Consider the following 72,089-nt stretch of genomic DNA (forward strand, 5'->3'; position numbering starts at 1 on the left):
CACAAATCAGCACTAGGTGGCAGGCAGAGACTATATTATAACAGATGGCTGTAGAGAAGGATGCGGTGCAAATTTTGAGTCATTAAAGATACAATTTGTTATGTTGCACTGAGTTAGCATTTTGAGATATTAAAACACAGTACATTTCTGAAATTTATTAATTTAGCTGACACATTTAACCAGCAGGTTTAAAGAGTTTCTCAGGATGAAAACAATGCATTATTGATGAGGACTGAGCCAGCAAACTCACTCCTGTGTCCAAGCCAATGGACCACGGTGTTGCCCTATAGCCTCAATACTTTTCCACCAGATAGGTAAAATGATTCATTAGATGAATGTACTGTAAAAGTAGATTCAGACAATGCTGTAAACGCTAACAAGAATATTATATCAGAAATTTTTATATCTCACTTTTCCATGTTAATTAGCACCCCAAGACACTATACATATACAATTTAATTCTTTATATACTTAAATTACTGACTACACAAACTGCTTAAGACCCAATGGCGTTTTCACCAGGGTCTGAGGAGGGTGAGATGCAACATATTAAGGCTACTGTGCTGAAGTGATTTGTGTTTTCTGTAAAAAAAAATATTCTGTATTATATTCAGTTTGGGTTTATTATGGCACTCAAGATTAACAACGTGTTGCATGTTGGTTGGACATGCAAGTAAGAATTTCACTCTACTGTGTACATGTGGCAGTACCACTACCATAGTGCAGAATGCATTTAAAATCTAAATATGCAGGATGAAGGCCCACATATCCAGAACAGAAGTATCAGTTTAAGAAAGCATCTTGAAATGCTGCTGCAGCTCCACTTTCATGACTTCAGGGTGTGAACCAACTGAGGAAGTTTTTGGTCCTTCAGTCAAGCAGCTTGAACACATACAGGTGTACTGCTGCTTTAAGGGAGAGTGATTTAGAATTTGAAATTGTTAAAAATAATGTCTGCCTTATTCACACTGGAAGTTTAAAATGTATATTTGGTGTTGGATTTTGAACAAGTTAACCGCACTTGTAATTGTTGTTAGCAGCCAAACATCAAAAGTGCTGATCCATGTTGTTTATTTACTGTTGTCTATTTGTTTCAGTTCGTCCTCCATCTTTCATTTGTAACATAATGTAACATTTTAAAACTTGCGTTATCCATTTCTGGGTCACATTTTCCAGACCTGTTCAGAACGATATCTGGAAGGTTGCCAGAAAGAAGAAGGGATCCTACTCTTTTGGGCTCTTGAGCAGGGCCCTTAACTTGAAAATTGCCCCAGCGGCACATAACAATGGCTGACCCTGTGCTCTGACCACCTTATGTCATGTGAAAAGACAATTTCCCCTCAGGGATTAATACAATGTACCAAAATACCCCCAAAAAATGGTTGACCATCGCAGACACAGAAGTTGGAGTGAAACAAAACTACCATGACAATTTAAAAACTCAATTCAAATCTAGGATGATGGATCTGTGAGAGAGCAACCCTGTCAACTGGAATCTTTGAATTGTTACTTCACCAAAATAGAAGGGCATTAATATCTGAGACTGCAGTGAGCTGGCGCCCTGCACGGGGTTTGTTTCCTGCCTTGCGCCCTGTGTTGGCTGGGATTGGCTCTAGCAGACCCCTGTGACCTTGTAGTTAGGATATAGCGGATTGGATAATGGATGGATGGATGGATAATATCTGAGATCTGCTAAAAGATTCAAAGAGGTGTTAACAATATTTTTATATATATCATAACAAAACATACATTTTCATAACAACACAATAATAGTGTCACGGCCTAACCTTAAACTTTTTCCAAATTTTTTAAATTGACATAAAACTAAAAACAAATTGTACTTATAGAATACTTGAACTCCAAACCACCCAAATAGACAATTACATTTGTAAAATTAATCAATTGGTATTCACAAAAAAAGTAACAAAAACTGCAGACCAAGACCATAAAAGCCATGTCCTTTGCAATGGCTGCATCAGTCCTTGGTCTTCCATGGATGTTGGCTGCAGATGATACCTTTCCATGGAGTGGTCAAATATATCTGGCTCCTTTTTCATTCTTACTCTGGTTACTCTGTGGTAGACCACCTTTTTAGGTCATGTCATTCCTTATTGCTTGATGGTAACCCATAGGTGTCTGGGAACTTAAGCAGCTTGCATCACCAGTAGTCCTCATTAACTGAAAATGAAATGAACTAGCCAAGCAAGCAGTACATCTGCCATAAAACTTATGGGAAAATGTTATATGCATAAATAACACCTACAATGCTCTTCTCAACATGTACAATTTTTCCAGAAAAGAGCTGCCATTCCCAGTTGTGTGATTCTTTTCAAGAAGGGAGAGGAGAATAATCCTAATCGGCAAAGGACACATGAAACACTTGAAAATAAAAGTGTCTTAAAAAGGATAAGAGAGACCACATGTCATGATAAATGACAAGGCAACGTATGCCACTGGAGTGAGGCCTGTCACTCAGAATGCAGACAATACTTAGTTATGATGGGCTCAGTAGCTTTTCTGGAATGAACATTTTGGTGGGGCCACATTGACCTGAGACAGAAACACTCTCATAAGAGGAGTCATAATTTGCCTTGCTGTGGTCTCCTAAGGGCTAAGGGCTAAGGGAAGTAAAGGTTAGAAAGTAAAGACGGGTCTCAGACAAGGATGCAGCCTGCCAGATAGGTCTCTAGGATTTAATATGCGGGTTCCAGCATGGACATTGAGACAGGTAAGAGTTTACAGGTAAGAGTTGCATAATAATTTCCACCGAGAAAAAAAACAAACATGTTAGTCGGTACCACTCATGTTGATAACACAATAAAACATCCTATTAACCTAATCTGCATGTCTTTGAGGATTGGAATAAAACATTCAGAGACATGTTCAGAACATGGACATTAAACATGGACAACTACCAGGCACTGCATTTGTAAGTCAGTGATACTCATTGTTGTGCTGCCCCTTTACTAACTGTGGTTAAAAAACACGAAAAATGATCATGTAGTAAAGTAGTAGAATCAAGACATATGTGGTGTTAGAATTAGAACATCAACAAAATAAATTAGCAAACATTTAAAAAATCATTTTTAAATTAAATTTTCATTTCCCATAACTGAAATGACTGTCTTAGACCAGCAGGGGTCTTCAGTGTATTGCATAGTTTAAAACATAAAAGATTTCAATGAAAGCTGATTTCTTAATCATATCACTCTTACATATAAATATTTTAGCTAAATAGCGAGATAATCCGTCCACGCATCCATTTAAAGACTCCTTTGTCCAGTGCTGGGTTTTGGGATGAAACATGAGTCTGTTGTGCATATCAGTGGTATGAAACCCAACATGAGCAACATGAGAACATGCAAACTACACCCAGATAGACAGTGACCAGGCCAAAAACTGAAGGTGGGTCCCTGGGGTTGTGAGGCTGCAACACTGGAGCAACGTGGCACCAAAACGATGGACTTATCTTTAATTGCTGCTTTGTAGCATGTGGCAAACAAGAGTTTCGATGAGGCTTGAGATAAAATTGTGCAGAGATTCCTGCCAATCTTCTTTTTTATGATTTTAAGTGCTATGGAAAATGAACATCCACATCACACAGAGTATGTATTTTCTAGAGCAGGTTAATGAATAAAAAGATGCTGCTGCCCGTAGAGCTCATTATTGGGTTTTGTGCCAGAAGTATCGTAGGAGCTCTGAGACATGGCCTTCAGCTTTTCACATTTTAGATAGATAGATAGATAGATAGATAGATAGATAGATAGATAGATAGATAGATAGATAGATAGATAGATAGATAGATAGATAGATAGATAGATAGATAGATAGATAGATAGATAGATACTTTATTAATCCCAAGGGGAAATTCACATACTCCAGCAGCAGCATATTGATAAAAAAAATTTTAAGCCTCTGTTTTACAGTCCTGAGCATTTTCTCATGTTTTTACATTTTCAAGTGTGAATTTTGGACTGTCATCCTAAAGAAACAAATCAAAAACTGATTCATTTTCAGCATCACCATCTTGTTCAAAGTGTTAGGTCACAACTTGCCACACCACAGCTTAGATCCATTGCTTAACCATTTAATCGTCTTCTGTTAGTGCCTAAAACGCACTAGACCACTGCTCAGTTGTTTCAAAATCTCAACTGAATGCATTGCTGCTGTAAAGGATTGTTCACACAGAGGATTTGTATAACCCATGCTGAAGAATCTGAACCCTAGGAAAAGAAGTCTAAAACCTCCTGCAGAATACTGAGATATGGGTAGATATTACATATTAGGTTTACTGCAATTAAATGTAAGTGCCAAGCATAGGAAATAAAACTGAATATAATTACACAGAGATGGTCTCGATCAATTTATTTAGAAAAACTTAGGAGTCCAAGTAGATAGATAGATAGATAGATAGATAGATAGATAGATAGATAGATAGATAGATAGATAGATAGATAGATAGATAGATAGATAGATAGATAGATAGATAGATAGATAGATAGATAGATAGATAGATAGATAGATAGATAAAGTCATACATGTGTGAATAGGAGGAAGCTTAAAGGTTCTGGTAATGGCAATATCCCACCGCTCCAGGGGTACTAATGACTTTTCTCTTCCACCCTCTGCAGACATGAAGATTGACGGCTATACAACCACTGATGTCACTTCCGGAGACCATCTACTTGGACCCGCCTCTTTCTGCCAGAAGTAATTAAAAATGGAAGATCCACCATCTTATGGCAGTTCACAACTGGATTCATGTCTGTGATGATGTTATAATGTTTATAGTTAAATGTATCTTTTTGTTTTTGCAAACAATTAAACAGCATTCGTCATTTGGTGTTTTTGTTTTATTTCTTACAATAGATAGATAGATAAAGTTGAATGGCAATATAATATAGATAGACAGAAGGCACTAAATGATGACAGACAGACAGACAGACAGACAGACAGACAGACAGATAGATAGATAGATAGATAGATAGATAGATAGATAGATAGATAGATAGATAGATAGATAGATAGATAGATAGATAGATAGATAGATAGATAGATAGATAGATAGATAGATAGATAGATAGATAGATAGAACTTTATTTTCACAAGAGGGAAATTTTAGCTTTTTACAGATTTTAAACCAAAAAACAACAACCTATTTTAAAAATGGAGAAAGATTTTCATAATAAGAAGAAAACTTCTGACTTGGCTAGCGATAACAGAGCAGTCACAATGAGGCGTATTGTTGTCAGTATCAACAAAACCTAGTAATGTCCCTTGACAAACTTCGCCTGAATAATTCATTAGCTGAAAGCAGTGGACTCCCAAGTTAACCAGACAGTGCACACAGTGATCAAACTAACTGGATGATGGAAGCATAGTATAGTGTGTGGAGTACAAGTCAGGTGAAATTAATCTTAAACTGTATAACAAGTTTCTTAATTTGTTCTCAATAGGACAGAATAAAATTTATGAAAAGGACTGGGAGATAGATACATGGTCAACATAATGTTCAAAGGTCAAAAGTCAAATCACTATTAGAAATCCAAACTCATATATAACGGGACCTTACATGATGGTCTAAATACCATTGCGCCTATGATGTTGGTGACCGCGCACAGCCGGTAAATCATGAGAATGTTAACACAACAACGGAGCACCAATAACCAAACCAAATGTGTAGCGATACAATATGAAAAAATAAAAAACCTTTAAGTGTTTTCTGCAAAAAATATATTGATATTAAATTTGAACTCCTTAGGGTACAAAACACCAGGGGCCTCAAGGATAAACAGTGCTATGCACAAAAATGTTGTGTACGCCTCTTTCCAAGCTCACATAAAGATGTATAAAAATTAAACTTAGTATAACTCTATGCAAATTTTCACAGCAGCCTCAGACCATGCATACACATGTTTCTGCCCGGTTTTGTAAATGGGCTACATGCATCAAAGCAGTGCTACTGTTTCTGTGTGGTCTCCCTTTCTTTTTTAGACTCACATCTATAACACGGACTTGTCAAATACATTTAGAGATTATATATTTAGATATTTAGAGATCAAACTGATTTCTTGTCCCATGATGATGACTGGCTTCTAAGTCGATTTCGATTTCCAAGAGCTGCCTCCTCTTGGCGCTATGAGCTGAACTGGCGCCTAGCTTTACAAAGGCAGACTTTGAGGAATTGTGCTCTACCTGCTCCTTTGCAAGTTCTGTCCACTCTCAGGTTTTTAGCCACAGGAGCTTTTCATGGTGAACTGGCTTATCAATCTGGTATTTCTAAGTCATCACTGATTCACGCCATCCCAGCTGTGTAGTATAGTATTATCCACTTGTCATCCAGATATATAAGATTTCCTCACACTATGGTTGAATGAGCAAATATCAAAACTCAATTTGCAGTGACGTCCAGTTTTCCAAATGTAATCGGAGCAATCAACTGCACACACATTGCTATAAAGGCGCCTTCAGAGAATGAATTTGATTATGCAAATAGAAAGCATTTCCACTCAATTATTGTGCAAATTATCTGTGATGCAAAAATGAGTCTCATTAATGTTGTGACAAGATGGCCTGGCTGAACTCATGATTCATTTATTCTGAGAAACAGTAGTGTTGGGAACAAACTTGAAAATGGTGTTATGTGTGATGGCTGGCGTCTTGGTAAGGTAAGACATTTAATATTACCCCTTTGGTCAAAATTGTAAGTTATCTGTATGATGTAACTATATAACATGATTACTTATGTGGCAGTGGGTACCCACTGCAGACGTGGCTTCTCACCTGGCTAGCTAACCCACAGACTGAACAAGAGCAATGTTATGATGACCTTCACTCTCAGGCTTTGATGGTAATGAAATACCAGTTATAAGTTTCTCGCCAATACTTGCAGCAGCTTGCTGCCCAAATATTGGGAGCCCTGAAATTCTGTTACTTCCTCCAATCACGTTGACAATCAGACAGTGGGCTGTGGCTCACCTTTTCACATCAACTTTGATATCTGACTACTTCTTTTTAATTTCAGGCACTGTGTAACTAGGGAATCCATTCCCAGGCTCATTCCCGGACATTTTTATTTCCCACATTCCCGGGAATGAAACTGCTGTTATTCCCAGGAAAATAGGAATGGCCAAGCTCACATATATAGCGTGTAAAAGTGTAAAATAATTAAGTGAAAATAATTAAGTGGCACGTTTTTTTGGCCCACGCTTTTGTGTGTTGACAATTAATTCAGTCAACAACAGACCAGCAGCAGTCAGTCTTCCGGCTGACTGAGCTCAGTGGACTGGGAGGAGTCCGCACTCTGCAGCTCACGAATGCCGGGACGGGGCAGAGTTCATTGACGTCTGTGCTGTTGACAGCTTTGAACAGCAACTTGAAATTGCAATGCGTCAGTCTGTTGCATCCGCATTATCTGTGCTAAGAAACTTACCATCACAGAATGATGACAAGAAACTGGATGCATCAGTAAAAGCTGAAACAGCGGTGTTTCAGAGCAACGGCAAGCGCGGGCGTTGTTTAGAACAAGTCTATTAGTATCCGATGACTGTGCCGCCTACTTCAGTGGAGGCAGAGCGTGCTTTCTCAGCGGCTGGCATACTCTGCACGAAGGTGCGCTCTCGCCTGGATGACCGCACGCTCGACACGTAGTGCTCTCTACGCTCTTATTACCACAACTAACTAGATACATGAACTTATATGACAGCATGAACAGCTTGTAGTTAGGGTTAGTCTTTTATTGGTGTCAACATATTGCAGTAGTTTTATTAAAAATAAGTGTCGCTCATTCCAAAACCGTTCACATGTGAGATGCCCGTGCACTGTGTCATTCCCGGGAGCCTGGGATTCCCGGGAATGACATGCGGGATTCCCGAATTTCCGGGAATGGATTCCCTATGTGTAACTTTCTGAAACTTGAACTTTTGAGTGCCTTCTCCACACTGTGCCACTCCATCAGTTTCCTTTTGTTGCTTATACCAAGGGTGGGCAGATTCAGTCCTGGAGGGCCGCAGTGATTGCAGGTTTTTGTTCTAACCCAGTTGCTTAATTAAAAACCAATCCTTGTCAATTATTTAATTGCATGGCTTGTTAGTGCTTTAACTCTGCCATGTCAGGTCATTCTCATATCCTAGATTTATTTTCCTTTCTAAGGATATCATCCAAATGATTTGAAGTCTAAAACAGATGAGTAATTCTCAGTGCTTCACTTTTTTCTCTTCACTTTCCTTCCAAGTATTTAATTAAACCAAATAGTGCGTGGTAAATACACACAGGTGTAAATGGTAACAAGCTAAGTGGAGAAATGCTGGCCTCTTTTGTCATTTGCGTGGCATTGCTAATTAGGAGCAATTAAAAACCAAGAATACAGCTGTTTAAGACTAAAATAAGCAATAAGGGTTCAAAATCTTAACGAGTGAGACAACTAAAGTGAAGCTGAAGTGTTACTTGAGCAATAAGGGTTTCTTATTAAGCAATTGGGTTGAAGCAAAAACCTGCAGCCACTGCGGCCCTCCAGGACTGAATTTGCCCACCCCTGGCTTATACCACTGCTTAAGCCACCAAGTAGTACATGTTTTCTTGCCTCCACTTCAATGAGCAGGACCTCCATTTCGCCTTCTCTGAAATTCTCCTTCTTTATATGTGCTTTAGCCATTGTCTTTTAATAAAACACTGAATGGAAGGGGCTAGTTATATTGATTTGCATATTCAAATAGGCAGAATTCTGGGAGGAGTCAGGATTGGGGCAGTAGGTGCGTGCGAGTACGTTAAAATTCACGTTGATGGGATTTATAAAGGGAAAGTGCAAAGAAGTTTACTTATAAACTGTTTTGTGCATCTTTGTTTTATGCATTATGCATTTTTTTGTGCACCACACATTTCTAGTTTTGTCCATGCGCCATAGGCATTATACAGGATGCACCTAAAAGAATTAAATGATGCCAAAAAAAGACTACATAATCCTGGGGTGTATTTACAATACTTTTTTGCACATGGCTACTTTTTCATGAATAACCAATGACAAAGCTTTTGCATAAACCTTACATTAGGTACTGTTAACGATATCCTGATATATTAAACACAGACCTCAAAGAGTGGGTGGGGGGTAACCTATTTCATATGAACACATTTCTGTATCACTAGTGGGGCATCATTTCACAATATGGCCTATCTTCAGTCCTCTGGCAACCATTTTGTCCTTTAATTGTAGCACCTTTTCTCATAGAGTAAATGCAGCCAGTGTCTGAAGCATAAAGTTAGCTGAATAGCTTACTGTACAATAACATGGATGTGAGGGAAACATCAAGACTAAATTTCCTGCCACTGCATGTGCATAGTTTTCTTTTAGGGTGTACACTGCATTAATGAGTCCACCCCAGCACCATCTCCTTAGTGAAGTAGCTGGAGCAGAAAGGAGCACTGGAACATCCTGCCATTTCCCCGTTCCTGACAAGAGCAAAAGCAGGAGGTAAAGCACCAGAGGGATCGTGGGTAATTACAGCACATCTTGTTTTCATGCGAAAGGATAACTTTAATTAAAATGGAAGGTTGCCCATGGTTGCTCACCGATGGAACTAATTAATTCCCGTACCACAGGGTGGGGCTCCATCGCTGGAAATCCCTTTATAAGTGATCATCACTCCTCCGACTATCAGTTTTTTTTATTACTGAACAGAAGTCTGGTAAGTATCTGACTCTTTCTTAAGTCCACAGTCCTTTTCTTTGCTGGTTTCTTTTGCTTACTTTATTTTGTAAAGATGTTTACAGCCTTAACTCCATGCTATGAGTGGGGGTCACCTAATGTGTTCTCTGTTTCTTTATCCCTCAGCCTCACTTCCATTCCCATTTCACCATGCCATCAGATCTGGAAGGCGCCATGGATGCACTGATCCATGTGTTTCACCGCTATTCTGGCAAGGAGGGGGACAAGTACAAGCTCAACAAGGGAGAACTTAAGCAGCTGCTCAACTGTGAGCTGAGTGACTTTCTGGCGGTAAGTTAGTCTAATTGGCCTGGAGTGGCATGGCAGGCATCAGTGATGCCATAGCACTTTCAGCCCTTCTCATCATCATCATTAATCAGAGCTCGACACTGTTTATGCTAATTGCTACACTTGAACATAATAGGCAGCTTCACGACTCTGCTGCTTCAGAAAAAGCACACACCAAAACCTCAGTGTTAAGTCTAGCCTGCCATGGATGCTGCATTGTACAACTTACCATCTAATTAGTTTTTAAAGATAAATTCAAAAGGCATGGTCTTCGGTGGGTTTCTGAGAAGCACCTCTGAGCTTTGGGATCATACACACATAAACATACAAAGTCACACACACACACAAACTCTACCTTTGTGGGAATATTTATTCTGTGTCGAATGTCAGCTCCTCCAAGTATAACAGTTAAGTAAAAATAGCTTTTGCAATTTATTAAGAAATGTGAGGCACGGTGACTCAGAGTATAGCAGAAAGATGCAAACAAGCCACTCACTTTTGAGCTGCCAGGTCTGTCGTGTCAGTTTATGTGCCGTGCAGGTTAAGCATTTTGAAAATAGTATTTATTACAAAGGAAACATCTAATATAAAAATGTACTGTATATTGGAAACAATATTAACCTGAGATAAGTGAGTTTAGACTTGTGTCAGTGTTCAACGAACACCTCTAATAAAAAGAAAATTCACAGAATGACTGGATGTTAATAAGAGCCATTCAGTTTTGTGGCATATTTTGGCTACCTTTATTGACAGCCTACAGTATGTACCTTAAATTTGTTCAGTTTCTACCAGATGGCATTTTGTTATTGTTAAATGGTGTAAAGTAACGTGGCATGGCAGCTCCAGGAGACTGAATCACAGCCCAGTCACCGTCTATGTGCATTTTGCATATTCTGCCTGTGTCATTGTTGGGTTTTCTGTGGGTACTTCATTTTTCCTTCCACTCCCAAATGACATAAAAGTTAGATTAATCCATCCATCCATTTTCCAATCCGCTGAGTCCGAACACAGGGTCACGGGGGTCTGCTGGAGCCAATCCCAGCCAATACAGAGCACAAGGCAGGAACCAATCCTGGGCAGGGTGCCAACCCAGCGCAGGACACACACAAACACACCCACACACCAAGCACACACTAGGGCCGATTTAGAATCGCCAATCCACCTAACCTGCATGTGTTTGGACTGTGGGAGAAAACCGGAGCACCCGGAGGAAACCCACGCAGACACGGGGAGAACATGCAAACTCCACGCAGAGAGGACCCGGGAAGCGAACCCAGGTCCCCAGGTCTCCCAACTGCGAGGCAGCAGCGCTACCCACTGCGCCACCGTGCCACCCCAAGTTAGATTAATAGTCGATTAAATTGCATCTGTAAGTGTGGGATTCATGTAAGATTAATGTTCCTGGATAGTTCTTACATTATTTATATAACACCTTCCCCATGCTCAAGGCATGCATAATGACTGATTTTTGTTTGCCCAAGTGGCTAAGATTGCCACTTCTGTCCACTGTACAAAATAAATACATGAATTTGCTGTCTAGCACTGCTGCCTCACAGCTCCAGAGTCCAGTGTTAGAATGTGTGGCAGGGCAGCAAAGTAAAGACAGCATCTGAATCAGAGCTCAGCCACTGTCTGTGTGGAGTATGCATGGTCTCCCTGTGTCTGTGTGGATTTTTTGATTGGTATTCCAGTTTGCTTCCCACATCATAAAAAATACAGGCTAACTCAAAGGACACATCTAAATTGGACGCTGTGTGAGTGAGTGTGATCCATCCAGGTCTGATCCAGTGCTGATGAGATAGGCTGAGACCTCCATGACCCTGAACTTAGTTAAACATTAAATACAATGGATGGATGATTTATTGGCCTGTTGATTAACTGAGCATTCTTTGGCTTGCATTTTCAAAAAGGTGCTAAATGCTATACACAAAAAGCACTACTAAGACGCTGTTCAGTGTGAAGGGCAGTACAGTGGCACAGTCAGTAGTACTGCTATCTTCAGGGTCCTGTGCCCTGTTGTCCATGTGGTGTCTGCACGTTCTCCCTGTGTCTGTGTGGGTTTTCCTCCATGTACTCCAGTTTTCATCCCACAGACACAAAGGGGTCCAGGTAAGGTCAACTGGCAATTCCAAATTGGCCCTGAGTGTGTGTGCCTGTGATCCCATGACCCTAAATTAAAAGAGAATAAGTGATGTAGTTAATGGGGGCTTACAGGTCTAATTTTTTAGAGAACCCCTCTACCCAGGACCAAGGACTTGCAGCCCCCCAATCTTCAAGATCCCAGCCCCACTTCATCCCGTGCCCCATTCTGACATGCATGGATGACAGCACAAAAGCTTCACTAGAAACCCACACTTCGAACTCGCAAAAACTCCAAGGGCAGAATCCGTGAAACCATGTGAAAACTCCTAGGTTGGACCACTTCCTGCCCCCCTGCCACTTTTGGAATATGCTCCCCCACTTTTCCATCTAACATACATGCCATTATTGGGAGTTCTAAGCCCCTAAAAAGTGTAAAGCTATGGCAGCACCTCAGATGAGAATGTTATGTTTGCTTTATCAGGATATTATGAGCACTACATGGTGTCACACACACACACTCTGTTATATGAAAGGCTTTTTCTCTAATAAACAGCACATGACATCACTTTACAGTAAGAGCAGAGTCAAGCCAACCTAAATTGCCATGTGCGAGTGAGTGAGGCTACGTCCTCACTACCAAATTTTCATTTTTAAGTGGAGTTTTTTAACAAAAGCTCTCTACGTGCACAGTAGCTTTTTCACAATGCTTATAAAATTATTTCAGTCCACACTAAAATGTCCGACAATGCATATGATGGAGTTGTCCACCTACTCTCGGTTTGCGAGCAGCATAGATGCCCTACCCAATACTGGCAATCCTTGAAGGGCTGGTGACACCGCTGGCCATGTAAGTTATTGCAAAGCTGTAGTAACCAGTAAATTATTTGTATTTTATGCATATATGCAGCATTCAAACTGTACAAAATGCAACTGAGATGTATGCAGTTAAGCAACATAACAAATGCCATGGAAAGCAACACTTCTGAGACTGCAATTTAGAAATTATCTGTTAAGGGATGACCAATCAGGTAATAAGATGGAGTAATGAGCAGGAACCAATCAGGGAATATTTACATAATGAGCACAAACAAGTCAAAGTGCAGTTAGAGTCTGCATTTTCAGCCATCCACACCAAAGCAGTGAGGCTAGGTTTTCAGAAGTTAAAAGTACCAGGGTAGTGAGCACGAAAGGCAAAAACAGAGACTAATGAGTGTGTTTTAAAACAAATACCATGAAGTGTGGATGGGCCTGAGTGTACCCTCACTCCCTTTAGGGACTAACTTAGGGCTGCATTACTACTCAGGTGAGCATTCAAGCCACAGCCTTGGAGTTCAAAGTGTACCCCCTTAATCACTGGAAGCACTGCTCCACATAACCTATGATTAGTTATTTAATATCAACCCTGAAGGCCACCATATTGCCCTTATCAAGTCACTGAACCTCCTACTCTTCAACTGCACTATGATTTGACAAGTTATACTTTTTGTAGTAGTGCTTGTAGTTAAAGGTCTAAGCCCCTAAAAAGTGTAAAGCTAAGGCAACACCTCACATGAGAATGTTATGTTTGCCTTATCAGGATATTATGAGCACTACATGGTGTCACACACACATGACGACTGTCTCTAATAACATATATATATGACTTTGTAAATTGCATCACTCTTTCAAAACGGGACTTTCACACATTGCTCTCAAACATCCATCCATCCATCCATCCATTATCCAACTTGCTATATCCTAACTACAGGGTCATGGGGGTCTGCTGGAGCCAATCCCAGCCAACACAGGGCACAAGGCAGGAAACAAACCTTGCTCTCAAACATTTTCTCTTTTTTTTTTAAGATCAAAAACTTGAATGTACGTATTTAATAACCACTGTTAGCTTTAAATGAGGACACAGGGGCACAGACAGAGGCTGATGGGAAGAAAGACTTTACACAGAACACATTTCTATGTAGTATATCTGTACATATATTAAACCAGTTGCCTAGCAGTGTAGTTGCAAACTACTCCTTGGGGGCCTTTAAGTCTCAACTTGATTTTGTTTTGGAAACATAAAGTGACGGTGAATTGACAAGCTGCACTGAGCTGAAGGGCTTGTTTTCATCCAGATGGGTATTTTATGTACTGGCAGTCTTTTATCACTACTGTATAAAATAAGACTAAGTGATTGATTCCCTCCTAAGAGTAATAAGATTATCTCGGTAAATTGTGTCAAATGTGATGTACAGTGGAAAAAGTCTTTGGGGAGATGTTCATCCTGAAAAGCACTTAACAAAATTACATTTGACTGATTCGGTGATATTTCTTTTCCCTCCTTGAGCATTAATTTGCTTTTCTGTAGAATGTGTTAACTTGAATACAGTTGTGATGGAGTTCTACCGTAACAGAGAACACAGCTTTTCAAAAGGAAGGACAGCTATCTTGTCACCCAGCCAGAGTTATTTAGGTTTGATTATTATTTGCATTTCCTGCATTTCTCTCCAACCCTACATCTGTCTTTGCAGCTGCCTCATGACTCAAGTTTGGGGTTGAAAGCCTTGTCCATCTCTTGTGCTCTTCCTGTCTGCTGTGACAGATTTGGCAACATGACTCATGAGTCCATACAACACTTGCATCACGAAAGGGGGCAAAAAAAAAAAAAAAAAAAACACATTTCAGTTCAACATGAGACACTTTGAGACATCATCATTAAATCAAGAGTAAATAATGCTTTCTTCTTAAGAGTGTTAATGTACCGTATATCCCTGTAAACCACAGCAGCACTCTCAAATATAATGCTATTTGAGTTCTAATTTCCTTTGAAAGGCATTCTATCTATCTATCTATCTATCTATCTATCTATCTATCTATCTATCTATCTATCTATCTATCTATCTATCTATCTATCTATCTATCTATTATATAGTGCCTTTCTTATCTATCTATCTATCTATCTATCTATCTATCTATCTATCTATCTATCTATCTATCTATCTATCTATCTATCTATCTATTACATAGTGCCTTTCTTATCTATCTATCTATCTATCTATCTATCTATCTATCTATCTATCTATCTATCTATCTATCTATCTATCTATCTATCTATCTATCTATTACACAGTGCTTTTCTTATTTATCTATCAATCAATTTGTAAGAATATCACTTATGCCTTCTCTTGAATAATAATTATAAAATTATATTTGAATGACTGGCCCCTCCTGCAGGTTTGGTTCCTGCTTTGTGCCCGGTGCTGCTGAAATACGCTCCCGTCTCCCAGAATGGGATTTAAAGGGTTTGGGAATATGACATTAAATAGAAACACCACATCAGAGCATTAGAATTTTTTTTGATAAGAAAAAGGCCATTCAGCTCAACAAAGCACACCAACCCTACAAGCCTAACTTCTTCAAAGTAACGTCAAGTGGAGTTTTGAAGGTCCCTAGAGTCCTCCTATATTAATAAGTATATTTCTAAAGAGTCTCATTATTAGTGGGACAGCACGGTGGCAGTATGAGTAGAAGAGCTGCCTCACAGTTCGAATGAGTTGGGCCTGATTCTTGGCTTGGTTACTATGGATGTGGCTTTTCTTTTGAGAATCCCATTTCCTGTAAATGATATAATACATATTCAATAAATTAAATTCATTTGAATTGCTGTCGGTGGCATGGTGGCGCAGTGGGTAGCGCTGCTGCCTCATGGTAAGGAGACCTGGGTTCGCTTCCCGAGTCTTCCCTGCATGGAGTTTGCATGTTCTCCCCGTGTCTGCGTGGGTTTCCTCCCACAGTCCAAAGACATGCAGGTTAGGTGCATTGGCGATTCTAAATTGTCCCTGGTGTGTGTGCCCTGCGGTGGGCTGGTGCCCTGCCCTGACCAAAAAGCAGGAGGCAGCGCTGGCGGTTAAAGATGTTAAGATTTTTATTGGGTGTGATGAGGATGGACAGGATTAGAAATGAGGACATTAGAGGGTCAGCTCAAGTTGGATGGTTCGGAGACAAAGTCAGAGAGGTGAGATTGTGTTGGGTTGGATATGTGCACAGGAGAGATGCTGGGTGTATTAGGAAAAGGATGTTAAGGATGAAGCTGCCAGGTAAAAGCAAAAGAGGAAGGCCTAAGAGAAGGTTTATGGATGTGTTGAAAGAGGACATACAGGTGATGGCTGTAACAGAGCAAGATGCAGAGGAGAGGAAGAGATGGAAAAAGATGATCCGCTGTGGCAACCCCTAACGGGAGCAGCTGAAAGAAGAAGAAGATTATAGATACCCACCTTATCCTGTCAGGATTTCAGGGGTGAATCTCATCCTGGCTATGATGTGCGTATGAGCAGCTTGATGAAGGCAGGGAGGTGTTTTGCCTAAGGCACTGGACTTTAACTCTCAAGGTTATCTATTCAGTTTCCTTGTCCAATTCACTGTGTGCCCCTAAGCAAGTCATGCAGCCCACCTGTGCTCCACTTGTTAAAAATATATCTAAACAAATGCAATGTATCACCATTTTATAAGTCACACTGAGGAGTTAAGATCTCAGCCAAATATATAATAGTTAAAGGGAAAAAAACACTATTCTGGAAAATAGCATGCAGTGGCTTCAGAAATTCTAATCTGTACATTCTTATGTTGAATGTCACATGTGCACGCTGTGCATATTAAATCTATTATTACTTATTACTTTATATAGTGTATTTCACAGTGATTATAATTACATCACAATTTATCATTGCATTTCTTTTCTAACTCAAATACCTTATTTCATTAAATACATAATATTTATACACTTCCTGACATTGTGACCTTTTAACAGAAGCTCCGTATTTTTATTTAAAAAGATTCTGTGCAAAGTCAAACTTCCCCCTGGAAACAAATAAAGTTCTATCTATTACCTTAGAAATGTTTCATTCATTTTGATCAGTTAAAATTAAATTCACTGTTGCAGTCTAGAAGACTTTCTCCAGTTTTGTATTTACGCTGCCTACTCATGTATTTTACATTATATCACATCGAATACTTGATTTCTTGTTTTGACTACCTCAGCCCTGTCATACAAACGGCTTTCTTTACCGATCAGAAACGGTGCTCATGGTCTGAGATGTTTTTCCCTACAGCATCCAAAGTTCATTCAGGTCTCCTCCTGTTATAATGCTTAGCAGTTACCTCAGTGAGGCCACCTCTGTCTCCCCCGAGGCTGCAACACTGTTTTCCAGTGCAAATCATTCACTCTAAATGCTACCCTGCAGAGGCTTGGCAATGCCTTGAAAAAAGCCTCCTTGTTATTCCGTAAAGAGAAAGCTCCATGTGTGATATCACAGTCACTTAGCATGGTGTGAACACCAGGGAGAAGCCTTAAAAGCTTAAATTCTTTTTCAGTATATACTAAAATCAAAAGCTCTTAGGTCTACAGTACAGTTAAGTAAGCAGATGCTTTGGCTTTGGCCTTCTAATAGCCCACTTGGTGATTGGTGGCAAAATGTAAATTAGACGATCTGGCCTGGGACACTAGAATTGAAACCACTAGGATACAAGTTTAAATCCCTCTCCGAATGTGCACTCCCTTGCTAGTCTTCAAATGTGAGAGACTTTGTGATGATATTCACCTAAAAAGGCACTATTCAATACAGGGAATAACTGATTGACTGCTTTTAGTAGGCATTACTGTATATAGGCTGCTAAATATTATACTGCTGTACACGAAGGGCGATTGATCTGATCCAAGTAACTACTGGCCAGTAAGCTTAATGTTTCATCACATAATGGAAGCAGTTGATAAAGAAGACATTGAGCAGCACACATCAAGAGCAGGAGTGTTAGCGAACACTTGGGTTCAGACGAGGAAGACTCTGTTTCATTAATGCTGCTGGAATTTTACAAGGAAGCAACAAAAGCATACGATAAGAGAGGTGCATATGATATTATTGTCTTTATTTTAGAAGGCTTTTGAAGAGGTGCCACAGGAAAGTTTAGTGATCAAACTAAAAGAAATGGGAATTGAATCCACGGTATGTAGGTGGGCGCAAAATTGGCTCAGACACAGGAAGCAAAGTGTTATGGAGTGAGGAACCTTATCAGAATTAGATGTTATTAGAAGTGGTGTCCCTCAAGGATCAGTGCTGGGACTGCTGCTTTTTTTTAACACATATAAATGATCAGGACAGAATATAATCAATAAACTGGTTAAATTCATAATATTAGGTTTGAATATGCAATATGTACACCTTATGAGAAGGATTTAGGAGTTGTAGTGGACTATCAACTGTCAGACATTGTTCAGACGCAATTAAGAAGGCAAACAGAATGTCAGGTTATATAGCGCCCTGATGTGTGGAGTACAAGTCATAGGAGGTTCTGCTCAAGCTTTATAACACACTGGTGAGGCCTCATCTGGAGTACTGGTTGAAGTTTTGCTCACCAGGCTACAAAAAAAGGACATAGCAGCACTGGAAAAAGTCCAGAGATGAGTGACAGAGCTGATTCCAGGGCTACAGGGGTTGAAATGTAAGGAAAGATTTAAAGAGCTGAGTCTTTTCACATTAAGAAAAAGGAGATTAAGAGGAGACATGATTGAAGTGTTTAAAATTATGAAGGGAATTAGTCCAGTGGAATGAGACTGTTACTTTAAAATGACTCAAGAACATAGGGACATAGTTGGAAACTTGTTAAGGGTAAATTTCACACAAACATTAGGAAGTTTTTCTTTACACAGAGAACCATAGAGAGTTAGAATAAGATACCAAAGTTGAGGGGTAGACAGTAAGACTTTAGTGACTTTCAAAACCTGACTTGATTATATTTTAGAAGAATTAAGTGGATAGGACTGGCGAGCTTTGTTGGGCTGATTGGCCTGTTCTCATCGAGATTGTTCTAATGTTGTAAGTTTACAGATGATACCAAACTAGGTGGAAAGGCAGATACTGTAGAGTCAGTTCAATTATTATAGAGGGATTTAGACAGCAAACAAGTTTGGGCAGATTGGTGACAAATGAAATGTAATTTAAATAAATATAGGGTATTACTTGAAGGATATAAAAATGTTAGAGAAGTACCCAAGGGCCATAGTGGATTCATTACGTTGTATAAAAGTAATTAAGAAGGCTAATAGGATGTTAGGTGATTACTTTACATATTTGGCTGACAACTTGTATCAAAGGAGACTTACAACATTTGAGACTGAATTAGTTACATATTTTGTGTTTTTCCAATTAGAGCACAGGCAGGTGAAGTATCATGCTCATGGGCACACAGGTTAAGTAGCAGGATTTGAAATCATAACCTCGGGGTTTTGCCATCCAAAGTCTTAATCAATACACCACACTGCCTATTATACATCATGAGGCTTGGTGAACAAGTCCAGTTTTGGAGTTCAGTTTTCATCTCCATATTAGAAAAAACACATAGCAGTGCTGGAGAAAGTCCAGAGAAGTTCCACTGGACTGATTCCTGGACTGAGATGTTTGAGCTGTGAGGAGAGACTAGAGGAGTTTCAATCTCTCTTTATAGCTCATAAGGAGAGATGGTTTAAGCAAATAGAGAATAAGAGGGAACATGGTTGAAGTGTTTAAAATTATAAAAGGAATTAATACATTAGATCCCAACTGTTACTTTAAAATAAATGCTGCAACAGGAACATGAGAGCATAGAAACTTATTAAGGGCAGATTTTACACCAATATTACGTAGTTTTTCTTCACACATGGAATAAATTACCAAGTAGTGTTGAGGAGAGTAGGACTTTAGGGACTTTCAGGTCTCAACATGAGTTTATTTTGGACAATCTAGGTTAGGTGTCCTCAATTACAGTCCTGGAGGTCTGCAGTGGCAGGAGGTTTTCATTCCAACCAGCTTAATAATTATAAGTGGGTAGGCCTAGCAGATAACAAAACCTCATATTTAATTATATGGCTTGTTAGTGCTTTCCAACTTCCCAGACAAAAATTGTATATTTTTTGTTTTCTGAGAACTTTATTCACATTTTGTGGTCCTTCCCTTCCCTCTCATTTATTTCTAACCATTTTATTAACACAGATACGTCATGACGCACATACACAGGTTTAAATGGAAGCACTAACATAGGCAATTAAGGATTCTGAATTGTAACCAGTAAGATGACCAAAGCTACGTTCCCCCCAGAAATATTAAGAAACTGGTTAAAGTGAAAACTTGCTGCCACTGCAGACAACCAGGATGTAATACGTGTATCCCTGATCTAAGGTAGGTGAATAGGACAGAAGGGGCTGAATGGCCTGTTCTCATCACAATTGCCTTAATATTCTGTAGCGTAGCAGCTAGTGCACTGAACATTAAGTCAGAACATTTCATGATTTATTCCCTAGCACTGATTCACAATTTGACCCTGAGACAGTTGCATAACTTACATGGTAAGCATTTTACTAATAAAGGGTCATTGGATGAGGGTTGAAGTCATTTACCTCCATTGGTGCCTGAGTAAGACAAGCAGCATCATAAAGGACCACAGCCATCCAGCACGCCAGCTGTTCTCCTTGTTACCGTCTGGCAGACGATACAGGAGTCTCGCTACTCGGACTACAAGACTTACGAACAGTTTTTACCACCAGGCCATTCGACTCCTCAACAGCAACACCTGAACACTTACATACGCTTACATTACATCTACATTGCACTACTCACACAAACTGTACCTGCACACACTCTGAATATTGACTGGAACAAGCAGCTAGACTTTATAGAATATGCATCTGTACTTATAAAACATTATCTGTGCAATAACTGTCATTTGTACTTGCTGCTCATCCAACTCATATTGTTCTATAACTTCTTTTATATGTACACATTTTATTTTATATCGCTTGTCTATTTTTAACTTGTAAATTTTTTTTTTTTATTATTTTTTTAGCTTTATTGGATCTAGGCTGAGTGACTTGTTTTTCTCGTCATACACATTTCATTGTATGTTGACCCTGTGTTAACCTATATATGACAAATAAACCTAAACCTAAACCTGCTACATAAAGTGTTTTTGTTAAACAAGCTTACATTCAACCATTTTAATTTGGTATTACTTGCCGTGGGCTTGCACAGAATCCATTATTGGTCCCAGCCCTTGCACTGGATGATTGCAGGATAAACTTCAGCCCCCAAAACAATGAACTGGATAAAGTGCTGACAGAAAAATTATAGATGGTATATCTTAAAAATCTTTGTTGTCTGGGCTGGATGTGTTTGAAAACCTTTGTGTTTTCTGACTTAGGGAGATCCCCTGGTAAGTGCTGTTACAGGGTGCAGCTTTTCATGCTTTCCTTGATAACTGCTACCCCAGAGGCATGCCCATGTTGTTGGGAGTGCTCCAGCTTTATAGGAAGGTCAAGGTGGGAATACCAGCATTTGAAACACCTTCAGGCTGACAGGGGAAACATGGTTCCACTAGTAAGCATCGCTCCCCCTCTGAGAGATCAGGTAGCATGATTTCTGCCATGGAAACCTGGTTCACAAGGGGTTTAAAGGCACCAAGAGAAAATAGCTTGGTATTCTTGGAGCAAATATAGGATTGCCCTTGATCTCAGAAGTGATGCAAAGAAGTGGTTTAGTGCCTCCTCTGGGTGGAGGCCCCTTGCGTGTGGCAGGAGAGGAAAGACAAGCCTTCAATTGGAGGAAGGAAGAAAGGTCATAGGTTAAGAGAGAGAGACGGAGAGAGATGAGGTAAGGAGGGGAATGTTGTGGTGGGGTAACCTGGATGGGAGGGACAGGAGGTTTGCACTTACCTTAATACTTGCTTGACTGGACACAGAGCTCTTACAGATAGGCAGAGAGAGCTTTTTTATTATTTTTTGCTTTTGTATTTTGTGCTGTACTTTGTCTTCTTCCATTTTGACTTAAGTTTGTATAACAAATCTATATTCTTTAGATTCTTTGAGGCCTTCCATATCTCCATATTCAAAGCTTGTCCTCTAATTTAGGGTTGCATGGTGTCAATCCCTATATTGCAACCGACTCCAGACAAGGCACAATCACGTACTCTCACACTGAGCCATGTGAATTAATTATTTATTACATTTATATATTGCTTTTTTCACTACTCAAAGTACTTTATATAGACAGTGGGGGGCCTCTTCAACCACTACCATTATTTGAGTGAATATACACATTAGCTGTTAGTTGGTGAAGGGGTGAGAGAGATAGTTAGCCAATAAGGGACAGGGAATGATTAGGGGTCCAGAATGACCAGACTGTGGTGGACAATTTAGCCAGGGCATTCTTTTTGAAAGATGCTCAGGGATCTTTTATGACCACTAAGAGTCAATTTTAGGTCTCATCTGAAGGATGTGCCAATTTGTACAGCACAGTGTTCCCCATCACTGCACTGGGGCATTGGGATCCACACACAGACCACAGGATAAGCCAAAACCGCTGCTCTCACCAACACCTCTTCCAGTAGCAGCCCAGACTTTTCCTAGAATGTCTCCAATCCAAGTACTGGCTGGGCTCGAACATACTGAGCTTCAGGTGGATGACCTGATTAGAAGTGCAGGAAGTGACATCAACAGTCCGTCTAACTCACAAGTGTTTGTAATGTGGAAGGAAAACTGGAGTACCTAAAGAAATGCCCAGACAATATGTAATCTTCACACAGGCGGGTGGTGTTATCTCTCTATTATATTAAAAACGTTTTCTGTCGTGTCTGCGTTATTCAACCTTGACCACTCCCCTCCACACCACTCGCCCAATCATTACAACGCACATCCTCTCTCCGTACCACCCTGTGACAGTCTCAGTGCTGCTAACTCACCTTTCAATGCAGTCAGTTAAAATGGCAAGGCAGAAAAGCAAATTATCTATTCAAGAACATTGAATTTTAGATTGCAATAGAAAAAGGCGGCAACAGCTAATAATGAACATCGAAAAAAGAAAATGAACAAAAAAGAGCTGCATATTATAAAAATGAAGAACAAAGAGAATCATCCAAAACATGAAAAGAGAAAAATATCCCGAACAACATACAAAGAGAAATGCAAAAAAGCAATGTTTATAGAATGTAAATTAGAGGATAAAGTTAAGTTCATAAGTTTGTTTCTGATGAGGCGTTAATGTAATTTAATGTTTTATTTACTTTTTACTATGTTTTACTTTTTTACTTCTACTTTTACTTTTTACTTTTTATTATATTTTATTATTCATTGGTATTTAAAATAGGCAGATGTAGTGATATACCCAAATAACTGATTTTCTGTCTATAATAACTAAGGACCAAACCATCTTCCTCTCACACCCCGCATACTCTTCTATATACCAGCTCTTTAAATACAATCGCTTTCTCTAACGGAGGGGCACCCCGACACCTTTTGAGCGGCTCAACCACAAGATAATGGGCCCCAGCGCCTGCCCCCCAGGGGTTGGCAAGCAAAGCAAGCAGGGGACAGAGCCCCCTAGTTATTAGTAATATTATCATTATTAGAGTGGGCATGTTCTCCCTATACTGTATGTGCATATTTCTTACTCTGGTTTGACTTTCACGCCATAAAGATTTGCAGGTTAGATGAATGGTCTAGTAAGAGTGCCTATGGTCGGTTTCCACCTTGCACACATTTGCTACCAGGATAGACACTGGAAATCTATGATTCTAGATAAGTATGTTAGAAAAGTAATATGTGGCTGGATAATAATAATTATAACATGAAATCATTTTTAAAAAGAAATTTACATTCTCACAGCCACTGAATCCAATTCAGGGTTGAGCTGCACCTGAGCCAGATAATATTATAATAATAATACTTTATTCATACTGTTTACAGTATTTCAGACTAAAGTTATTTACAATTTACTCAACATATACAATTAGAACATTTATTTATTTAAATTTATGGTTTATATAAAATGTGATCGTCAGTAGGCTTTGCGCCCTAGGAACCAAGTTACCAGAACTTTTCTATAACATTTCAGTAATTATTCATCTCTCTGATGCGGATCTCACACACACACAAAACTATCATCGAGATATTGATGATTTCGGTATCAGGGACCCTACAACATCGAAATCTGTCAAAAACCAAAGATCGAAATTTTTCACAAATCTAAAGCTTTCGCTCCTCCCCCATAAACGATAAGTTATTGTGGAGGGAGGGCACAAAGCAAAAACAATCTCAAACTCACTTAATCCGATTCAAGGTCTCGTGAATCTGGAGACTATTCTGTCAGTACTGGTCACAAGGTAGGAACCAGAATTAGATAGAGTGCTGGACCACCCTCACCGGGTCAGTTTAGAACTGCCAGTTAACCTAGCACAATCAAGCAGCTGTGAATCATGGTATAAGACATATTGCCAATTCTGAACCTTCCCAAGATAATGCTATTCCACAACAAATTGGCCTTGATTAATCTCAAATTGAAAAAACAATTATGGAATTTACTTTTGCACTTGCAGTTTATGCTAAAATAGATAACAGAAATGTCATTGGTCTCTCACTGTAAAAAATACTACAGTTGTTACTGAGGATTTGAACCTTTCTAAAATACCTCCCTTCGACTACCCAGATATACAGGATGAGTATTACATGGAAGCTCTAATCCATAATCTGACACAGGTGCTAAAAAGAACTCGGCAAAGCTCACCACCCATAGACATGATTTATTCTGTTGGATTGTAGATTTGCCTTTAATTGAAATTAACTAAATACATTAAAAAACAGTTCCAACAATCAATCAACTAGAGTTAAAGGTGTTTTTCTGCATGCATAAATTTCCATTCCACTACTCAGCTATTCAGATATGTAACTGAAATCTCTTCAATTAGATATTGAGATGTTTAATAAAATAATATAAAACATTTCCTTTAGATCCATTTATTGTGGATCCAAAAGACCCCCTCCAATGGACCTCAGAGACTTCATCTTTTATTAATGGCTTCTGATATGCCTAGATGTATTTTAGTACATTTTTCATTTATTTTATTCCTTTTAACATATGCCTTGTAATTCCTCTTCCCTCCCCATACCCTTATCTTAAAAATGTAATCCCTTAACCCCAGCACTTAAAAGCTATATTAATGATTCTCCTACCGCCCCATCCTTATCTTAAAGTCTGTGAAGAGTGTCTCCAATTTTAACACTTGTAGCCCTGTTTTTTTAAACCCTAAACCCTAAAAAATATTCTTGTCATGCTAACTTTAAAACTTGAAAATCCAAAACGCAATGTTAATTATTTAACCCAAACCTAAAGTTAAAATGAACACTACTCTTCAGTATGTATGTTTTGAAACCCTAATTTTTAAAAGGTCATATAAACTTTATTTATTTTTTTAAATTGTATACTTTAATAGGTGTGTTTAATATTTGCTGTACTCATATCATAAATTTAATTGGGGTTCATTTTAGATATATATTAATAGGGTTTTAAGAAAGTATTTTATGGATAATACTTTACGGTCTTCTTAAAAATAATACTTTTTGACTTCTTAGTATATTTTTTATGGTTTGATATGAGATCCTTTTCTTTTATTAGTATTAGGGGGACCTTTTACTTTTCCTTTATGTTGAATCTTAACATAATATCATAACCTAATGGATATAATTTCTTATCATTAGGATGACTCTAAAATTAATCAAAGTGTGCCCATGCTCTAAAATTCCCAATAGATAGATAGATAGATAGATAGATAGATAGATAGATAGATAGATAGATAGATAGATAGATAGATACTTTATTAATCCCAAGGGGAAATTCACATGCTCCAGCAGCAGCATACTGATAAAGAAACAATATTAAAGAGTGATAAAAAATGCAGGTATAATAAAATATATAAAAAAATATGTAGTCATCAAAAATTTGATTTCCCTTAAAGCTTAACACAGACAAGAAATTTCCATGCAAACATCAAGCTTTGAACCCAGAACACTGGATCTGTGCAGCAGCAAAGCTAAGCACTGAACCACCATGTTACTCTTATATGAAATGTGATAGAAAACATATTTTTTATATAGTTCATTATAAAGCAGAAGCTATAATGAAGATTTTTTTCTAAATTGAAAGGAAAAACAAAACTGTTTTGTGACATTTTGTCTTCTTGTGTTGGTGTATTGACACAAGATGCACTAGCTTTTAATAGGTACTTAAATTTTCATTGTTTCCCAAAACATTCAGTGGTGGCATGTTGTGTTTTTTTAGTTTTTGTTATAAGAAGCATTTATTTAATTGGTTCAGACTTCAATGTTACAAAATGAATTATTTTAGATATTTGATGGATAAAAATGTAATTTCTCATTAACTTACCTTACTGAGTGATAAGGAGTCAGGTAAAGTCCAGTAGCATTCAGGGTCAAGCAGAAACCAACCTTATAATGGATACCAGTCCACTGCAGGCCACACATTTTTATACATTCACATCTGTAACAGAGAATAATATCTAGCATATAGGTTGATAATTTATAATTAATGTGTAACAATATAAATGTTTAAACCAGTCCATTAATCATATAAGACCTTTGCATGCAGGTAGCCCCTTTCACAAGTTCCAAAGCAAGAATTTACTGTCCAGCTAAGTCCTTGATGAAAGGGCAATGAGGTTAGCCTAGCAATGGAATGGTGTCATCCTGAAACAAGAACTGGTGTGAAGTAGTGAGCCAGCTTATTCCATTGGTCATTGGAGGACTGAGTTGTGGCTGATTGGTCACAGAATCAGGAGAGTCACTCATAGCGCAATGCCTCACTGGTCTGTGATGTGTGACAGGAAACCAAAGGATTGGCATACGTTTGGTCTCCCTGCCACTCTCTTCTCTCTCTGCTAATCTCTCTCTCTTTCTCTCTGCCATTTTTCTGTTTGGAGAAGACCATCTCTTTCTTGGTGGTCTTATTCAGACAAGGATGCTGCTTGGCCCTATGCAGATGATGAGCTAGCAAAAAGACAGTACTGTATTTAAATAAAATGTATTATTATTATTATTACTACTAAGAAGAGAACCAAGTGTAACTACAAGTTTATGAGCCACCTGAAACTACATATCTAGCACTTTCAGGTTGTATTCTGTAAGTGCCTTGAGCATGGGAAAGGCGCTATATAAATAAAATGTATTATTATTATTATTATTATTAATTGCATTTTTGTCACACTAATTTTCCTTTGTTAATTATTTTGGGTATATTATCTATAATACATAAATAAATGTGTAACCTTTCATTCCTCCCTCTTCTGGTACTCTAACTAAATGCCTGGGGTTATAGATATAAAAGGAAGGAGGAATTGATGAACTTAAGTAGCAGTCAATCCTGACAGTAATAGCGTTCATTTTCGCTCCAATAACCCGATTATTAAGAGAAATCTGATTTCTAAAATGCCATGTAAACTCTTATTTCGGTGAGAGATCAGGTTATTGGCTTTGGAGAATCCTGGTTAACAGAGGTAGATTTCTTGGCGAGTAACCCGATGATGTGGCCATGTAAACCCTTAACCAGGTTACTGCTGATGATTTTGTTGTCTTTGTGTGTCTGTTATATTCTGTCAGCCTGCACTCAAATTTGCTTTGTACAAGCTGTCAGTTTTCCTCTGGGTGCTCCGGTTTCCTCCCACAGTCCAAAGACCTGCAGGTTAGGTGCATTGGCGATTCTAAATTGTCCGTAGTGTGTGCTTGATGTGTGTGTGTGTGTGTGTGTGTGTGTCCGTGCCAACTGGTGGGTTGGCGCTCTGCCCAGGGTTTGTTTCCTGCCTTGTGGCCTGCGTTGACTGGGATTGGCTCCAGCAGACCCCCATGACCCTGTAGTTAGGATATAGTCCATCCATCCATCCATTTTCCAACCCGCTGAATCCGAACACAGGGTCACGGGGGTCTGCTGGAGCCAATCCCAGCTAACACAGGGCAAAAGGCAGGAACCAATCCCGGGCAGGGTGCCAACCCACCGCAGTAGGATATAGTGGGTTGGATAATATATGGATCGATGGATGGACACGCTTTCAGTAGCCACAAGTGGAACCGTCCACAAATACATTTCTAGAGGCAAATGTTTGGGTGCTGGCATTATTCCTTCTACCGGCTGAAATAATCTGTCTTAATATTTTAGAAATCGGCAAATTCTGTTAATGAGCTGAATATACAGTGCTAAACTCAGCAACACAACTTCAAAAGCAGCCGGGTAACACATTAAAAGTAACATGCGTTAAGAATTCTGACTACTTTTTTAAAGTAACAAGCAACCTAATGCAATACTCATTTTATTGAAGTAAAAATAGATGCGTTATTATATTCCAGCAGCACTGGGTGTAATGCAAGAAGCACACGTGCCTGGCTGGTCTTTGCAGGGCTCAATCACACGGCCAAGCAGAAAGCAGTTGGCTGTGTGAAATCTGGTAACAGAAACCTATCAATAAACCATCAGTTTGACTAAACAAATTTATAAAACACAAGAAAATGATCACAGGCGTCATGCTTATTTTCAGATTTACAGTGGAGGATGATGACATGTAACTTTTTTTAATGACGTTGGAGCATTTTGACAAAGGAGAACTCCAGAAGATTATTTGTACATGTAACCCAGGATTCTGCCTTAACCGGGTTATTCAGCATAGTCTGGTTATGTGTGTGCATTTAAATGCACTCAGTGTGGTAAGAGTATGAGGTTTGAGGCAATCTATTAAGGTAAACGTACTAGAGAGTATAAACGGGAGAATGGAGCCACCCTAAAACCCTAACATAACCAGAGTAATTAAGAATAGCCAACAAACATAAAAATGAAGATCTTAGGAAGTGCAAGGAATTAGGATATTTGAAAACAATACACACAAACATAAAAAATGTATAACGGCATCCAAACCTGTTAATCCATTATTTAGGGAATCAAACATCAGATCTGGGTTGCTGTTAGCCGCATCCATTTAAATTAAAGACGGATGCTGGCCAAGCCATTAAAACATGAAATGAAGGGTGCGTCCTGGTCAAATCTCCAAATCAAAATGAGGTAAAAGTGGACTCTGGTATCTTTGGATGTCAGTCATTTGAACTTTAATGTTAACCATTCAGTTGATCTTTTCAGTACAAATGACTCTCTACAGTTGCATTCAGATATACCGTTAGTTTACCTCATTAGCTCAGTGTGATAAGAGCATGGCAGGCAGCTCATAGAAAGAGCACACTTGACATTTCAGTTACTTCATTAATTGCTGCAGTACATCCAGTGGCTTCTCGTTTCTGCTTCGGTGTTATGCAACATGAACTTCTTCTTTTTTTTTTACTTCACTCCTTTATTATATGACAATATCCTCTCACTAATGAGCAGCAAAACCAAAATGACATTGTGCATATCAAAAAAGAGAGCTGCAAACAGTGGAAACTAGCAATTAGCCATGATAAAAATTCTAAAGCCATATCTTTAAGTGTGTTGTTTTTCATCAATGTATTTTAAGAGTCTGCTTTATCCAGTACAGAGGCTACCATAACAGCAGTTGGCAGAGAAGATAAACTTCCATTACAGGGCAAACTCAGAACTGAAGCCCACCAATGAGCAATTTTTAATTTTTCGACCCAATAGCATCTTCAGTGAACGTGGGGTGAAATGCAAACACCATACAGGGGGCACCACATCCAAAAACTCTATGAGTGAGCGTGGCTGTGTCCTAAGAGTATTCCTGTTGGGATTACAACTTGTCCAGCGTTAAATTTCTGCTGGCATAGGATTTGGACTTTGAACCAACATGACCCTACAGTAGGCATTGTGACGATTCAGGTTCTACTCTATGCTCCCATCTTCCTTTTGGGAGCTGTTGAACCCGACACCATCGATAATGTCACCGGATGAGCTGGACAGTGAAGACATCACAACGAAGCAAGGGGTTGGTGCAAAAGTGCGTTTATTTAAAAACAGCAAAACCAAAAACAGTGTTCAAAATAAATAGTGCAGTGCTTCTAAAAGTCAATAAATAAATAATCCATTAAAAAACAGTGAAAAGGTGGATGTTAAAATTCAATGAATAAATTCATAAAAACGAGGTTAAAATACTACAGCTGGAAGCAGTCCTTTAAAACAAAGCCCGGTGCCTTCTTCTACTGGCGGCTCCCCTGCTTCTCCCATCCAAGATATGCACCAGGGGAGTTGCCTTACCTGCAGCGGACCTTCTTCTAGTCTGTAGCCCTGCGGTCCCTGGCTCTGTAGGACTCTCTAGACTATGACTTGGGTTCACCAGCAACCAGGACGCTCACATTGGGGCTGCCACATCTCAAGCCTCTTGACTCCCACCAACCATCTACCAGGCAGTCCTGCTCCTCCAAAGTGCTCAGCAGGAGCAACCACTTCTAGTTGCCCCCCCGAGTGTCGACCTAACACTCCAGAGAGCCTCTCCTTCCAGTTGCCTGCTCTCTGTAGGGAGCCCACCTTCACCCGCTCATGTATGCACACACCGGCTTTCAGCTCCCTGCCGCCTTCTTCTCCCTTAACCTCCGTTCATTTTCCCCTTTCAGTTTCTTTTTCTCCTCCTCCACACTTGCGCTCCTACTCTATATAATGAGTACGTGGCTCAGGTGTGGCGATTAGCAGCTCAATTACGGATGTGGACGATTCCTCACCTGTGCACATAAGCGAGGAAACGCTCACCTCATATAGTGTCCGAGAACCTCTCTCGCCACACTACCACACCCCCTCTATAAGCCACGAGTGCAGCGATTATCTATTTAAAAACTGGGCTTTTCTTATGAGCTGTGGACTCGCTATACCACAAGGGTAGGAAGTGTTTCACTTTATTGTGCTGTAGATTTCATTTTAAATGGATAAATTTGCCATTTTTGTCCATCGATTTACACTCAGTATCTCATAATGACAAATAAAAAGGTTTGCAAATTTAATAACAATCTGTCGTATATTGCATTGGTCTCCAACTCCAGTCCCAGAGGGACACAGTGGATGCAAGCTTTCTTTCTAACCCTTTCCTTAATTGGTGACCAGTTTTTGCTGCTAATTAACTCCTTTTCCTTTCATTTTAATTGACTTGCTTTTTAAGATTTGTTCCCCTGTATTTCTTCATCGATCTTCTGAATTGCTCCATTTCTTTCCTTAAATGGCACTCAAACAGAAATGAAATTTGTTTTTGTTATTTTTGATTTATCTTTGAACTTTCAAAATGATGAATTCTGAAATTAGGGAAGAGTGGTGTCTCTGAGGCTGAGGATCTGTGCCGTTAGCTGGAGGGTTGCTGGTTCGAATCCTCATTACTGCCAAAAGAGATCCTGCTCTGCTGGGCCCTTGAGCAAGTGCCCTTACCTGCAATTGCTCCAGGGGTGCTCTACATTGGCTGACCCTGTGCTCTGAACCCCAGGGGTATGCAAAAATTAACAAATTCCTAATACAAGAAATTGTGTTAGGTGAAATATAGAATAAAATTACACTTTTTTATTAAATACATTTCTTTAATTAGTATTGTTGTGGCCATGTTTTAGACCAGGGGTCCCCAGCTCCTGTACTGGAGGGCTGCAGTGGCTGCAGTGGCTGCAGGTTTTCATTCTAACCCTTTTCTTAATTAGTAACCTGTTTTTGCTTCTAATTAACTTCTTTTGAATTACATTTTCTAAACATTAAAAACTGTAAGTATGAGAGGGTGGAAAAAGCTGGGTATCATATAGAGGTGTCACAGATATAATATTCTCTAAGTTGAAGTGCTTCCTACATTTGTTTCATATTCCATATATAGTGAATGAAGCACAAGTGGGTTGTTAGTATATTGGCGATGACTTATATTTAGTGGGGTACAAAGCAAGGAATATGAAGTACTGCAGGATTCCAATTCTATTGCAGACCAAGCTAGTGTCTATTTGTGTCAATGTCCAGGTTACCAAAATTCATCATTTTGAAAGTTCAAAGATAAATAAAAAAAAAACAAAAGTACGTAATTCCAAAACAGAAAAGAAAAATTCCAAAAACAGATAGAAATGCCAAGAAGTTCTAAACTGGGGAAAACAGAAGAAATGTGAGAAAATGTGAGAAAAGCAAAGATTACAATAACTAAATGAATAAATGTACAAAATACACAAGTACAAAAATCCTTGTGTTGTGATTCTAGCTCCACAAAATAGCAAAGGAGTGAGGCCTTCAAAAAAAGACCCACAAAATAGATCTTACACGAGGCAAGCTTGGCCCAGGAAAATGGGAGGCTCAAGGTCCAACTAGGCCTCAAATAGGAAATAAGCCTTAAAGCTTATTTATGTCTCATAAGGGGAAGAAGACATGAAAACACCAGCTGGGGGTAGAGACAAGTCAGCAAGAATCTTTATAAAATTAAAAGAACAAAAGCTTAAATGAGCAGAAAGAGGTTTGATGCACAGAAACCTGCGCATAATCAATGTACCACAGAGAGACTGAAACCACCCACAAAATACAGGGACACTTAAACAAACAGTACATAAATATTTTTAAACAAAAACAATAATATATTAAACATTGTAAAATAAAAAGAGGAATACAGAAAAAGGTTTGGGGTAGCCACCTCGTATGCTTGGTGATTTCTGGCAAGTTGAGGCAAAACAAACAACAATATGTATTTACAGACATGAGTCCAAAACAGAACTGAGAACTTGGAGTTAAGATGCTCATTACATAGGTGGTAGGCATCAAGAGGAGGGCTCAGAGAGACCAGAGGCGAAATGACATCTTTGATAGGCGGGCTCATGGAGACAACAAGCAGAAGTGATGTGTCCTAGGAGGTATTCTTTTCAAATGGTCTGCATAGTGGCAGAAGAGAGAGTGTTAATACAGTGCCAGCAAATGGTGAGGGGGAAAAACACATTTAAATGAGCCAGTTTCCTATGTGCATGTGTGGGACAACATATTGACTAAATGACAAACAAACAGAACACTATTAACAGAAATAATCATAATAAATCATTTAAATTGAAGAATGAATGAAAAAGACAAAAAACATAAGCCAAGAAAGGAACCCTGGCCAAAACATAATAGCTAAAACAAAGCAAGACAGGTTGAAAAGCTAAAAATCCAAACTTAAAATTCAGAGACCACAAAATACACCAAATATCTAAGCACAAAATGAGTAGAAATCACAGCTAGATATTAACTAATGCTACTGCAACACTACAGTGGTAGAAAGAACCTTAAATTGTCCCTAAGTGCTGCCATTTGTTACTCTTCCTTGGTTTAATTTCAACCATAATCAGAGGTTGAAGTGGAAAACAAGAACTAGTGGGTGGGGTTTTTAATAGCTGGGTGCTTGGGTCCCCCTTGGTGGTCCGTAAGCCAGTTGATAGGCACAGTTTTAATCAAGGCTAGACCTTAATTACTAGTGTGTACAGGTCCTCTTCAACCACTCCTCAACTACTCCAGTAATCAATCAATCATAATAAAATGTTTATTATAGTGTCACATAGCTTATTCCTTTAAGAACTCATTTGCGTGTAAATGCAATTTTGGCATTTCCTATGGCATACTATATTTCTGTGTTATTGGGGTTAGATTCATCTCAGAAATACTAACTAGATGAAATGTTAAAAATGTGTTTAGTAATTAGAGCAGCAAAAGTACAAGGTGCCTTTTAGCAGCAATTTGCATAGAATAAAATAAAATAGACTAGAATGAATTATAAAATGTCTTCAACATAGCACAATCTACTGCATATGGCATGAAGAGTTTTAGGCTTAGATTGGCCTTGTATAACAATTGAAAGAGGGAATCTTGAAGACCTCCTTAGTTAAACTTCAAGGCTTTTTCTGTCCTTCGTATCCATTGCCATGGTTACTTCTGGCAAAGCAGCAGAGTCACCTCCCACTGAATTCTTTCTATTTTTATTTTTTATTTTAGTCATTTATTTGGGGCCTCATGTATAAAAGTTCTCCGCTCGGTTTTGCAAACTGCCAGTACCAAGTGTCAAAGCAGTGCTTTTGTTCCACTGTGGTTTCCCTTTCTTTTTTTAGATCCATATTCCTGAAGCAGCTTTATCAAATACACTGAAATTAACTGCATATTGTTTATTAGCTTAAGGCATCTGATTGTAATTAACCTGTAACAATATAATGGTCCACGGAATGCCAAACTATTCCAAATACCATAGCTGCTTTAGTGTTGTTTCTCTCAATGCACCACTCAGAGTATTTATATCACTGTATCTGAGTGTGGAATCACAGCTCTACAGTAGCTGATCGGAAAGAGAATTATCAGTATACATCTATTGAACTGCTGTCATACGGCAAACACTTCAGAGCCTTTCCTGTACGGACCTCGCGGTTCAGAAACAGTTTCATCCCAACTATAAGTGCACTCAATCAGTCCATCAAGTGCTCCTTGTAGAACTGTTTGTACTTATAAGCACAATTACCTCACTGTAAACTTGCACTACAGTTATAATATTGCACAACCTCAACCACTTCATAAAGCGCGTATTTACATATGATGACAATATCATTTTTAAGATGAAATGCAGCAAAATATGTTTATTACATCATACAGATAAAATGTTAACATCATTTAAATAATATATATTGTTAATAATTAAACATGTGAGGACACGGTGGTGCAGCGTTAGTGATGATCTGGTGCCCCGTTCAGAGATTGTTCCTGCCTCCCACTGTATGCTTGCTGGGACTGGCGTGACACTGGATGGATAGAATAATTAATCATGTACTACAAAGATATTTCAAAGTTCTTTAAAAGTTTTGATGAATCGGCGTTCTAAGCTTACAGATGGCTCAACATCTTTTACAGCACTGATTGTGTGACAATTGGTTTCTTGGAGAAAGAAAAGGAAGGACAGGAATTGGAAGTTAGTACGTTTGAAAGAGACAGTACTGCTGCAATAAATTATTTCATCGAAGGTCGCACATGACGCAGCAAGCATCTTGCGTGAGGCAGGAATAATCTCTGGATGAGGTGCCAGCTCGTCACTATCACTGCGCCACCGTGTTCCAATGTTTAATAGCATTCTTTAACTCCTATCATCATGAAAATGATATTAAGTATACATTTCAGTATTTTAATTATTCAGAGAGCTGTAAAAACTGTAATGGATTCTGTGTCCTGTCGGAGGAAGAGAAAACCCGTTTAAGAAGCATGTACTGATTCACACACATAGAGCACATAGAAGAACACATACTAAACAAAGCATTTAACGTGCTACTTTAGTTACGATGGGATTTGAGAAACTAGTAAATTAAACGATTTAAAGATGAATTTTATGATGTTCTACTTTAATGACAAAATAAACTACGTGATTAAAGTGGAAATTTCAAGATTAAAGTTGACATTTCAAGCTTTTTTTCCCCACTGTGTGCCTTTTTTTTTTCTCTGTACCCTAATAAGCTTTCATATGACACTCTGACGGTGGGCCACAACTCGCCTTTTCATGCCGACTTTGATACGTGCCAACTTCTTTTTTATTTCGGGCACTGTGCGACTTTGTGAACTTGAGCTTTCTAGTTTCTCTGACACTCTATGTCACTCGAGCAACTTCTTTTTGTTGTTTATATCAATGTTTAAACCAACAAATAGTATGTTTTTCCTTGCCTCCACTTGGTATTCCTCTGAAATTCTTCTTTTTCCCTCATGCTTTTGCCATTGCCTTTTCACAGAACGCTGAGCTTAAGGGCTATTTATATTGATTTGCATATTCAAAGAGGTGTAATTCTGGGAGGAGTTTGGGAGTGGCAACAGGTGCATGCATGTGCGTTACTTTTCACGCTGACCGGGATTTATGTAGCAGAAGAACATGGAAGTTGGCAAACGCACAGATTTATACATCTGGATTTTTTTGTGTGTACACACATTTCCACTTGTTTTAGTGTGAATTCTATGCACGGCATTATGCATGAGGCCCCTGGTGCTTCCTGTCTTGCTATGTGGTTGCAAGACATGGACAGTATCCAGTGGCCTGAGACAAAGACTGGACTCCTTCAGTACCGTGTCTCTTCGGAGACTCCTTGGGTACCGCTGGTTTGACTTTGTGTCGAATGAGTGGTTGCTCATAGAGTCCCAAATGAGTCACATTATTTGCATTGTGAGGGAGCGTCAGTTACAGCACTATGGCCAATGGGGTGCAATTCTCCGAGGGTGATCCAGCTTACAGAATCCTTATTATTGAAGACTAGAACGGCTGGCCCAGGCCAAGGGTTCGCCCACGTAATACCTGGCTGTGGCAAATAGATGGTCATTTCCTGAGGGTGGGACTGGACCGTGTCTGCTTGGGGGGTTGCCAACTGGGACCCTGAGCTGTTTTGTCATGTGGTGGGTATGGCAACATTCTATACCAGTGCATGCTCCCCAATTTGAACTGACCTTTATCTACCTGCACTAAAAATGCACACTGTGTTTAATTTTGAGATGAAAGGGAAGAACTCACTACGCGCAAAGCTACTGTGCCATACCATAGAAAAAGGATTTATAGTAAAATGATGCTTAGAGAAGGATAATCTTGAAAAATATTGAGGCACTCATTAATGATATTAAAAAAAGATCTCACACTTATTTGAATTCAATACTGCAATTTTTTTCACATATTATTGTTGAATTTTCATTCATTTTCATAACATTATTGATTTATTTTGATTGTTTTGACAGTAACATCTTTTTACTGCCATTTTGGAGATTTTTTTATATGTCAAGTTTCTGTAATTTCTGACAGCTGCGGCTGTATCATTTTCCTGTCACATGACTGGTTGCTACCATGTGACCGAGGTCAGCACAACACCTGAGGTCAGAGTGCAGTGGTTATTTAAGATGGTGTCACAGTAAGTGGGATAAAAAGAAAAACTTTCACCGCATGTCTTCATGATTTTATTTTTTTGGATCGAGAGTTTCTCTTTGCTACCCTAGCTTTTAAAATTGGCTCTGATGCATTGTTTGGGACTTTTTCCTCAATTTTTTTGTTTTAGTTTACTAGATTTGTTAGCTTATTACGTATTTGACCTCAGTTAGTGTTTTTTGAATTTGCCCCTTCAAAAAAACCTCTCCATATCCTGATCTTCTACCTTCTCTGCTATTCCACTTTGGACTCAAAACTGTGTCCCACACCAGGAACATCGAGCTAATGTTCCCTTTAGTGATCCCTGGTGTGCTTGCAGCCCTGAACTCTATCGATCATCTGTTACTGACCTGTTGGGGGCTTCATTGGCTTCATGTCAGCCCACCACAACCTAATTCTCTCTCAATCCCTGTCTACCTATGTTTTGGAGCGTCAGACAGCCTTGGTGTATACTGAGTGATGTGCCCTCTGCCCCGGCTGTCCTACCTTTCTGCTTTCTAATGGCCTCAGAGATACTTCAAAGGCCCACTTCTTCTAAGAGATACTTCTAGGACCCATACATGCAGTGCACCACACTTGAACTAGAACATTGCCTCCTGACTGTACCCCAGATAGACCAGTGAATATTTATTTTTAGAACTCTTCAAATTACTTTATAGTTGGAAGAGTTTCTTACTGAAATTATCAGTTAACAATCATCTCTTTTATTTTTCAGTCCCAAAAGGATCCCAGGCTGGTGGATAAGATCATGAGGGACCTGGACTCCAATCAGGACAATGAGGTGGATTTCAATGAGTTTGTCGTGCTAGTTGCTGCACTGACGGTGGCCTGCAATGACTTCTTTGAAGAACAGCTGAAGCACAAGGGGAAGTAAGAAGTTGTGTTGGACTTTACCAAAAGTCCAGAGAGAAATGTGAATGAAAGTCTGTAAGCTCACTGGAGCTCACACTTTTTGTAACTCTACATATATAAAGTGAAAATTAAACTGTTTGAAATGAATTTGAATAACCGTTTCTGTTTCAAATTTTTATAACATAAAATTGTCAAACTCGCTTAATGCAATTAAGGATCCCTGGAGTACTAAGGACGAAGCTACAGAGGAGTGGGCAACCCCATTCAAAAGCCAGGCCCCACCCCACCAAATGCTTCTAATTCATTTATGGTGATGTTCAACTGTCAATCATTTGAGCCACTCACCTCCAAGGGGACCATGAGAACCTTATATCAATCGTGAGTGAATTAACTTGTGCTAAACTTCAAGAGGGACCCTAATACTCCCACATGGACAATAGTCTAAACTTCAAGGGGAAATGGACTCACCTCTGGTCCACAAAAACACTTATGGCTTGCCCACCCAGTTGTTTCCAAGTCCCCCCTCATTGCAATTTCTGTACAGTCCAATCACACACAGACATTGACATAAATAAAACAGTTACAGATTAAATGCTTGGACTCTACAATGGACTGGCATGCCATTGATTCATGTCTTATGTCCAATGCAACATTGAAGCCAGAAATTGTAATGAGGAGCGACTTGGAAACAACTGAATAGGCAAGCCATAAGTGTTTTTGTGGACCACAGGCGAGTCCATGTCCCCTTGAAGTTTAGACTATGGTCCATGTAGGGGTATTAGGGTCCCTGTTGAAGATCTCTGCAGAATGAAAGCAGTAAGGCAACAAAAACAAGGAGGTTGGATATTCTGGGAAGCATTGATCACAGGCAACTGAGCTGGAAATATTTGTAGTGAATACTGCAAGTTACACTTGTTTCCTTATTAGAGCCACACTTTCCCAAGTCCCAGCAACCAGTGTCTTTGGTAAGCTTCACTAATACTTGCAAGCTATGCAGTGCCCCAAACCCAATGCTACAGCATATCCTATCCTGCAAGGTGTGGAAGCCCAGGGCATGTACAGCCACCCCACCCTGACACAGACAGGCAGAGACACAGGCGTAACACACAATACTATTTATTTACAGTGGGGAGATACTTTTTCTCGCTCTCCAGAGCACAACACAACAGAGCACCAAATAGACAATGACAGTCCTTTTCTTTCCTTCCTATTGCCAGTCCTTCTGCCTCCACTCTACTTACTGCTTTCACTCTGCAGATGATCTTCTTCCATCCTAACTACTTCTGATACCAGCAGGTATTTCCACTCTTTTTCTATGGCTGAGAACATCATCACAGGGGCAATTCCCCAGCAGAACCGAGTCCTTAGGTTCTTCACACCACCTCCTGCTGTTTCAGGTTTGTAATGGCTTGATCAATGGCTAGCCGAGGCCTCCATTTAGAACTGGCTAGCTCAGTCCTCCACTTGCAGTCTGTTCGAACCTGGGCATTGGTATTCTGCACAGAGTGGTCTGGCCACTCTCAGCTCCTACACTAGTCTTGCTTTCTACTGTTTGTAGCCCATGATAATTGACACCAATGGCAACTGAAATTGGTAACGTGTTCCAAGAACACATTCCCAACTTCACGACACTGACATCAACAGCATGTTCTGTTGACACAAGTTAGGATGGATTCATGGATTTACAGTATATTTTCTGCATGTTTCAGCAGAAATTGATATTCATCAGAACATTTAGTCACAGAAAACAAGTGTGGGGGATAAAAAAAACTACCAATAAAGGACTTGAAGCATTTTGAAAAGCTGAAAGACCACAACAATCTGCATTCTTGATGTTAATTCTCCTGCAGCTCAAATGTTTATGTCTGCATGAATACAATATAAGGGCAACTCTGGGTTTCCTTGTTTGTGCAGGAGCCTTTCTTGATGAAACATCATGTTAAGTAACTGGTAGGCTCAAGCAGAGATTAAAGGACCTCTTGGTGTACAGAAGGCAGCCCCCGATCTCGGGTTTGGAAGGACAAGGTCCAGATTAAGACATGGCCTTTTAAATGAAACTGAGAACTGAAGGAGATACTAAAGGGAGCTCTAGACTGTTGCTAAAGTTAACACTACTTGACTACACATATAAAAATTCAATTCAACATAGTTTTGTTTATCTTGGAAATTTATCTCTATAAAATGAGCTGGAAGGATTAGAACCCACTCAATCCTTCAATGAATTAGTTCTATTTATTTTATTTATTTTTTGTTATTTTTACTAAAAGTAGCTACTTAATGATGAACACATACAATGGTGAAAATGTCACCAGCTTACTTAGCAGCTTAGATGTCACCTCCCTTGTTACTGGGTGACTCATGGTTAATTGCCTTCTACTTAATGAAAAGAAACCATAGACACATGACATGACAAGCAAGTGATTTAAGAAGAAACAATAAAGTTTGAAAATGAAAAGACTCCTCAGCTAAAGCTTGTCATCTATTGAAATTTCAAAGATAAGTATAAGTAATTCTAAAACACCAGAGAGCTTGAGTGATATTAACTAAAAAATCTGATTAGGCTGCCACTGTCTCCAGGCACAGGACTGTCCACCCTTGGCTGAATTGTTTTCAGAAGTAGAATTCTGTCATTTGGCATTTGTTACCTTGTGTTTCTATTTAACATTCTTGTTACGTTCAGGTAACACTTAGCACATATCTACAATCTTTTGTATTTCATAACTGTATGCCTTTCTGTTTCCTTTTCATTATTTTGCTTTTCTTTCTATTTTGTTATCCATTAACCGGCATGTAGTCTAATTTTGTATGTTATGTATGTCTTCTAGATCTCTGATTAATTAAGTAAACAGATGATTGCTGATTGCTAAACTAAGTTTATAAAAAGTATTCACCCAAAGCAGTGGAAATTTATTGATACAGTAGTTGTTGAAAAGGCAATATAGTATTTTATGTGTTGGTTCCCTTTAATTAAGTTGTAGTCCACCTTGAATTCATTAGTCATTGTGATTGGCCTGTGCTGAGTTGAAACTTGGCCAATCAGAGTGCTTCATTTTGAAGCTTATAGATTAGTTTTGTGGCGTCTTAACAGTAGAGAAGCAGCTTCGCTTGTCAAATGTGAAAGTTTGCGTAATTATCTTATATATAAACGTCTACAAGTGGAAGTGTGTCTGTCTGTCTGTCTGTTGGGCCCAGAAGTGGAGGCTACAGCATGAAGCTCAAAGAAATCAACTCTGTCGCCAAAGTGAAGCCGCTGAGAAAAGAGAGAAACTCGCTTAGCCACTAATATGCAAGGGAGACGAGCTCATCGGCAAAATGAAACCTCAGAGGAGAGAGAAACTCGCTTAGCTGCTGATGGACAACGAAGGCGAGCATGTCGGCAAAACAAAAGTACTGAGAAAAGAGAACCTCACTTGGTCGTTAATGCACAACTGATGAGATTGATTGATTGAAGTGCCATAATCCATGGTTTCTACAAGCCCGGGGTTTTTACAGCACAGGTTTATATAGTTAGTATATATATATATATATATATATATATATATATATATATATATATATATATATATAAAACCATGCCTTCATATTTACGTATCTTTGGAAGAAATTAATAAATAGATTTTGAACATCTTCATCCATCTCTAACCGGATTAGTGGTTGTAATTTAATCCCAAACCATCTTAATTCTTCACAGAAGAATTCCTTCAGAAAGTATTCAGACCCCTTCCCTTTTTTCTCATTCTATTCTGTTGCAGATCATTTTCCTTATCAAGCACCACTCAATACTCAAGAATGACAAAATGAGAACAGGAGGTTTTGGAAATTTATTACAAATAAAAAACTGAAACATTGCATTGACATAAGCATTCAAATCCTTTACTCAGTTTGTTGTGGACGCACCATTGGCAGCCATTCCAAGCTGGAGTTTTCTTGGGTTTGATGCAATAAGCTTTGCACACCCAGATTTGGTGATTTTCTACCATTCTTCTATGCAGACCCTCTCAACTTCTGGATGGAGACCATTGTTTTCAGGTCTTACCAGAGATGTTCGATTGGGTTTAGGTATGGACTCTGGCTGGGACACTCAAGAACATTCACAGGGTTGTCTCAATGTCATGTGTGGGTTGTCTTTGCTTTGTGCTTGGAGTCATTGCTCTTTTCGAAGGTGAACCTTCTCATCGCCCAGCCTGAGGTCCAGAGCAAAGTCTCTGGACTTTGCTCCATTCAGCTTTCCCTCAACTCTGTCTAATCTCCTAGTCCTTACCGTTTAAAAACAATCCAACAACATGATACTGCCACCACCATGCTTAACCATTATAATAATATTATAATAATAATATTATAATAATATTGCACAGGTGATGAGTGCTGCCTGGTTTCCTCCAGATGTGACACTTAGAATTGAGGCCAAACAGTTCAATCTTGGTTTTTATCAGATCAGAGAATCTTGTTTCTCATAGGCTGAAAGTCCTTCACGTGCCCATTTGAAAACTCCAAGCGGACTTTCATGTGTCATCATGCCATTGCTCCCATAAATCCCAGATTGGTAGTGTTCTCCCATCTCCACACAGTATCTCTGGTTTCTTTGTCACCTCCCTTACCAAGTCCCTTATCCCCCATTTGCTCAATTTGGCAGGGCATCTATCTCTAGGAAGAGTTCTGGTTGTTCAAATCTTCTTTAGTTTAAGAATTTTGGAGTTCACTTTGCTTTTGGAAACCTCCAATGCTGCAGAATGTTTTTGGAGCCTTCCCTAGATCTGTGCCTTGACAAAATCCTAAACTGTGCAAGGAAATTCTTTTGACCTCAGGGTTTGGTTTTTGCTCTGATAAATATTGTTAATTGTGGGACCTTCTACAGACAGGTGTGTACCTTTCGTAATATTATCCTATCAATTGAATTGATCAGAGATGAACTCTAAACAAGGCGTGAAATGATGATCAGTAGAATTGAATGCACCGGAGCCAGATTTCTAGTATCATAGCAAAGGGTCTGAATCGTTGTGGGATTTTAGTTAGTGTGTTGAGCAGACGGAAAGAGTACTTTGAGAGGCTGATGAATGAAGAGAATGAGAAAGAGAAGAAGTTGGATGATGTGGAGATAGTGAATCAGGAAGTGCAACGGATTAACAAGGAGGAAGTAAGGACAGCTTTGAAGAGGATGAAAAATGGAAAGGCCATTGGTCCAGATGACATACCAATGGAAGCATGGAGTTGTTTAGGAGAGATGGCAGTGGAGTTTTTAACCAGATTGTTTAAAGGAATCTGGGAAAGTGAAAGGATGCCTGAAGAGTGGAGAAGAAATGTACTACTACCGATATTTAAGAATAAGGGGGATATGCAAGACTGCATTAACTACAGGGGAATAAAATTGATGAGCCACAGCATGAGTTATGGGAAAGAGTAGTGGAAGCTAGGTTAAGAAGTGAGGTGATGATTAGTGAGCAGCGGTATGGTTTCATGCCGAGAAAGAGCACCACAGATGCAATGTTTGCTCTGAGGATGTTGATGGAGATGTTTAGAGAAGGCCAGAAGGAGTTGCATTGCGTCTTTGTGGACCTGGAGAAAGCATATGACAGGGTGCCTCGAGAGGAGCTGTGGTATTGTATGAGGAAGTTGGGAGTGGCAGAGAAATACATAAGAGTTGTACAGGATATGTACGAGGGAAGTGTGACAGTGGTGAGGTCTGCGGTAGGAGTGACAGATGCATTCGAGTTGGAGGTGGGATTACATCAGGGATTGGCTCTGAGCCCTTTCTTATTTGCAATGGTGATGGACAGGTTGACAGACGAGATTAAACAGGAGTCCCTGTGGACTATGATGTTTGCTGATGACATTATGATCTGTAGCGATAGTAGGGAGCAGGTTGAGGAGACCCTGGAGAGGTGGAGATATGCTCTAGAGAGGAGAGGAATGAAGGTCAGTAGAAACAAGACAGAATACATGTGTGTAAATGAGAGGGAGGTCTGTGGAATGGTGAGGATGCAGGGAGTAGAGTTGGCGAAGGTGGATGAGTTTAAATACTTGGGATCAACAGTACAGAGTAATGGGGATTGTGGAAGAGAGGTGAAATAGAGAATGCAGGCAGGGTGGAATGGGTGGAGAAGAGTGTCAGGAGTGATTTGTGACTGACAGGTATCAGCAAGAGTGAAAGGGAAGGTCTACAGGACAGTAGTGAGACCAGCTATGTTTTATGGGTTGGAGACGGTGTCACTGACCAGAAAGAGCTGGAGGTGGAAATGGAAATGAGTACATTAGAGGGTCAGCTCAAGTTGGACAGTTGGGAGACAAAGTCAGAGGCGAGATTGCGTTGGTTTGGACATGTGCAGAGGAGAGATGCTGGGTATATTGGGAGAAGGATGCTAAGGATAGAGCTGCCAGGGAAGAGGAAAATAGGAAGGCCTAAGCGGACGTTTATGGATGTGATGAGAGAGGACATGCAGGTGATGGGTGTAACAGAACAAGATGCAGAGGACAGAAAGATATGGAAGAAGATGATCCACTGTGGCAACCCCTAACGGGAGCAGCCGAAAGAAGAAGAAGAAGATTTTTAGTAAATTTGCAAACACTTCCTAAAAATCCTGATTGTGATTCTAGAGTATTGGGTATTTTTGGATGAAGGAAAAATGAATTTAAATGAATTTAGCTTAAGACTGCAATATAACAAAATGTGAAAAAGTGAAGCGGTCTCAATACTTTTGGTCAAAATCTCTTTGACTGACAACACTGTGTGTGAAGGTTCACTGCCCTGTAGACACCCCAGCAGTTCAGTTTAATGTCGCTGATTGACAGTCTGTCCATTGGGGAACAAACTCATTATAAAGTATTTCATCCATGTCAAAAAATCTGCCATGGTGTCGTGGAGAAAAACAATCGCTGATGTCACCTGTGCACAGTTGTACAATAAACACCATAAATACACACTCAATCAGCTCAACACAATGTCACTTGGTGGAATGATTAACTACAATTCTGATCCTGGAGAGCTGCAGTAGCTGCAGGTTTTTGTTCCACCCAGTTGCTTAATCAGAAGCCAATAGGAAGGCTATATCATATATGGCAATTTGTCAGATAAAATAAGACCAGATAAGATAAGGAATGTTAAACACAACAAGGGGAAGGGACAAGACATGGAAAGATAAGATAAGATAAGACACATATACAGTATGTAGTATATGGCTGAAGGAAATTTTTTTCCTTACAGTGCCAGGTGCATAGATAATACAACATACACTTAACATAGTCCTTAACATTACCAAAACCAGTTCAGCAATACAATATAACCAAACAAAGGACGTAGCGCCATGAAGCTCAAACATGCTCAATATCCATAGTAAAGTGCAGAGTGTAGAGTGACAGTACACAATTGGAGGAATATTTTAGGGATGTTCAAAAGTCTGATGGCTTGGGGAAAGAAGCTGTTATAGGACCTGACTGTGCTGGTCTTACTGCTGCGGTTTCTTCTACCTGACGGCTGGGGTCAAATAGTATGTGTGACAGGTGAGAGACATCTTTGATATTGGCTCCATGCAGATAGCATGTCTGAAAAATGTCTTGGATTGAGAAGAGGGAGACCCCTATGATACTCTTAGCTGTCTTCATTACGCGCTGCAGAGTCTTGCGCTCATGGGCTCTGATTCCAAACCACACAATGATGCAGCATGTCAGAACACACTCCACAGTTCCTCTGCGAAATTTGGTAAGAATGGATTGTGGCAAGCCGATTCCCTTCAGTTTCCACAGAAAATAAAGGCATTGTTGTGCCTTCTTGCAAGCAGAGGTGGTGTTGATTGTCCAGGAGAGCTCATCAGAAATATGCACACCAAGAAACTTGTTACTCTCTCCTCAACAGAGCCATTGATGAGCAGTGGGGAAGAGTCAGCTGATGTTCTCCTGAAATTAACAAGCATCTCTTTTGATTTATTGACATTTAGAGACAGATTATTTTCACTACACCTTCTCACTAGATGTTCAACCTCCTCTCTATAGGTTATGTCATCATTGTTGCTGATGAGGCCTACTATGGTTGTATTTGACTATGACATTGGACTCAAACTTGGTGGTGCAGTGGTGGGTAAGCAGCATGAACAATAGTGGGCTCAGCACACAGCCTTGGGGAGGTGGGGAATTGTGCACGGCCTCATGGTGTTTGATGTTCTGCTGCCAATGTGCACCGACTGCGGCCTCTCTATCAACATGTCTAGAATCCAATTACATAGTGGAGTGTCATTAACACTAGAATTACCAGAGTCTACGAAAAAACTCGTAGATCCGACCCACCTTAAAACCGTTCTCACCTTTCCGCCAGCGTCTTTTGTCTTCTAAATGTGCCGATTAAGACGAGCAGCAAGCAGCCAGCTATTCCATCCCCCACCGTCGCAGAACGTTCACTAAGTTTTCCCAGCTCATGCCTTGTTTGATTATCTGGGAGTGACTGAACTGCTGGAGTTTTAGAGTGGAAATAATAGATCATTATTTGGAACACATGCATTTCATGTATGTTCCATTTCTACAGTAATCTGTGTAAACACATTGGTAAAACAAACTTTTTCATATTTTAGTAATAAATGTTACAAAATGTTGGCATAAACTATAGAATGTGTAAAGCCTGAAGTCCAAAGATCAAATAAACACTTTCACAAAAGGTTCAAGAACTTAACAACACCTTCCGTGGAGTAATATTAAGATTTGCTGACTCAGAGCGCAGCATCCCTGCCGTGCCTCAGAGACCTGAGTTTGATTCCCAGCTGGGGAGAAAGTGTTATTTTTTTTTCTTTTTAACCTCAAATGGACATAAAATTTATAAATTGGTATGCACTGTAAATCGTTAAGTTTAAAATGTCGATAGTGGTTATTTCTGTTGATTAATTCATGCTTTTTACTTAGAGTCAGAACAGGAGCTTATTCAGCTTATTCAGCTTCTGATCTGACTCTAACAGCAGCAGTATAAATTCACACCCGATCTAACGCTGTTTGTTTAAAAAATAATATTGCATAATAGCACATCTTTATGTGAAAACAGCAGTGTCAGATGGGGAGTGTCTTATGATTTCATATAGCGCTGAAGTTACTGCTCTTTACTATGCTTTCCTCTGCATGTCCTGGAGTACAAAAGAAACAGCGCTAGTATGTATCATGATACACTGCAGAGCTATAGCGCGTCTTTATGTGAAAACAGCAGTGTCAGATGGGGAGGGTAGTGGAAGAATCCTGAACGCGACTGAGAGAATGAAAAGTGAATTAAAAAAAAAAAAAAAAAAGACAAAGCTAACCTTTACAAGTATCATAAATTACACCGGCGGTTACAGACATGTTCTGTTATATTTGTACCTTTTTTTGAAAGCGTTTCTTTGATATTTGGACTTCAGGCTTCATACATTATATAGCTTATGCCTATGTTTTGTCATTTACTACTAGAATATGAAAAACGTTTCCTTTTTAACAATGTGTTTATATAGATTACTGTAGAAATGGAACACACATGAAATGCGTGTGTTCCAAATAACGATCTATTATTTCCACTTTAAAACTCCACTTCAATCCCAGATAATCAATCAATGCATAAGCTGGGAGAAGTTCGTGCACATTCTAAGTTGGTGGGGGGATGGAATAGCCGGCTGCTTGCAGCTTGTCTTTATCTGCACATTTAGAAGACAAAAGACGCTGGCGTAGAGCTGCGAATGGATTTAAGAAGTGATTTAAGGTGGAACGGATCTACAAGTTCTTTCGTAGGCTCTGGTAATTCTAGTGTTAATACCCAGACCTCTGAGTTATTAGTCCAGTAGTCCTCATATTGCACCTGCCTGCAATTGCTGTTCCAAGACACAATGCTAGCTTATTCTTATGAGCTCTGGACACACAGGTTATTAACCTAAAGCTACATCTAATCAAGATAATCCATAAATCAAAATAGACTAAAATAAAACAAGAGTCATATTTAAGGAACTGTAAAAAGTACAGTTTTAATCTCTGTTTCAAAAATAATTCTAGTGGATGATGACAGGAATATAAAAAGATTGATTTCCCATACAAGTCATTGTAAGACTTGGCATGAGAAGAATTAACAGAATAAGTGGCCATGGAAAAGAAATCAAGAGGTAACTTTATGGAAGGTTAATGAAGAAATCTGACATTTTCTTCAGCATGTCTCTTTAATCTTAGCATCTTTGCTGAAATCTGACATCACATTTAAGTTATTAGGTTAAGTGTGTTTATTTCTAACTGAAAGAATCAAGGAGGTTAAAAGGAAAATGTCAAGTATGATTAATCACATTCATTGTTTTTAGAAAGGAGGCTGTAAAAACTCTGAAATCTTAACAAACTGTCAGGTCCTGGTAGACATTAAGGTGAGTGTATAATATGTGACGTTCGATACACAGTTTCCTTTATCTAATGGGGTTTAAAATAGACCTTTTGATCTTAGATTTTGATTAGCAATATATTATAATGCCTGAAAGAGATTTATTTCTCTTCCTTTTATTTAAAAGCAACTGGCTTCAATCAGAGATTACTGCAATTATACAGGAAATTAAACTGCTAAGAAAACAGTGCTAATCTTCACATACTCACACAAAGTCCATTTATGTTTCAAATGAACTCTTTCTTCTTACTTCAGATAACCGGTTTTTAAATTAAACGTCTGGGGTGCCGCAGATTGCATCGCTCGCTCACTTTTGTTTGAACTCTGCTTCAATTCACAATCCTACGTGTGGAGTCTGCGTGTTCTCCCTCATTTCACTTGAAGTCAGGTTTCCACTCATTCACAGACATTCTGTTATGCTGACTGATGTACTCTGTGATGTCCCATCTAGGTATGTTATAATTATTTGTGTTGTTCTATAAGTCTTCTATGCATGCCCTTAAACATATCTAAACAAAATATACATTTATTTGAGGGATTTTAGGGTCAAGGATTCCAAAAAATAATATTAGTTTTCTGTTTTAGGGTGAACTGAAAAAGTTGAGGGCGGCACGGTGGCGGAGTGGGTAGCGCTGCTGCCTCGCAGTTGGGAGACCTGGGGACCTGGGTTCGCTTCCCGGGTCCTCCCTGCGTGGAGTTTGCATGTTCTCCCCGTGTCTGCGTGGGTTTTCTCCGAGCGCTCCGGTTTCCTCCCACAGTCCAAAGACATGCAGGTTAGGTGGATTGGCGATTCTAAATTGGCCCTAGTGTGTGCTTGATGTGTGGGTGTGTTTGTGTGTTTTCTGCGGTGGGTTGGCACCCTGCCCAGGATTGTTTCCTGCCTTGTGCCCTGTGTTGGCTGGGATTGGCTCCAGCAGACCCCCGTGACCCTGTGTTCGGATTCAGCGGGTTGGACAATGGATGGATGGATGGATGAAAAAGTTGATTTATTTTAACTTTAACATCATTTTGTTGACACATTTGCTGCCATTTTGTGGAGCAGTTGTTGCTACCTTGCTAGGAAAACTGCATGGTAGCAAACAGAAATCACAGGGTTGTTGGTTTCAAGGTCATGACAACCACGTTATCAGTATCTGAGACTGAAAAAGAACTAAATGCGGGTGTTAGAAACTGTTGTGATGTAGTGTCCCAAACATGGCAAAAGCCTCCTAAAAACAACCACAAAGCATGCCAGAAGTTTCACTGGCCAGGCCAGAAGAGGATTCTAGCAGCCTAGCAGGCCCCAAACATATGGAGCTGGCAAAAAAATTCCAAATATATATCAAATTTCCCACAATGGGGAGGGTGACCTTAAACCTTTAGCTTGTATAAAGAGATACCAATAAACGATCTTAATAAAGAAAGAGTTTATTACCAAAAAATGGACAAATACGATGAAAATGCTGAATAGACCAAAAACAGGCAAAAAGGAGATATCTAAAAGGCAACTCAACAGCAAACAAGTCCCCAAATGCTAATCCAATAACGTGAGCAAAATAATTACAAAACCAGAAAAATCTCAAGAAAAATAATACTCACAATAAAAAACTCATTCAGACACAATGATCATTATTCTGCCTTTCCTTCCTAGCAAGGGATAATAATATAAACAACAACAATAATAATAATAATAATACATTTTATTTATGTAACGCCAATATCTTTGTTTTTCTTCTTCTTTTCTCTCTCTCTCTTTGTCACAGCCTCCTCCACTCCTCCCAGTAAGCCTTCATCTAAGACTCCAGCACTCCGAGGTATGACAGGCAGCTCCTTTTATTTTATCCTCAGAAGTACTTCCAGTGTTCCCAAGGCTTGGTCTGGAAGCACTTCTGGTTAAGGCTGGTACCCCAGGAAGTAGGGCTCCAAAGCTCCCATAGCATCCCCTGGAGGCACCCACCGAACCCAACAGGGCTGGGAATCTGTGGCCCAGGGAAACTGCTATGTAGTGCCCAAAGACCTTTCCAAGTTGTCTCCTACTGTTCTTGCATGCTGTGGAAGTCCCCACAGAATTAAAAATATAAAATAGGGCATCATGCCTTTATCGGCATGGTGGTGCAGTGGGTCGCACTGCTGCCTCGCAATTAGGAGACCCGGGATCGATTCCTGGGTCCTCCCTGCGTGGAATTTGCACGTTCTCCCTGTGTCTGCGTGGGTTTCCTCACACAGTCCAAAGACATGCCAGTTAGGTGCATTGGCGATTCTAAATTGTTCTTAGTGTATGGTGTGTGTGTGTGTGTGTGTGCACACCCTGCAGTGGGCTGGCACCCTGCCCGGGATTAGTTTCCTGCCTTGTGCCCTGTATTGGCTGGGATTGGCTCCAGCAGACCCCCCTGACCCTGTAGTCAGGATATAGCAGGTTGGATAATGGATGGATGGATCATGCCTTTATTTGCTTCATATTAGAAAATAAGATCATACATAGCATTTAAATTTGTTCTGTAATAACAGTTTACATATGAGAAGCATTATATTTTCTACCTAGGACTTTTAATATGTTTAATTAGTTCGGGACATTACATGATACTTAATTCAGAGGTGTGTTTCTGGAGTATGCCATTTATCGAAAGCTTCTTCTTCTTCTCCTGCTGGCTAGTGAAAATTAAATATAATTTAAATTAAATTAATTACAATATATTGAAATGTGTTATGTAAATGAACATAACCGATACAGGAAACTTTCTGTTATATTTCTCCAGACTGCCAAGGAAGGTAAATGGGAGTTCCGCCTATAGGTGAAAATAAAAGATGGCTATGTTTGAATTTCACATATACAGTAAAAATGGTTCAAGACTCCTCTTCATTTAGTATTTTCCACCCCAGCCCCCCATTATAATTCTTTCTTGACTGAACTCTGGAAAGACATTAAAGTCTAGATTTCAGTTTGTATCAACAGTAACATGCAAACTTTCATTAACTTTCTGCGCATTTTTTGTCCCCATTACAATCATGTGAATGAGGATTCCAAGTGAATGAGGATATTATTAAAAAATGATAGATAGATAGATAGATAGATAGATAGATAGATAGATAGATAGATAGATAGATAGATAGATAGATAGATAGATAGATAGATAGATAGTGTCGCACACATGTGTTTAGGAGACAACTAAAGGGCTTGAATACATGTGATTCCATGCCAGACCAGGGGGTGGCGAAGTGCACTAATTTTCCTTCTCCCACCTGAATATGATTCAGGTCCGGTCCTGTTCTCTTCTGGGTTTCTTCCATCCTGCCGACTACGCCAGTGTCACAAAAATGACCATAAGACGTTGCGAAGGTTTGGGGTAGCCACCCATATAATTGCGCCTGGCTGCAAAACTGATTAATAAACAAAGACATGTTCATTAAACTGAGTCCAAAACAGAACTGATTCTCTTCGGGAAATATGGCAGCTTTAAAGGCCAGCAAAGGAAGTGATGTCATCAACACCGGAACCGGAAGTGATGTCATTGGCTGCCCCAGAGCCGGGCGGGATTTCCCTAGAATGGTCTGCAAAAGATCGAGAGGGAAAATTAGTGCATTTCGCCACCCCCTGGTCTGGCATGGAATCACATGTATTCAAGTCCTTTAGTTGTCTCCTAAACACACATGTGTAACAATAAATACTGTAGTTGTATTGATGCTGGAGTAATGGAGCTCCAGCAGGATTTCTTGACGTGCTTCTGCTGAATAATTTGTTGTCTGAAAGTCCTCAATGTTAGTGCGTCAGAGAGAGGATGTGCAGGCAATGATCATAACAGCACTTAGTTTTGTTTTAATTCTATCCTTCATTGTGACCTCCAGAGGGTCTAGAGTGTATCTCAGAATGGATGAATAGTAACTTTCTCAAATTAAATAAAGAGAAAACCGAAATCTTAGTGATTGGCAATAATGGATACAATGAGGCTATTAGAAATAAACTGGATGAATTAGGATTAAAAGTCAAAACGGAGGTAAAAAGCTTAGGGGTAACTGTTGATTGTAATCTGAATTTTAAATCGCATATTAATCAGATCACTAGGACAGCATTTTTTCACTTAAGAAACATAGCAAAAGTTAGACCTCTTATATCATCGAAAGATGCAGAGAAATTAGTTCACGCATTTGTTTTCAGTCGGCTAGATTACTGTAACGCACTCCTCTCAGGAGTACCCAAAAAAGACATCAATCGTTTGTAACTAGTGCAGAATACAGCTGCTAGAATCCTTACCAGGAAAAGAAAATCCGAACACATTTCTCCAGTTTTGATGTCACTACACTGGTTACCTGTGTCATTCAGAATTGACTTTAAAATTCTGCTTATGGTTTATAAAGTCTTAAATAATCTCACCCCATCTTATATATCGGAATGTCTGATGTCTTATATTCCAAATCGTAACCTCAGATCCTCAACTGAGTGTCTCCTTAGAATTCCAAGAGCAAAACTTAAAAGAAGTGGTGAGGCGGCCTTCTGCTGTTATGCACCTAAATTCTGGAATAGCCTGCCAATAGGAATTCGCCAGGCTAATACAGTGGAGCACTTTAAAAAACTGCTGAAAACACATTATTTTAACATGGCCTTCTCATAACTTCACTGTAATTTAATCCTGATACTCTGTATATCCAATTCATTATAATAACTATTCATTCAAAATCTGTACTAACCCCTACTCTCTCTTCTGTTTCCTTTTCCGGTGTCCTGTTGGTGGTGGCTTGTGCCACCACCATCTACCCAAAGCACCATGATGTTCCAACAATGATGGATGGATTAAAAGCCAGAAGTCTGTATGACCATCAGCATCAAGTGACTCCGTGAGAACCCTAACTACAAAGAGGACTATTTCATTTATGTTAGGTAGAATGCCCAGAGGGGACTGGGCGGTCTCGTGGCCTGGAACCCCTACAGATTTTATTTTTTTTCTCCAGTCTTCTGGAGTTTTTTTTGTTTTTTTCTGTCCACCCTGGCCATCGGACCTTACTCCTTTTCTATGTTAACTAATGTTGTCTTATTTTAATTTTATATTTTGTCTGTTATTTTTCTTTTCTTCATTATGTAAAGCACTTTGAGCTACTTTTTGTATGAAAATGTGCTATATAAATAAATGTTGTTGTTGTTGTTGTGTGTCCTGTAACTGAGCCTGCCCTTTCCCTTTTAATTAGTTTGTTGATTTGGTGGGAATCTCTTGAAGTGATGTTGCCAGCCCAGACACATCACAGCATACAAAATCGCACTGGCCATTACAGAGTTGTAGAGGATGTGAAGGATTTCACTTCCCATATTAAGGGAATGCATTCTCCTAAGAAAAAAGAGCTTGCTCTGCCCTTTACTATAAACTTACTCTCTGTTACAAGACCTGTCCAACCTGTCATTGATATGGACCACTAAGTACTTGTAGGAGTGGACCATCTCTACCTCTACTCCCTGAACAGTGACCGGACATGGAGGCTCTCTGGTGATGCGAAAGTCAACAACTAATTCCTTGGTTTTACTGATGTAAAGATGCAGACAATTCCCTTTGCACTCAGAGTCAAACTCCTCCACCTGACTCCTCTCCCCTGTCTCATCCCCATTATCAATATATCCCATAAATGCAGAATCATCTGAGAATTTCTGTAGGTGACATTGCCCTGGTATTATATTTAACATCCAAACTGTCAGAGCTAAAGAGGATCTGCAGAGAAGAATGGTATGAAGCTTGATGCTTCAGACCCAAGAAGACTCAAGGCTGAAGTTGCTGTCAACGGTGCTTCAGTATGGGGTAAAAGGTCTAAATACTTGTGTCAGTGTGATATTTCAGTTTTTTATTTTGAATAAATTTGCAAAAATAATTAAAATCCTCATATGCACTGCAAAAAATGCACATGCAAACAATAGACAAAAAATCTTTAAATAGGAGTTGTTTTGCTTTTATTTATTAAAAAATAATCTGCCAATGGGGTAAGCAAAATTTACTTGACAAGATTTGTTAAAGTAAGCTAAATAATCGTAAATACAATTCTTTGATAAGTCATTAATTCTTTAATAAGGACAACAAGATTTAATGTCATGATGTAAATTATTTTCACTTACTTAGATTTAATTTCTTGCAGTGCACTTAGCCATTCTGAAACAATGTATTTAAATAATTTTAGCATAACTATGCAATATAAAAATGTGAAACAAGTGAAGGAATCGGAATACTTACTGAAGGAACTGTACCTTTGAATTTACCAGAGGCTGTATGAGCACAAATGATACAGCAACTCTGCACTTGGTTGTTTTGTCAGCTTTGCCAGTTCTTCCACTTATCTCTATTCTCATCTTTGCTCAGGGCTGTTGATCTATTTTCTCTGATTTTTGAACTTCAGGTCAGGTCAGGTTGGGAAGCATGTACTGGTACATCATGTCGCCGAACCCACCACACAACGAAACAGCTCAGAATCCTGTTTGGCAACCTCCCAAGGCAGACACGTGGTCCAGTCCCACCCCCCGGAATTGACCATATATATACCACAGCCAGGTATTATGTGGGCGCCCCCTTGGTCTGGTCCAGCCGCTTTGAACTTCACCTAACTCTACATTTAGTATGTGATTTCCTGATTCATGCTCTAATAATTTTTTGCGTTCCCAGATAGAAATCTCAAGACTGTTTTGCATCATTGGTGCAATTACCAAGTACCATTTTGCAGATATCCCCTCATCTGCATATATCTACTCACCACAAATTCAAATCCACTGGTAAATAATGTCACCAGTTACTCTCTTAACTCCACTGCAGTCCATTTACATTTCGGTCCTCAACTACAGAAAGCCTCTAGATAGATAGATAGATAGATAGATAGATAGATAGATAGATAGATAGATAGATAGATAGATAGATAGATAGATAGATAGATAGATAGATAGATTATTAATCCCAATCTAGACATCTGTAAGCACTTATAGCGAAGGGTGTGATGTCCACTTGATGAGACATGACATGACAACCTGTTGAGTAACAAATGTCACGCTGCTATAAAGGTGTCACCTGCCTTGTGGGATTTATTTAAGAATAAGTTAAGTTAATGTTCAGTTTTTACAGTTTGATTTAAAATATTGTTATGTGAGAACAAGTGTTGCATACATTTAAAATGTTGTCTATTTTAAACTTTAATGGAAAGAGGTGTAACAATACTGTTCCTTTAAAATTCTTAATAATTAACTCATTAACCTTTGAAAGGCGACTGTCACATTGTTACACCAAAGAGCAGGCATTACAATTTCAACAGCCCCCATAGTATATCAGATATATTGCACATTATCAACCTTCAGCATTTAACACCCACTTGTGAGGTCTATAATGGGCAAACATAACGTTTAAAGGTACACCGAGTTCTGCTAAACTAATCAGATTTGCTATTTGCTAATTTGCTTATACATGCTTTTGACTTAATAGTAATTACTAAGAAAGTGCAAAGCAACAGCATGCGTAGGAGTGAATGGCCAAGATTAATGTCCACTCAGTTGGTCATGAATAAAAGCAGCAAATATTAACAAATTTCCTGTTCTGTAGTGTACATATGCTTTTTTCTTTTGCATTAATATTTCAAAAATGTGTCATTTCACTGGGGCCTATGAAGTATTACATAATTATCAAATAATTGTTCAATTGAATAATATGAAAATTGGACCAATTTGTAATTTTGTACAAAGTGTACTTCATAATGAATGCAAGGAGTCTTAACAAAACAAGTACGTAGCGTATTACTTGCTGTGAGGCATATAAGAAGTAAAGGTGTCTACAAGGCAGAAAGAGTGAAAAAGACCAGCAGATAAACAAGAAAAGGAGCAAGCCAAAATGTATTCAAAGTAACAGACAGACGTCTAGAACCAGGATGAGGGCTAATGATTTTTTCATTCACTTTGGCCCAGAACTGAATATTTTTTCCAAAACACTCAGTTTTCTGAAAAGCACACAATGCAGTGATTTCACACTCAAATCAACACAAAATATTTATTTTTAACAAATGTCACTTTGTTTTTTTTCCATGAGCCTCTACTGTACACTATGTGAATTCACATACCTATTACATAGCATACTCCTGCAAGGTGAGGTAACATTTAAAGCAGCCAATGGCACGCATCACCTCATTGCACTGCTTGCATTACATTGGTGCTGTTGTTTCAGGGGTCTGTTGCTGCATACGACACAATCTGCTTTGTACCTCATGTTATTGTTCTTCCAGGCAAACCTTGCCATAGGCAGCTACACAAATGTGTTTATCACTATGATCAGCTGGGGACCAATCAGCTGATGCATGAACCTCACTTGAGAAGTCGGAGTCCGGTCAGCAATAATATGTAAAACGTCATCCATGGAATATTTTGCTTTCTGCTTGCCAGATGTCAATACCATTTTAGATGTTGTTTACTCTACGCTACTCACACACTTGCAGGGATTCAAGGTCATATCATTAAAGCTAACAAAGAGAGTCAAACTATAATGTAACAGCAAGTTTTATAGACGTTTACAGCTAATTAAAACCCTCTACTCCTGGACGTCAACATTAGTCAACATCCGCTGTCACCTGTTTATATCAATATACGTCGACTCCCACCTCCAAAGTGTTAATAAAACAAGAGCACTTCAACAATACATAGCCTATTGCTTGCTATGAGGCATGTTAGAAGTAAAGGTGTCTACAAGAGTGAAAAAGACCAGGGGCCTCCTGCATAACACCGTGTGTAGAATTCACACTAAAGCATGTCGTATGGACAAAAGTGTAAATGTGTGTACACCCAAAAAAATTTAGATGCATGAATCTATGCGTAAGCCAACTTCCATGTTCTTCCACTACATAAATCCTGGTCAGTGTGAAAAGTAACCGTAAATAAAGTAGCATGTTAAATGCTTTGTATTGTATGTATTCTTCTATGTGCTTTATGTGTGTGAATTACTACGTGCTTCTTAAACGGGTTTTCTCTTCCTCCGACAGGACACAGAATCCATTACATTCATGATATTACAGCTCTCTGAATAAATTAAATACTGAGATGTATACTTGATATCATTTTCATGATGATAGGAGTTAAAGCATGTTATTAAACATGGGAACATGGTGGTGCAGTTATAGTGACGAACTGGCACCCCGTCCAGTGATTGTTCATGCCTCACGCAAGATGCTTGCTGCGCGACCTTCAATGAAATAATTTATTGAAGCAGTACTGTCTCTTTCAAACATACTAACCCCCAATTCCTGTCTTTCCTTTTCTTTCTCCATGTACCCACTTGCCACACAATCAGCTCTGTAATAGATGTTAAGCCATCTGTAAGCTTAGAAGGCAGATTCTTCAAAACTTTTAAGGAACATTGAAATATCAATTTGTAGTAACTGTTTAATTATTCTATCCATCTATCCATCCAGTGTTGCACCAGCACCAGCAAGAATACAGCGCGAGGCTGGAACAATCCTTGAACGGGGCGCCAGATCGTCACTAGCACTGCAACACCGTGTCCTCACATGTTTAATTATTAACAATATAGATTATTTAAATGATGTTAAAATTTTATTTGTATAATGTAAAACCATATTTTGCTGCATTTCATCTTAAAAATGATATCGTCATCATATGTAAATACGCACTTTATAAAGTGGCTCAGGTTGTGCAATATTATAACTGTATCGCAAGTTTACAGTGAGGTAATTGTACTTATAAGTACAAACAGTTCTACAAGGAGCACTTGATGGACTGATTGATTACATTTATAGTTCTTGGGATGAAACTGTTTCTGAACCGCGAGGTGCGTACAGGTAAGGCTCTGAAGTGTTTGCCGTATGGGAGCAGTTCAAATAGTGCATGGCTGAGGCAGCGTGTGCTTGATGCTGTATACCGATAATTCTCTTTCCGATCAGCTGCTTGAAAGCTGTGATTCCACACTCAGATACAATGGGATAAATACTTGAGAGTAACAACACTAAAGCAGCTATGGTATTTGGAATTGTTTGGCCATTCCGTGAACCATTATATTGTTATGGGTTAATTACAATCAGATGCCTTAAACTAATAAACAATATGAGGTTAATTTCAGTGTATTTGATAAAACCGTCAGGGATATGCATCTAAAACAGAAAGGGAAACCACACTGGAACAAAATCACTGCTTTGACTATGGATGCCGCCAGTTTGCGAAACCGAGCGGAGAACTTGCGTACGGCAGGGATTGAGTTGGCATGAAAATGTGAGTGGCTTTACGCCAAGTTTAGTTTTATACGTCGCAATGTGAGCATGGAAATGGGCGTACGCAACATTTTTGTGCGTACGCACCATTAATACATGAGGTCCCAGGAGATAAACAAGAAAAGAAGCAGGTCAAAATGCAGTCAAAGTAAGAGGTGGGAGTTTAGAACCAGAAAAACAAAAAGATCAAAACTAAAAGCAGCAGTCAAAAACGAAGCTACCAAAAGCCAAAAATCCAAACTAGAAAAGAAATTTCCCTCACTAAAATTCATTTTTGAAACAAAGGTGGTTTTCGTAAATTCTCTTAAAGCTAGGATACTGATCTTTATAGGCGGGTCTAATGACACAACATGTCATATAACCAGGGCCATCTTAACGCATGGGCATGCTGGACAGTTGCCCCATGCTAATCTATGTATGTGTTGTGTATGTATGGACCCCAGTGCACTGCTTTGCCCGAGGGCCTATAATGCTGTTAAGATGGCCCTGCATGTAACCTCTGTTTCATGTGACCTGCAACAGGCATAGTAACTGCAAGCAATATGGCCAAAGTCATGCGAAATCTACATGGAAAGAAGTACACCAAAACAGAGCACAAACAGAACACAAAACGACATCACCAAAATAATGTTCTGCCTAAATGAAAAAGGAGAAAGAAAATAACAGAATAGTGTAAGAAAAATAGCAGAATACTGATAATGGGTTGGGGTACCCCAATAGTATATTAATCAAGAAAAATCAGACATTCAAATAACAAGAAGATTGCAAAGAAATAAGTGCTTCTGGTGCCCCACAGTTGTCCCTTAGACACACATTCCACAAATGTGTGTCTTATATCCTGTGCACGGTGGAAAAGGCAGGACTTCTGGCAGGTGGGCAAAGGAAGTGACACCACTAGTCCTGGGCTGGATTGGTTCGGGAGGTAAACGAGGAGAAATGGTTTGGTATTATCTTTGTCATAGCCTAATAGTTATGTCTGACAACAGGGAGATGGACGAATCACAAATCAAAGTCGAAATTTCAAGAAAAGGTCATTGCCAAAGTCAATATATACCACAACAACTGAACTGAATACAAACCAGAGATCAAAGTCAAAATAGCACACAAGAGAATCTTAACCTAAACGTAAGTACATTTCCACCACAAAAAAAAACTTTTGTTATCTGTATCCAGAAACGTAGACAACCAGAATTACTGCAATGGTGACCTTTATACCATCATGACACTATATACATAAAAGATATTATTATTATTATTACTTATCACAACCATGACATCACACAATGGAACATGGTTGGAAACCATATGCAGATGTTATTTGTAGGTATTTGAAAATGGCACTAAATTAATTAACCCAACTTTAAGAATATGTTCTTAAATGGATGCAAAATTCATAGTATTAAAGTTGAGAACATTTTAAAACATCAACCATGATATAATAATGGTAAAAAACAAAGAAACACTTTAATGATTAAATAAATTTGTATAAGGGCAGCATGGTGGCGCAGTGGTAGTGCTGCTGCTCCGCAGTAAGGAGACCTGGGTTCACTTCCCGGGTCCTCCCTGCGTGGAGTTTGCATGTTCTCCCCGTGTCTGCGTGGGTTTCCTCACACAGTCCAAAGACATGCCGGTTAGGTGTATTGACGATCCTAAATTGTCCCTTGTGTGTGCTTGGTGTGTGGGTGTGTGTATGCCCTGCGGTGGGCTGGTGCCCTGCCTGGGGTTTGTTCCTGCCTTGCGCCCTGTGTTGGCTGGGATTGGCTCCAGCAGACCCTCGTGACCCTGTGTTAGGATATAGTGGGTTGGACAATGACTGACTGACTAAATTTGTATAAAAGTGATTAAAATTCAAATTCATGTCAAATCTGCCTCCCAAAGTATCTGGCCCCAATCATCAAATTTGCCAGGATGGGGTCTGTGAAACTAATGTAAAGTACAAGAAATATGAAGATGACGTGCACTCGAGACCTGTCCTCTGGACTAAACCCTGTCAGTGGACCAAATAGCATTTTTTATAATGTCTCCTTGAATGAAAGTCCTTTTCGATTTCATATACTTGATCATTGTCAACCCAATCCAGCTGTGAAAGAGAAGAAGTCAATACTGGCTTTCATCTGGAGACATGGAAAATGGGATGATTCTTAGAGTTACTTAAAGAACCATTTTACATGAAACCAATCCTAGAAACAGAAAACAAACTCCAAAAGGAGAAAGAAAAGAAAATGCTTTTCAGAAAGAAGTACAGTAATCCCTCACCTATCGCGGGGGTTACGTTCCAGAGCCCCCCGCGATAAGTGAAAATCCGCGAAGTAGCGACCTATATTTATTTTATTATTTATACATATTTTAAGGCTTTATAAACCCTTCCCACACTCTTATAAACCTTTCTCACTCTCTTGTTAACCTTTCCCATGCTCTTATAAACACTTCCTATGCTCTTAAACACTTTCTACATTCTTAAACACCTCAGACCAACACTGCACACTGCACGCAGCGATCAGACGTCAATGTGTCTGCACTCGCTTTGTGAAGGGGGGCAGCTGAACTCACGCTGAGCAGAAATGTGCTTCTGCCAAAATGCCTGCTTGTCGCTCTGCGCGTTCGGAAGGAGGAGTGTGTGTTTGGGGGGGGGGCTTGGGGGGGGGGGTGTGAGAGCTGAACGCACCTTCGCTCAAACCCCCCCTTCCCGGAAGCGCAGTACGCTCCTGCCACTTCGCATTGTCAAGGGGGTGGGGAGCTGAATGAACGCTAAGGAGAAGTGGACTTTGTGCTGGCTTTGTGCTGCTTGTCACTCTGCCTGTCAATAATTTTAAGCCTGTACATCACCAATTTTCCTGTCTCACTGTCTTGTCTTGCGTGAAGTTAAAATGTTTTATAATAGTGAGATGTTACTCATATCCTTAGCCCGACATCCACATATCATATGTGTTAACAAAGTGTGTTTTATAAGTTTACATGTGTTTAAAGCATGTGGGATGGGTATTTTAAGGCTTAAACTATAAAAATGTTTATTTATATGGTCTTTCTATATCGCGGATTTTCTCCTGTTGCTGATGGATCTGGAACATAACTTCCGCGATAGGCGGGCAATCACTTGTATTTAAAAACCCGCGAAGTCGTGAATCCACGAAAAGTGAACCGCGAAGTAGCGAGGGATTACTGTATATTAAGCTTGATGTTCCTTTGACTCAGGTAGCCTGAAAATGATTTCAGTAATAGAGCAGTTCCATTCTGGTGTGAAGTCAGGTTCCAAATGAATGTGGGTTTCTAATTAGACATTTGTTTAAATAGATGAGGAAGCGGAAGGGGCAGAGCTGATGCTGTCCCAAAAGGAAGTGACTCCAGGATCTTCCAGTTAGTTCTCCTCCACTCTAAAGGAAACTGAAACTGCCTTGGTTGCAGTATCACATCAAAAACCTTCCCTGTTTTTTTTAAATCACTGTTTGTGTGACACAATATACAGACCAATACAAGCTTTCAGGACAGAGCTATCAAGCTTCCAACTTTGAAATCTGTACAAATCTTTGTCTTCCTATGCAAAATGTTCTTACAATTTTCACCTCATCAAATTCCAAACTTCCATCCTCTACAGATTTCATATTAATGTTCAGTCAGGGTGGGGATGTTATGTTACAGCCAGGGTTGCTGCTCTGACTCAAGTTTATTTTTTGTTTCTTTAATCTTTTTGTTGTTGTTGAAGTATAAGTTTGTGTACTGTATTGTGTTAGTAATTTTGTTTTGTTTTTTCTTTGTCTTAGTTACATGATACTGCATTGTGTATTAATTGTTGTGTAATGTTGTATTATATTAACATTATATGTTTTAGTTTTCTTTGTTACTGTCATTGCCCTGACTCCAGCATGTAGCGCCAAAGGAGGCGGGGCCATCAGATTATTCAGAAGGGAAACTGTCCCAGCAGTGACACAGTGTATATGGAAGAGCTGCTCTTCTCACACTGATTTTAGATTCCTTTTGGATTTGCAATTCTTATTTGGATATTAGTACATTTTAGATGTATGTTTGTTATTAAGATATTCTGACATTTAACCCTCACATCATGTTAAAGATACAATATCTAGATTTTGATTTTTGGCTTTGTTTGCTCTTAGAATTGCATTTTGGCAAAACCTATTTTGTTTTATTTTTTTTACTCCTGTTATAAGATACATATGTCTAATCTTTTTTTGAATCCTTGAATAAATCTTTAAATATTTAAAGGAGCTTTGGTAGTTTTTGTAAGTCTAAGGTTTTTACAGATTTTCCTCTTTGTTTTATGGATATTTTGATTATCTTGAGTTTGGGCTAGGCTGCTTGGGCATGGTGCAGTCTACACAATGTTGTTTTTTTTAATTATTTTTGTAATCCATTGTGGCAAAAATTGTAATGGAATTGATGATTGGTATTAACTAATTGAAAGAAATTATACTCATAAAAGGTTTCAAAGCATGTCCTCATAAAAGTGGAGATAATCACATTTCTAGGAAATTCAGCTACAGGAACAAGGGCCTTCCAATTTTCTTAGGTGTCATTGTGGGCCATTGTCAGAAGTTATAGACTTGGGGAAACCATGTTGTCTAAAGTACTCTTGAACAGAAATTAATCTCTTAAGATGACTAAAGTTGGCAGGTGGACTGATCAACTATTGCTAAAATTGTAATACAGACCGCAAAAGGAGGGTGATCAGAAATAAAACCTGCATTAATCTACTCCCAGGTGTTGTGATCTCTAAATTTCATAACTTATGCTTTTTCCTTGTTGTATTTCTGCCATTCTGTGTATGGGATCTAGGTTTTTTTTATTTACAAGGATTTTGACTATTTGATCATAAATGGTGTATCGGATTTATTTTAGAAGGATATATTTTATTTATGCTTTATTTTTGAGTCTTTTGCATTTATGGCTTCCTTCGTAACATTTCCCAGAATACACTGCAATTCAGCTGTTTGTATTTCATCTGAGTGATGGTTTACAGCTCATTGGGGTATCTGAGGTTAGACAGAAAAATTATTTCACCCTGATAAAGAATATATATTTTTGCTCTTCTTGGTTAGTGAATCTCTGTTCTTGTTTTTTGACTCCAATTTTGGGTTCTCGTGTTTTAATGCTTAGCTATTTTGACCTTTTGTCTATTCATTGACTACAATTCTCCCAATCATTTTTTTTCATTTCATTTCTTCTTTTACTGTACTGGGTGTGACAAGGATGGATAGGATTAGAAATGAATTCATTAGAGGGTCAGCTCAAGTCGGACGGTTGCGAGACAAAGTCAGAGAGGCAAGATTGCATTGGTTTGGACATGTGCAGAGGAGATGTGCTGGGTATTTTGGGAAAAGGATGTTAAGGATGGATCTGCCAGGCAAGAGGAAAAGAGGAAGGCCTAAGAGAAGGTTTATGGATGTGGTGAGAGAGGACATGCAGGTGATGGGTGTAACAGAACAAGAACAAGATGCAGAGGACAGAAAGATATGGAAGAAGATGATCCACTGTGGCGACCCCTAACGGGGGTAAGCCAAATGAAGAAGAAGACTGTCTCTGTGAGTCAGTACACCTGGGTCAAGAAGGAGATGGAACAGTCTGAAGCAAGTCTGTGAAGGTTTAGTGATATATTTTTAGCCCTGTTGTATATTTCACAGTTTCTAATATCTCTTCTCATTGAGGCTCACCAGAAAACTGGAGCATGGAATTATTTCAATTACTTGTATGTCCTCAATGAAGGACTTTAGGTCTTAATGTCTCTGGTACTTGTAATCTTTGTGTGGGTCATTGCTGAAGTCATTTGGAATTCTTTTATAGTATGATTATGTTTTTTATTGAGAGTTGAAACATTTATAAATGAAGTGATAGCCAAAACTCTTCCTGAAGGAAGAATATTCTCTCATTTTGGTATTTGCTCAACTTCGTCAAACTGTCAGACTCCATTTCTTTCACAGAAAACACTTAAAAACAGCCACCAAAGAGCTTGCCTAGTATTTTTTCAGGTTTTAGATAAATTAAGTTTTTATGGTTAGTATAAATTATAAACCGAACCCTATTTCCTTCAAGTCAGTGTCGCCATTCTGTGGCGGTGAGCTTGGTAGCCAGTAATTCTCTGTTTCCAATGTAGTAGTCTAACTCAGTACCCAGTGTTTGAACAAAGAGCACAGGGGTGTAGTTTGCCTGTGTCTGCACATTTTTCAGAAATAATGGCACCTTCACCAGTCCTGGGGGCATCAACATCTATTTCTAGTGGATGCTGGAGAGTAGTGAATGAAATTTTGAAGTGTCAAAAACCTTCTTGAGTTTCGGTTCATTTAAATGTCATACATTTTTTTGTGAAAGAAAAATTGGGGGTAATTATAGAACTAAAATTCTTTATAAATTATGATTATAATTGTAAACCCAGTGAAACATTAAACTTGCTTTATGGATGAAAGAGTTTTCTAATTTTAAATTGCAGCCACTTTTCCCCTAATATATTTTTAAGCCAGTATATGAAATTTAAGAACCCAAAATATCACCAAAGTTTGGTGAATACAACATTTTCCACCTGAAAAAATTAGGTAGATTTTGGTTTGCTTTTTACTTAATTTAGTCAAAATGATGGCATATCAAGCATTTTAGTATTTATATCATTATGAATATTTTTTTATATCTTATCTTCACTTGTTGCCTTTTTATTTTCATACCTACAGTAATTGATTTATAAATTATTTTACACAATTGGAACTCAGAAGTAAATTACTAGTGTAGTGGCAAGAACTGGGAGAGATTGTGTAGGGTTGCGGACCAACTGGATTCTCCATTTAATACAAACAAAAGTAAGAAACCAAAAACGTTCAAATTAAAATCACAGATGTCCAACGTCGCCTGTAAAATATGCCTGCTGGCTCTAAGTGACATTGTCTCTCTCTTCTCTGATTGAACATCAACTTCCATGTATAAATAGCACCCGGGGAGGAAGATGTTGAAATCTCTGAGTAAAAACTGGAAGTAATGTCATAGTTCATCTTGGGACTCATCCTCCAGTGTCCGGGTGAAAGAGAAGCAGTCATTACCGACCCCAGATGCTCAGGTACTTGGACAGACAGGCCTGTAGACACTTCCCTTGCATATGCATGTGGCGATGTTTTCTGATTGGTACTATTCAGGTTATAAAATGATTTCTTCAAAATGTCCCATATATTTGTCCCTTTCTTTTTTTTCCGGTGCTGCGTTGACATTGTACACTAGAAGGCATGAGCTTATTCAGTGCGGCAGGAGCACGCAGGTGGCCAGTTGCTGAGTGCTATAACATGCTTGACTTGGTGGCAATCAGCGCACATATACTGTGCAAGGCATGCACTGGGGCTCTGAGAAAAGAAGAGTGTTCATGGCTCACCTTGCAGAGGAGCTTCATCATCGCTTCTGTTCCAAGACCGCCACTTCCTCGGCCCCTTCAGTGTAATAGTAACCACAGCACAGAGAGAAGTGTGTGCATTGCAACAGGTACACATGTCGTAAATGTAGGAAGGATGGTCCTTCAGTGTGTGTGAACTGTTAACTTTTGAATCTGATGATTGCATATAGCGCGGAACTGACCTCTCTGTACTATTCTTTCCTCTGCATGTCCTGGAGTACAAAAGAAACAACCCCATGCACCCAAAAGTGGAGACTGGCAAGATTGAAAAAAAAACATGCAGTCACTGATTACAAGTGCAAGAAGGCATGCGAATGAATATGAATAATATGAATAATGTTGCATCAGTGCCACAATGTTTTCCGAAATGTACTATACAGGTCATAAAATGAGTTATTCCAAATATCATATACTGTATACCTATGTCTCTATTTTTTGTCAGTGCGGCTTTGACATCATGGACCATAAGGTGCATACTAATTCAGTGTGAGCAGGAACACTCAATAAAACTGAATAAAACAAATTCAAGTGACGATGAGATACGAAGATGGCAGATTCACCAGCGTTTGTGTGTCAGCTTTTATCCCTCCAGATCAGAGAATTTCCAGTTCCATTGTCTCAAAACACCACTCACATCTACAGTTATTCCCAGTTTCAGATAAAAAGTAACCAAAAAAATGCTACTTTTTACAAGTACTATACATTTACATTGGCTGTTACAGACGCAGATTAAATGCATGTTTTTATTGTATAATATTAACAAAAAGAGCAGCTCACTACTCTAAATGGTAAATCTGTCCGGGAGCGGGTTTCAAACTCATGATCTCCAGATTATAAATGGGCAGTTCTAACCACTGCACCACGGAAGCTGTCGTATCATACTTACACCTTTTGTGAAAGTGTTTATTTGATACAAGGGGGCTCCGCCCCCTGCTCGCTTCGCTCGCCTACCCCCGGTGTTGGGTAACCCGAAATACATTGATGAATGTATGAGATATATTGGAGTGTAAAGGTGTAGATGACGAACAAAGGAAGTATATTTATTAATCCTAATGAATGTCCACTAATAGTGGACTCATTACAGAATGCGTTGTCAGCTAATTGGCGGAATTGTTTATCGGCCGTCTGTCGTTCCTTTCTTTGCCGTTTATCTATTCACCCTGCTGTTTGAGAGGCACGTTGTAGGCGCCTACGTTCATTAATTGTATTCAGGCGGGCTCGCTTCTGTATGTATCTCCGTCAGTTGTGGTCGTTCGTTTTGAACCCATGACTGCTTTTCTTCCGCAGTTTCAGACGCGCGTTGTAAGCGTCTATGTACATTGTATTTGTCCATGCGGGCTCGTTTTTGTAGCTCCGTTAGTCGAGCTGTTTGGTTTTGGAGCCGAGACAGTTTTGCTTCCGCGGTTTCAGACGCGCGTTGTAGGCGCCCGCGTCTATTGTTTTTATCCATGCGGGCTCGCATCTTTGTGGACCTGTGGGGCCTCCGTAGGTGTGTTAGAAGCGCGTGGACCATGCTGTGTAGTGTGGCCGTTTAGTTTAGAAGCACGTTGTAGGCGCATGCGCCTTTCGTACTTTCACGCGCCTTCCGTACTCTCTTTGTGGACCTGTGGGGCCTCCGTAGCCTCTTCCGTTTGACTCTGGGGTGCAGCGCGGAATCCTCTTTTTTGTGTGGCTGTGTCATTACCTATGGGCGCGTTGCCTCATTTCTTATTTACGTTAGTTCAGCTCCTTCGTTTTTGAGCTGTGATTCCTTCATTCTCGGTGGATCAGACTTCGCTCGCTGTCAGCGCCTGCGCACTATGTCTCCTGCATCCATGGGCATGCCATGTACCTGCGTCCATATCCGGTTTACCATTCTCGGTTAGTAATATGGATTTGGCCATCAGTCTTAACACATTATACAGTTGTCTACATTTTGTTATTTATTACTAAAACATGAAAAACATTTCTGTTTTAACAATGTATTTACATAAATTATTGTAGAAAAAAAACACACATCAAATTATTTCCCCTTACAATTCTGGGTAGCTCACTCCCAGATAATTAATCAAGGCAGAAACTGGGAGAACTTCTTGCCCGTTCTGAGGCGGTGGGGGGGATGGTATAGCAGGCTGCTTGCTGCTTGGGCTTATCGACACATTTAGAAGACAAAAGATGCTGATGGAGAAGTGTGAAGGGATTTAAGGAATTACAAGTTTTTTCGTTGGCTCTGATAATTCTAGTGTTAAGTAAGTATGGATACAAAAAAGTGAATTAAGGTTATGCTAAACAAATAATTACTGTGTGATTACCTTGTTTTGCAGAAAAATCATGGCTTAAAATAACTTCCTGCAGGCAACATAATTAGCATTATTAGCTTTGATAAGTTTGGATGTTAATTCTAGAATAAAGTGTACCACCTTTATATCCTGGCCAGTATGGTGGTGTATTCTCGTAGTAATGAGACCAGAGTTCATATCCCAGGTCTTACCTGCGTGGAGTATGCATGGGTTTCCTCTGGGAGCTCCGGTTTCCTCCCACAGCCCAAACACGTGCAAGTTAGGTGGACTGGAGTTCCTAAATTGGCCCTAGTGTGTGGCTGGGGGTGTGTGTGTGTGTTCGCAATGTGATGGATGGGCACCCTTTCCATGGTTTGTTCCTGCCTTGTGCCCTATAGTAGTTGGGATAGGCTCCAGTAGACCCCGTGACCCTATTCAAGACAATGAGAGAGAAGTTGGGAGCATGCACTGATACAGGGCGTTGCTGCACCCACCACATGACAAACCACCTCAGGATCCCAAATTATGGCCCGATTTTATTGTGTTAGTGATTTTAGTGATTGGCAAGAATGGATATAATGAGGGTATTAGAAATAAACTTGATGCTTAGGATTAAAAGTCAAGACAGAGGTAAAGAATTTAGGGGTAATTATTGACTCTGACCTAAATCACATATTAATCAGATTACTAGGACAGCATTTTTTCACTTAAGAAATATAGCAAAAGTTTGACCTCTTATAACATTGCAAGATGCTGAGAAATTAATCCACGCTTTTGTTTTCAGTCAGCTAGATAACTGTAATGCATTCAATCGATTGCAACTAGTGCAGAATGTAACTGCTAGAATCTTAACTAGGAAAAGAAAATCTGAGCACATCTCTCCAGTTCTGATGTCACTACACTGGTTACCTGTGCCATTTAGAATTGACTTTAAAATCCTGCTTATGGTTTACAAAGCCTTAAATAATCTCGCTCCATCTTATATTTCAGAATGTCTCACACCTTACACTCCAAATCGTAACCTTAGATCTTCAAATGAGTGTCTGCTTAGAATTCCAAGAGCTAAACTTAAAAGAAGTGGTGAGGCGGCCTTCTGCTGTTATGCACCTAAAATCTGGAACAGCTTGCAAATAGGAATTCGCCAGGCTAATACAGTGGAGCACTTTAAAAAACTGCTAAAAACACATTACTGTAACATGGCCTTCTTAGCTTCATCTTAGTTAAATCCTGATGCTCTGTATATTCAGTTAATTATCATTATTATTCATTGTGGCTCCAAAATCCGTACTAACCCCTACTCTCTCTTTTTTCTTTTTCCGGTTTTCTGTGGTAGCGACCTGCGCCACCATCACCTAATCAAAGCACCGTGATGTCCTTATATTGATGGATTAAAGGCCAGAAGTCCCCATGACCATCATCATCAAATTCTTCCATGAGAACCCTGAATATAATGAGGACTGATTGAGGTCATTTATGTAAGGTAGAATGCCTAGAGGGGGCTGGGTGGTCTCGTGGCCCGGAACCCCTGCAGATTTTGTTTTTTCTGTCCTCCCTGGCCATCGGACTTTACTTTTATTCTATGTTAATTAGTGTTCCCTAGTTTTAATTATTTATTTTGTCTTTTTTCTCTTTCTTCATCATGTAAAGCACTTTGAGCTACATTGTTTGTATGAAAATGTGTTATATAAATAAATGTTGTTGTTGTTGTTGATTGCAGCACCACACTAGTCTGAATGGAATAGTTAGAGGAATTTTACATTGGCTAGAATGGCAATCCTGCCACCACCCCCGAGTTCTCCCTGCAAGTTGAAGGACCTACTTGCAGGTTGACACCATAGCCAGGATAGAGCAATAGCAGTTTAAGGGCCTTGATCAAGGGCCCAACAGAGTGGAATCACTTCTGGCATTTACAGGATTCAAACCAACAACTGGCGCATATCCCTAGCGTCAAAGCCACCATTCCGCCATTCAGGAGAAAGTGGTGTAGAAAATGACTGACTTTTATGTGTTTTATTATATTGCACTGTGTGGATTTTTCCAAACCTCAATTTTTTTTGTGCTTTAAGGGCCAGAATGCTTACACACACGCATCATGGCTGCCATACGGTCCTTTGAGCACATCGTCAGAAATGAACACGACGTGTCTGCGAGTTGCAGTACCAGTAAAAAATATGAGTGGCATGTGTGCTCAAGTTTTGGAATGTAACATCAGCATCATTGTTTACTATCGACAGGTGACAACAAGCCACACTGCAGCTCCAATAGGCTCAATCTGCGCGCTTCGATGTTTGATGAATGGTTCGATGTGGTGAAGCAAATCAAACTTAAATACTGACATGAAAATGTGCTTTTCTTCATCCATTTCTCACATAGGCAATACAAGAATCGCAATGATGCGATACATCACATACCATCTACATCACGTTTGCCATTTTTTTTTTTTTGCACCTTCAAAACAGCATCAGAATGCAAAAGATTTTTATTTTCAACATTTGTCCCTCAACTCTCAACATGGTGAAACCAGATGATGTTTTCTCACCGTGATGATTTCTCGCTCTGCCACCTGGGTGGAATCCTCCAGATTTACTTAAAGTACGCATGCAAGTATAGTCAGCACACTGCTTGTGTAGCAGCAGCATCCTCAATCGCACACGTCGCGTAGCGTTAAGTATATCCCTGGCCTTAGATGTGCTTTCTGAAACCACAAAAAACAGAGTATGCATGGATTTCCAGTGCACTCTACCAAATTCCACCTCTTGGTCCAGATGTTTGAGATTTTGCTCTGCACTCCATTTTGTCACAACTAATGTTTTATAGAAGCCTACAAATGGATACATGAGAATTTAGCTGACATCACCAGGAAGTGTTCTGCTCACAGTGATCAGAAGCAGTCTTTGTGTGGCTGAGACCAGGGGCCTCATGTATAAAAGGTGTGAATGCACAAAAATGTTGCGTACTCCCGCTTCCACGCTTAAATCGTGATGTATAAAACCTAAACTTGGCATAAAGCCACGCACATTTTCACACTAGCTAAATGCTTGGTGTACGCAAGTTCTCCGCTCAGTTTTGCAAACTGGCGGCACCCAGCATCAAAGCAGTGCTTATGTTCCAGTGTGGTTTCCCTTTCTTTTTTAGATCCACATCCCTGACGTGTCTTTATCATATACACTGAAATTAACTGCATATTGTTTATTAGTTTAAGGCATCTGATTGTAATTAACCTGTAACAATATAATGGTCCACAGAATGGCCAAACTATTCCAAATACATAGCTGCTTTAGCGTTATTCCTCTCAATGCACCACTCAGACTATTTATCCCACTGTATCTGAGTGTGCAATCTGATCAGAAAGAGAATTATTGGTATGCAGCATCAAGCACTCGCTGCCTCAGCCATGCTGTCTATTGAACTGCTCTGAAACGGCAAATGCTTCAGAGCCTTTCCTGTAGGGACATCGCGGTTCAGAAACTGTTTTATCTCAAGAACTAAACGCACTCAATCAGTTCATCAAGTGCTCCTTGTAGAACTGTTTGTACTTATAAGTACAATTACCTCACTGTAAACTTGCGATACAGTTATAATATTGCGCAACCTGAGTCACTTTAAAAAGCACGTATTCACATATGATGACAATATCATTTTGAAGATGAAATGCAGCAAAATATGTTCATTACATTATACAGATAAAATGTAACATCATTTACTGTAAATAATCTATATTGTTGATAATTAAACATGTGAGGACACGGTGTCTTAGTGCTAGCGACGATCTGGTGACCCATTCAGAGATTGTTCCTGCCTCACGCTGTATTCTTGCTGGGGCTGGCGCGACATTGGATGAATAGATGGATAGAATAATTAAACATGTACTGCGAAGATACTTCAATGTTCCTTAAAAGTTTTGAAGAATCTGCGTTCTAAGCTTACAGATGGCTTAACATCTATTACAGAGCTGATTGTGTGGCGATTGGTTTCTTGGAGAAAGAAAAGGAAGGACAGGAATTGGAGGTTAGTACATTTGAAAGAGACAGCACTGCTCCAATAAATTATTTCATCGAAGGTCGCGCATGGTGCAGCAAGCATCTTGCGTGATGCAGTCTGTGGACAGGGCGCCAGCTCGTCACTATCACTGCGTCACCGTGTTCCCATGTTTAATAACATGCTTTCATTCCTATCATCATGAAAATTATATCAAGTATACATCTCAGTATTTTAATTATTCAGAGAGCTGTAATATCACGAATGAAGTTTAAAATGTTCTACTTTAATGACAAAATAAAGTATGTGATTAAAATGGAAATTTCAAGATTAAAGTTGACATTTCGAGCT

The 72,089-nt window shown here is 39.4% G+C and overlaps 1 protein-coding gene across 1 annotated transcript; it reads left to right on the forward strand.

Annotated features, from left to right (window-relative positions):
* Nucleotides 1–9,804: 9,804 nt before the first annotated feature.
* On the forward strand, nt 9,805–37,735 carry s100z (S100 calcium binding protein Z). Its single transcript, XM_028806016.2, has 2 exons — nt 9,805–9,991; nt 37,443–37,735. Exons 1-2 carry the CDS (start codon nt 9,851–9,853, stop codon nt 37,599–37,601), a joined length of 300 nt encoding a protein of 99 aa, XP_028661849.1. The 5' UTR covers nt 9,805–9,850; the 3' UTR covers nt 37,602–37,735.
* Nucleotides 37,736–72,089: the final 34,354 nt, after the last annotated feature.

Source organism: Erpetoichthys calabaricus, chromosome 7 (assembly GCF_900747795.2).
Source record: "Erpetoichthys calabaricus chromosome 7, fErpCal1.3, whole genome shotgun sequence".
Classification (NCBI taxonomy): domain Eukaryota; kingdom Metazoa; phylum Chordata; class Cladistia; order Polypteriformes; family Polypteridae; genus Erpetoichthys; species Erpetoichthys calabaricus.

Bases quoted from the DNA above. Each gene is read 5' to 3' on its own strand.
- s100z (XM_028806016.2), top strand. From the start codon at position 9,851: ATGCCATCAGATCTGGAAGGCGCCATGGATGCACTGATCCATGTGTTT. The intron at 9,992-37,442 runs GTAAGTTAGTCT...TTTATTTTTCAG, and splicing joins AGCTGAGTGACTTTCTGGCG to TCCCAAAAGGATCCCAGGCT.